At 41.6% G+C, this 72,089-nt stretch overlaps 1 long non-coding RNA gene across 1 annotated transcript; it reads right to left on the reverse strand.

The window, feature by feature from the left end:
* Window positions 1-32,614: 32,614 nt before the first annotated feature.
* LOC117974974 (uncharacterized) lies at window positions 32,615-46,722 on the reverse strand. The gene is made up of 3 exons (XR_004665174.3): window positions 46,413-46,722; window positions 41,200-41,915; window positions 32,615-39,609 (listed from the first exon to the last, which is right to left on the reverse strand). It is a non-coding gene; the product is annotated as an uncharacterized LOC117974974 (long non-coding RNA).
* Between the last annotated feature and the right edge of the window lie 25,367 nt (window positions 46,723-72,089).

Here is a 72,089-nt window from a genome sequence, read left to right on the forward strand (position 1 = left end):
GGGATATTGCCAGTCAATTCTAGTATAGACACAGAGAATTGCCTTGAAACATTTTTCTGTTCAGGGAAGTTACTTGAGTAGCCTCTCAAGACAAGTAGGTGCTCTGTGCCCCGGGAAGGTTATAACAGCACCTGTTTTGTGCTAGACCATGCTTTTCCTTTTTAATTTCTTTGAATCTGTGGGGTTTATAGGTAGAAATGGACTGTTCACATTTCAACAGGGCGAAGAAGCTCCAGGAAGCTAAGAAATGGAGATCCAATGGTTCCTTTTGAAATTCATTATTACTAGAATCTCTTTGAATGAATGTTCTCCCAACTTAAATGTCAGCTCTGCAAGATCAGGGTTCTCTGTATCTAAAAGACTCAGATAGTGGCTCGCACATAGTAAGTGCTCAATAAGTATTTGTTGAGTGACCCTTATCCCCCAATTCTTTAGCGCATACACCTGCCCCCAAGTTTTCCAGATTAAATTTTAACTTTTCCTTTCTTATTGATTCTCCGCTAATCTTCCTGAAATAACCAAAAGTTTCAGCAGCTTTTAAAGCCTCTTTATAAATTCACATCTAATTGAAAATTATAAAAATATGTCCTCAAATAAAAGATGATGTCTGTCCTCCTGTTTGTTATAACCAGAGAATGTGCAATCAGATTATCTAATAATATTTATGTCAAGTTGTTTAAATAAATAAGCTAAAAAAAGAGGTGGTAGTTAATAAGAGCATATTTTAAACCGTTTAATATGGAATTATATACATTATTAGGCAGGTACTACTTCTGATTTTGTAATAATGTTTCTTCACTGAAATCTATGATAAATTCATTGTTTGAGATGACATCTTTGTGAGGCTATCTAAACTTAAGCCTTTGGATGGATTTAGCTAAATTTCATTCAAAGTGTTTTAAAATAAATTTACCATCATTTTGATGTTTTTAGAAATCTTTATAAAATCAACAGATTGAAAGAGTTAGAAGAATTTGATTTTAGCCTGCCAATAATCTATTACTCTACTATTTGAGAGGAAATCTATGTCATTTCAAGTCAATTCAATAAACACACATCGAAAACCAACTCTATGCCAGGCATTAGGATATGAACAAAATACATAAAGATGTGAAACATGGCGCCTGCCCTTAAGAAGCTTATAGTCTAGTGGGGAGAAACAAATGACCAAGGAAATGGATATAATGCAGATAAGAAGTGGAATAAGATCTGAGGGGCTGATTTTTTATAGGATAAAGGTAATGTCTGTACACTGTGAAAGGAAGGAAGATAGAGTAAGAATTTACAGATATTGGTAGTTTCTGTTTTGAATTATAGAGAGGTTCATTCCATATTAATCTTCTTTATCCACTTAATCCCTTTATTACTCTTATATGTACAGTCAGATTTAGGGCAATAATATTTAGGTTTAGAATAAGCTTAAAGATGAAATGCTGACCTTCAGTCTTGTCTAGAATATTTTTCTGAAGAATTGAGATAAACAATGAAGGGTGGACAATTAAATGACCAGTAATGCTGGCTCCTTGGTTGAGGAGTATATGAAATTTACTCTCAAATTATTCTACAAGCTATCATAAATATTTTTAAATTGCTATAATAAAAGATCCTAGGTATGTTTCCATCTTTTGGTCACCTTTGAAAAGAGGCCAAGGAAGAACAATCCTCAGATCAGTTATTCCAAAAATCACTGCTATTCTGGAAGGCAACTCCTCTACACTATTGTCAGGCAAAAGATGTCTGAAAACAATATAAAATTCAGGAAGGTGTCTGCATTTTCCCTGACATTATTCCTTTTCAAATATGTTCCAGTGGCACTACACTAAGCATTTTACCTACGTTATCCCGATTAAGCTCCCCACAATCCTATAAAGAAGTCATAAAACCACTGAATGTAAAGCTCATGTGAGCAGAGACTGCAGTCTCTTTCATTACCAGCTGTCTCCCCAGAGCCTAGAACAGAGCCTGGAATTACACAGATGCTTGTAAATATTTTTGGAATGAATGAAAGGTTGGCTGACTACATGTTAAAGAACTTTCTCAAGGTCACATAGCTAGTAAAGAGTAGAGTCAGGACTCCAACTCAGATCTGTCCGATTGCAAAGCTTCTGCTTCTAACCCCTATGCTCTATTATCTTCCCTGGCTTGAAACTACATTTTCCATCAATTCCAGACAGCTGAAAAATCAGGATGTCCAATATTTCCAGAGGCACCAACTGGAAAACTGCCCTAGTTAGTCTTGACAAGAAACTAGAGTGGGGATTAAGAGAGCAGTCCTTGTTTTAAGGAGACTCAGAGGTGGAACAGTGATGGCTAATTCACCTCTAGGTACCATCTAAGTTGGCATCTTTGAAGATATGTTGTGAGGTTTAAATAATATTCTATATGTAATAGACTTAGCCTGGTACTTAAGACTTAGTAACAATCAATAGTTGCAAGAACAAAGACAGTAACTGTAAATTTTATAGAACATACGATGCTGTTATCCTAAAATGTTGAAAGTAAATGACAGTAGAGCTTTAGAGTGACTTTAGATGGTAAGACTGATGTCCAGCACAGTTGCCTGACTCATGTAGTAATCATTTGAATGGCTTAATGAGCCTCCTATTTGCCTTCCTATTTTAATATAACAGGAGTACTGAGAAATATATTTTTAAATTGTATTCTGAACACTTTACAAATCCCGACTCCTATAACCCTCATAACAACCTTTGAGGTAGATATCATGATTACCATCCCCACTTTACACATTATTTTACTTAATAGATTTGAATTCAGCCTGTCAGTAATCTGTTAATCTATGATTTGAGAGGAAATGGAGGCACAAAGAGGCTAAGCAATTTGACAAGATCATGTAGCTGGTGAGTGCCAAGGTGGGATTAAACCCAGACAGCATGGCTTCAGGTCTATGCTCTTAACCAGTATACTCTAGAAAAGAGCAGTGTAGTCAGTTCTAACTCCTATGGCCTGCTGGCACCCTGAAGCTGGCTGCCTGTATGAACCTACAGTACAGACTATGTAACAAACAGACAACAAAACACAAATTTATAATACTTCAGAAATTGGTAGTTGTCAATGTCTTTATCAGAAGAAGAAGGAAGACATAAAATCAGTGATCTAAGTTTACTTCCATCTTAAAAGCTGGAAAAGGAAGAGCAAATTAAATCTAAAGTAAGTAGAAGAAAATAAGTAACAAAAATAAGGACAGAAATCAATTAAATAAAAAATGGACAAAGATAAAATCAGTGCAAACATTTATTATTAGAAAAGATGAATAAAATTGGTAATCCCCACCTAGACTGCTGTGAAGATTATAAAATGTGATTTAAAATTTTTGATGCTCTTTCCATCAAGAAATGGACTCTATATTTCTTCCTCTTAATTTGGGCTGGCCTCGGTGACTTGCTTGTAACCAGTAAAATTTGGTGAACATGGCAATGTTTTACTTTCAATCTATGTTAGGAAAAGCCAAACAACTTCCAACTGGTTCTCTTGGGATGCTTGCTCTGGAAGAAGACAGCTGCTAAGCTGGAGAGGCCACATGTAAACACTCCATCAACAGCCCCAGCTGAGCTCCCAGCCAACAGCAGGCACCAGCTGCCAGCCATGTAAGGAAGCCATCTTGGGCATCCTGCCTAGTTGAGTCTCACATGACTGGAGCCCCAACTGACAACTGAATTCAATGACATTAAAGGCTCCAAGTGAGAACTGTTCAGCTGAGCTTTTCTCAAATTTCAGCCCCACAAAACCATGAGTAAATTAAATTTGTGCTCTTAAGCTGCTAATGCTAGGGATAATTTGTTAAGCAGCAGTCGTAATCCAGACACTCATCAAGAATAAAAAGAAAATACAAATTTTTGGTATCAGAAATGAAGGAGGGGACAACACTGTAGATACTATACACATTAAAAGGAGAATAAAGCCATATGATGAACAACTTCATGTCAGTATATTTGGCAATTTAGATTAAGTGGACAAATTCCTCAAAAGACACAAATTACCAAAACTGCGACAAGACATAGAAAATCTTAATAGCCATAAATACATATGATAAAAGAAGAAATTGTTTATATTCAAAAATATTCCCACAAAGGAAACTTTAGCCCCAGATAGTTCAACAGTAAATTTAATCAAATATTTAGGGAAGAAATAATACTAATGTTACATAAACTCAGAAAATATGGGAGCTAGGAATACTTCCAAACTCATTTTAGAAAGCCAGCACAATCTTGACATCAAAACCTGACAAAGACATTACAAGAAAACAAAATTTCAGACCATGAGTCCCTTGTGAATACAGACATGAATATCACTAATAAAGTGTTAGAAAATAATATCCACATATCTATAACATAATCTAAGTGAGTTCGTACCAGGAATGCAAAGTTGGTTCAACATTCAAATATAAATCGACTTCTATATGTGAAAATCAATTGAATTTCTACATAGTAGTCACAAACAAGTAAAAAATCAAATTAAAACAATTATTCATAATAATATCAAAAAGATTTAATATCTAGAGGTCTAATGAAAGGTACAAAAGATGCCTACACTGACAATCACAAACATTGCTAAGAGAAATTAGAGACTTAAATAAACAAACATGTCCGTGAATTACAAGACTCAATATTGTTAAGATAGCCAGTCTTTCATATTAACCTATGGATTCAATTTTTTAAAAAACAGTCAAAATGCCACAGGCTTTTGAAAAGAAATATGACAAGCTAATTCTATGATTTTTATGGAAATGTAAAGGGTTTAGAATAGCTAAACTTTAAAAAGATGAGGGAGTTGGAAGGCTTACACTACTTGATTTCAAGAATTTCATTAAAATACAGTTATTAAACTGTGTGGCACTGGAATAAAGATAGACAGATCAATCCAATGGAACAGAACACATAGTCCAAAAATAGTTCCCCATACAAAGTTAACTGGCTTTTAGCCAAAGCCCAAAGTGTTTTATTCCATACAAATTTCTGTATGGAATAAAACAAACCTCAACCTCTGTTTTACACTTTACACAAAAACTAATTTGGGATGGATCACAGACCAAAATGTAAAAGCTAGAACCACAAAATTTCAAAAAGAAAGCATAGAAGAATATCTCTGAAACCTTGAGGAAGGCAAGATTTCTGTGGACACAAAAAGCACTGACTAATAAGAAAAAATGATACATTGTACTTCATAAATATTAAAAAATCATTGTACTTCATAAATATTAAAATTTTTCTGCTAATCAAAAATCACTATGAAGAAAATGAATAGGGAACCCGAAGTCTGGGGAAAAAATTTGCAATGCATACATCTGACAAGGATGTATATCCAAAATGTGTAAACAATTCCTACAAATCAACAATAAAAGGTAACAACATTTTTAAAAAGAGGCCATAGATTTGCACAGACATTTCGCAAAAAGAGATATATAAATGGACAATATACACATGAAAAGGGCTCAACATTATGAGTCATCAGGGAAATGTAAATTGAAATCACAATGAAACCATTTAATACCCACTAGAATGGCTAAAAATCACGAAGATCGATAACACCAACCGTTGGGGCAAAGACATGGACCAACTAGAACTCCCTATGGGAATAAAAACCAGAACCCTTTGCCTCCAAGTGGGTGGAGAGACAGAAGGATTGATTGGAAAGAGACAAATAGAAACTCTCTGGAGTAATGAAAATACGTAGTTTGGTTGGCATATACATGGATGTGTGCATACAATTGTCAAAACTCATCAAACTGAGCACTTAAAATCTGTGCATTTTATTATGTGTAAATTATATCTCAAAGACCTGAATGCATGCACACAGACACATACACACATGAGTGTACTGTGCTTCCCACAGAGAGGCTTCCAAACCAAGTCCCTACATTTGGTAGAGGAAATTCAGTTTAAGACTCCAATTAAATGAAGACAAGAGAATTCATCGTAAAACAGAACTAGATCACACTGACACCCCACCACCTCCATGACCACCCCTGGAGCAAGGTCCTGGGTATCCTGCTACCATGGTGAATGACAGGGCAGGCCTGGGCGGGTACACCGTAGGAGATCTGAAGGCCCAGGGCCAGGAGAGCAGCCAACACGCCTCCAAGCTCTGTTAGGCTCCTGTCTCATTGTGCTGGGTGGGTACGCTGCTTTGGTCTGAGCTCACACATTGATGTTTTTTCTGTCAACTCCCTGAGTGAGTCTGCAGCTAAATAAAAGTCCTTCCTCCCTTTCTCCCACCACCTCACCATAGCACTTTTCTAGTTATTTGCATGAGAAAATGTATTCCATTTCACTATATCCTGGTGGGCAGAATATCTTTTAAACATCCTCTGCATCTTTTCTTCCCCACTTCTCCTTTTACTCTCACAAACGTTTTTGAAACTACTCTATGCTTGTGCTTCTCAAATTTTAATATGCATATGAATCACCGGTAGATCTTATTAAAAGCCAGATTCCGATTCAGTAAATCTAGGATGGGAACTTAGATTCTGCATCTTTAAGAAGTTCCTAGCTGGGCGCGGTGGCTCGCGCCTGTAATCCCAGCACTTTGGGAGGCCAAGGCGGGCGGATCACGAGGTCAAGAGATTGAGACCATCCTGGCCAACATGGTGAAACCCCGTCTCTACTAAAAATACAAAAATTAGCTGGGCGTGGTGGCGCACGCCTGTAGTCCCAGCTACTAGCGAGGCTGAGCCAGGAGAATCGCTTGAGCCCGGAAGGCGGAGGTTGTAGTGAAGATCGCACCACTGCACTGCGGCCTGGCGACAGAGGCTGGTGCTGGCACTTGCATGCGGGAGGCAGAAGTTGCAGTGAGCCGAGATAGCGCCAGGCGGTGTCAATGTTGTTGGTCTGAGGATCCCACTTTAAATAAAGGTCTCCCGTAATGTGCTAGCTGTGCAGTAAATGCTAGTCTCTCCTCCTATGTGCCCGTTAGGATAATTCCATGTGGAGTGGGTATCAGAGTAAAATGAAGAAAAAAAGACGCAATTCTGATGCTCTCTCTCACTCTCTTTTCTCCTCTGAAGCCCTGCCCTTAGTGCCTGTCACTACATGTGACAAATGGCTCTGTTTTTCTGAGCTACACACACCCACCTCCAGTGACATCTGCCTTCTTCCGAAGATATCAGAGGAGAGAAGGCAGGATTACTTATGATAGTCACGATTTGCTCTGTCCCACAGTGCAGATGGAAAAACTGAGGCATGAAGAGGCCTCTTCATAAACTATGTTGAACTAGAAATGAATACAGCATGAAGCATCACCATTTACCACCAGGATAGTATGACATTAGAATCTAGGTATGTTGGCCAGGTTATTTTTTAGTGGCTTATGCATTGGAATTAGGATGAAGCTGGAAACCATCATTCTGAGCAAACTATCGCAAGGACAGAAAACCAAACACCGCATGTTCTCACTCATAGGTGGGAATTGAACAATGATAAGACTTGGACACAGGGTGGGGAACATCACACACCAGGGCCTGTCCTGGGGTGGGGGAAGGGGGGAGGGATAGCATTAGGAGAAATACCTAATGTAAATGGCGAGTTAAAGGGGGCAGCACACCAACATGGCACATGTATACATATGTAACGAACCTGCACTTTGTGCTCATGTACCCTAGAACTTAAAGTAAAATAAAAATAAATAAAAAATAAATAAAATTTTAAAAAAGAAACTGAAAAAAAAAGAAAATCTCCTTCCATACTGTTCTTAGATTAAACATTAGATCAATATAGCATTCCAGGAGGGCTCTGTGTAACAAAGCAAATAATTTCTTTTCGCCTCACCTCTTTCAGGTCACCTTTTCTAACTGATACTTATTGTTTTCATTCAACAGCCATTTATTGAGCACCTACTAGTTGGCTTTACATACTCATTGAGAATACCAAGAAGAATAAGCTCATTTCTTATGCTGAAGAGGAGACAGACATGCAAATCAAGAAGTGGTGAGCTGAAGGAAGAGAAATTTATCAGGCAACTGAATGAGAATATTTATCAGGACTACAACATACCAGAGACTATGCAGCCTTTTTCAAGTGGCCTTAGTAGCAGTGGGCACAGAATGCTTAGTTCTGCCGGGGAAAATGAAATGACTCTAGAGCAGTTTCATTTGAGCTCAGCCTTGAGAAATGAGGGAGAATTCACAGGGGCAGAAAGCAGAGAGGGCATTCTGGACAGCGGGAGGGCAGCAAGAGCAATGTTATGAGATGATAGGGCATGCTGTCCCCAGCATATGAGCCATGCGGGGATTCAGAGCTAGCCCTTCCGCTGTGGTCCTTACAGTCTTTGCAGTGTCTTCATGTGCATTATCTTACTTGATCTGAGAAGTGTGCATCTTTCTCCCAAGCCAGAGCACTAATTACCTGTCAGCTAGAATGAGGGAGGCTTAGGACACACCTAGGAAGGGCTAAAGAGAATGTTACAGCCATTCTGAGAAAGTGATTAAAATTTCCAATGTGTTCTACAAGTCTTCTGCTTCTCCGTAATTTTCAATGCAATTATTATCTCATTCTTTGGGAGCAAGCAGCTCTCCAGAGAGGCTTCCTCAGCAGCCCTGACATTTCTGAATCAGAGCCTGCACTCCCAGCTGTCTGAGATGGCCTGACAGCCCCCTCTGCATTTCCAGCAGCGACCTGGCTGCCTCGCCTGAGGCCTTTGTTTTGAACCTGAGTCCCCAGCACTCCTCCGCTGGAGTTCTCAAATACCTTTGCTGTGGCACACACCCACGCTCAGTTGGATGTCCCTGGGCCCGTCTAATGCCTGAGGAAAGCAGAATTTTCAAGAACAAATGCAAACAAAGAAAAAAAGGATAAAGATAAATACAGCAGCTCCAATACAATGATTCTCAAACTTCCATGTGCATTTCATGCCCTCAAAGGGCTCATTAAAAATGCCTGTGGCCTGTTCTCAACCTGGAGAATCAGATTCAGGGACTCTAAAGCCAACTCTGAAAATTTACTTTAAAAAAAAAAACCAATCTAGGTGACTGGGATATAGACCAAAGTTTGAGAATATCAGCATTTGGGTTTGGAAATCTCTATAATCAGAGCATATTGACTTCCTCCATCCACTCCGTGGGTTTCCCCATTCACAGGTCTGGGTTCAGTAGCTGATAGTTTCTGATATGAGACAAAAGGTGAAGTTGGAGGTCGTAGATTAAACTTCATAAAGTTTCCCAGCCCACACCACCCTACACGGATGGAAGAGAGAATAATCTTTGCTATTATTTCTCCAACCCCACTTGCATGTCATAACCTTCTTTTCTTGCCCTATCTTTCTTAGGACACATTACAAAATGACCCAGGAGACACTGAGGGCCTCTGCTCCATCCCTTGCCAATTCTGAGAATAGTGCAGCCACAAGGAGGATTGTTCTGAGGCTTCCCACAGGGCACAAAACCCCCACGCACTGTCCTCTGGCCACCTACAGCCTCTCTGACTCTGCACTGCCTCTGACCCTGCACTGCCTGCTTGAGCAAAGCAGTCTTTGAAAACCATTTCCAGCCTGGCTAATGATGCAGTGCTTTGAAAAGTGCCACCAGGATGAAAAACAGCTCACAAATGGGGACTCCTCGTTATTTTACCAGCACAGCCGGCAAGAAGCTCCTGCCAAGCAAGATCAAACTTCTCAGGAATGTTTTGAAAAGCTGGTGGAAACAAGGGCCTCTGTCACACTTCTGTCACACCTCACCCCAGCATGTGGGGAAAGCTCTCTTGGAACGAATGTTAGTCGGTCTCAGAAACACACAAAATTGATGTCTCCAGCAGCATTGCCATTTCCACTGCAGACTTAAAGCTACATCTTTCTGGATTCTAATGCAGAAAGGGAACAGTTAGAGAAACCATCCAGGCTTTTTCTAAAATGAGAGCAGGTTAAAGATGCTGTTTAAAAAGGTGCCTCTCAAAGCTTTCCTCCTGACCTTCCATACCAAAAGCCTGAGCTTAATTACCTACATAATTTTCCTGGCTCCTGTGCTGTGGTCCAGGGGCCCTCTCTGTCCACCGGAAGCTAAGCCATCTGTCGGACAACTCTCTCTGGACTCCCCAGGGTCCCCTCTCACCTACACATCTCGATTAGCAGATGACAGTTCTGCTATAATGTTTATTTTACCTCTAACAGATTTTCAGCTAAGTAGGTGAAGGGGTGGAGGTTCCCTGCCCAGAGCCAGTTCTGGGCTTCCTTTGGCTCCTCCTTCCAGTCTGCTAGGAAAAGGAACCTGGAGGCCTTTAGGAGGGAGGAGAGATCACATTTTCTTTGCCATTGAGTAGTGAAGGTCAGGCCCTCCTTGCCAGCCACAAAGCAGAGAATTGTTTGTTTATTTCTCCGAGTAGCACTGTTCTGTCTCTGTGAGCAGCAGACAAAACCAGAAAAGGGAATTCATTCTGTGGAGCAGACCAAAGGCAGGGGGAAAACTTGTCCTTTGGAAAGATAAAAGCAAATTCAATGAAGTGATCATCTTAAATCTTCTAGTTATTCTTCCCCTCCACCACCTTTCACCCCCAATCTGAGTTTTCCTGGGATTTAGGTAAGAACCCATGAGAGAAATGAGATATGGCAGATAGAGATGAGAGCAGCAATAGGAACTTGGGGTGGAAAGATGTGCATTCATCTATAGATCACTCAGCCAAATAAGCCACTTAGAGAGTCCATGCCCACATTAATTCCTTTGATGACTCAATGACGAGCAGAATGCAATTGCAATACAGTAAGGCCAGAAACCTGGAAGAAGCATCCTCCATTCCTCCCTCTCTCTTATCCTCCACATCTAAGCCATGATCAATCTTACAGAGTCTGACTCCTAAATATCTGTCAAACTCACCCTCTTCTCTCCATTTTCATGGCTACTGCTGTAATTCAGCACCATCGTTTCCTGCCCAAATGATTGACACAGCTTTCTAATTAGGCTATTTGCCCCTTCCAATCTACTCCCCACATAGCACCCAGAGAAACCTTTCACAGGTGCAAATCTTATGCCATTTTCTGGATAAAACCCTTCAAGGTCTTATTTCCTCCTCTCTTCTCCATGCCCTAGTTTTATGCTGAAAGCCCAAAGTCCTGCATAATTTGGTTCCTGCTTATTTCTCCAGCCTTAACCCTTACAGCTTCCTGCCTCAAACAGTAGGCTCTAGCAAACTAAGCTTTTCTTTTGCAAAATAGACCAAATTCTCTTTCACTTTTGTGCCATCATGCATGCTGTTTTCTCTGCTTGGAACAATCTTTTTGATACTCCCAGCCTCCCTTAATTAGCTATTTCCTACCTGAACTTTAGGTCTCAACTAAAATGTCACTTCCTCTAGAAAGACTTTACTAGCCCTCAAGGCAGTTGAGCTAGAAGTTTCCTCTGTGCTCCCATAGCAACTTATGGATTCACACTGCCCATTTGTAAGAGCCAAGAGAGCAAGAGCCACAGCTCTGAGGGCCACCATTGTATTCCTGGCCCTGGAGAAGAAAACAAAATAGGCTCAATAAAAAATTTTAAAATAAATAAATGGTATCTCTAATTTTTTCCTACTTAATGTTCAAGAGACTACAACTATAGTTTACTTCTGCCTCATAGTCATAAAATTTTTCCTTTTACTTCCCAAGATTCAGGATAAACTAGCATCTTTCCATCTTTCTTCTTCTTTTCCTCAAAGCCTGTCAAAGGGATTGCCCTCATTATATTTTGGTGGAAATTTTTGTTAGTGCTTTGCTTATACTTATTTACCCCTTGGTATTGGACTGTACCCAGTCCAATTCAATCTCCTGAAATCAATATATAATATCTCAAAACCATGGAATCCTTATCTGCACCACTTATTTGGCAATCAGTCAAGTGCTGCCTTGCGATCGCTCTCGTACTTTTGTCTTAAACTATTATTATGACTAAGCACTTCACAGCTTTATAGCATGTCTCCCAACAATACTGTAAGTCCCTCTAGGATTTCATCATTTTGGGGTCCCTTTATAGCTTTCCCACAGGAAAGCAAATAACTAAGAAGGTAAAAAAAATCATTAAAAATTGAATGCATAAATGTGTGTTAGGCATTCAATACAGATTAGATCTGTTTAATTTTTGGCCAGTGTTGAAAGAGTCCATAGCATTTTGCCTGAATTTAAGAATGACCAAGGCAAATAAATAAAATTTTAAACGAAATTATTTAAGGCAGGGGCAAGACTTATCTGGAGTATCAATAAATTTAAGGCAGGGAGCAAGACTTATCTGGAGTAAATTAAGATCACCAAATAGAATAAAGGCACATACAGATACTTTGGCTGTATCTGTTGGTACCCATGAAAAGAATAGCACTTATATAAGCGGGAGGAAATGATTTCTATCAAGACACTGCCCTGAAAGTGTCTCAAAAACCCAAAGATTCTACGAGCACTGCTAAGTGGAGCACCTAAGATTCTGAGGCCTTTGTCTTAATTTTACCTTGATCTCTATAGAACAATGAAATGAGCTCTGGGTCAGAGATCAAGAGACCTTGATTTTCTTTTCAAGACCAGTTATAACTTACATGTTTTTCTTGGCCAAGACACTAATGTCTCTGAACCTTAGTTTTACTCATATAATTGAGATTCTACTTCTTAATTCACCTACCTCATATGCATGTTGTAATCAAATTGAGTTGTATATGATGACACTTCAGAAGAGTTTAAAGAAAAACACACTTGTGAAATATTAACATTATTATCTCAGGCTGTTTGGCTAATTTTCTTGAGAATTGGCTTTTCACCTCACTGGCCATCCTCAATCTGATGATAGGGCAGTTATTGGTTGAGCATTTAATAAAACTTTGATGTTATTTACCCTTGTAAAATCATGTCATTTCTTGCTGAAAAAGGCAGTGTAGAGAAAAATAGAATTCTACCCAGTCAATGTTTTTTTTCTCTCCAGATCTTTTCCAAAGATAATCAAGTGTTAACTTCTTATTTTTATATACAAAAAATTATTAAGTATCCACCATGTGCCAATATTGTACTAGGTATTGAGATAGGATGAATAAATGTATTATGTGTTAGGAAAGATCCATAAACATGTCAACCTAATTCCTTAAAATGCAAATCACGGTCAAAACAACAAGGCAGCTGCAAGATGCAAGGAAGAGAGAACAGAACATAGCTTTGAAGTCAGGCCTGATATTTACAGTCCCAATACTATGTGATAAGAACCATTCTTCAGATATGCGTATGCAGTGTCAGCGGCATAAAGGAGGATGGAGAGCTGAGGCTGTCTTCCCACGCCTATCTCAGACATCCATGTCAACCAGGCACACATCTAGGACATTTTAGTATTGAACACCACCACCTCCTCCCCCATAAAAGTGGGGTGGAGGGCTATATCCCATCACTCCCCCAACCACAACAACATCTCCGGAAAACCGGCACTTCAAGGGCAGGGGCCAACGCGATGGGCTTTGTTTCAGCACCAAGGACAGAGACACGCAGCAGCCGCTTCTCTAGTTTTAGAAGTTGACCACGGCTTGGGGACGGAATTTAAGATTGCATCAGTAAGTTTAACCTAAAGTTTATTTTACTGGTGTTTATTTAGTCATATACCTTAAGCAGTGTGTCTCACGCTGACATTCTGCGGTCCTACTGACCTGGATCTTGAGATGCAGGAACTATGTGCTTAGTGGCCATTGCCCATGTTAGGACTGACATTCTTGTTCATCTACAGCCCAGTTGCCTGGCTGTATGCCTACTGTTTAAAACCCATCTGTCTGCATCAAAAATTGCCTCTCCATGTCATGGTTTATTACTTTCTCTTCCACTTACAAATCACATTTACAGGGGTTAATCCAGATGAATCTTATCAATACCGTAGAACTCAATTCATCCCTGAGGCCAGGGGATAGATTCGATACCTGGATTATGGTTTACACTGGCCTGACTAGGCAAGGATTAATTAAATCAGCAGAGAAAGGTGAGAGAGGGCACAGGGTTGGTGAGCACTCTTCCGTGAGAGGTTTTGTTATAGACTGTGAATTCCTTGAGGACAGGGACTAAATATTTTTACTACTTTGTTTCAAGTGTCTGGCACATTGTATCATCATTTAAGTGCCTGTTAAATAAACGAATAGTTATAACATGTACCTTGGAACCTCCATATAATTTTTTTTTTTTTTTTTTGAGATGGAGTCTTGCTCTGTCGCCCAGGCTGGAGTGCAGTGGCACGATCTCGGCTCACTGCAACTTCTGCCTCCCAGGTTCAAGCAATTCTCCTGCCTCAGCCTCCAGAGTAGCTGGAAATATGGGTATGCACCACCACTCCCGCCTATTTTTTTTTTTTTTTTGTATTTTTAGCAGAGATGGGGTTTCACCTTGTTGGCCAGGCTGATATCGACCCCATATAATTTTGATTTTATTTGAATCAGATGTGGCCCTACCTTCAAGGAATCACAATCTAATAAGATAAACAGAGTCATAATTACATAAGTATAAAACAAGATGGTTGTAAAATACAGAGCTATGCACAGACTGTATGGAGTATGGTATACACCCAGAATGGGGGTACCAGACAAAGGAGAATTTAAATTAAGTGGGAAAAACACTGACTTTGAAATCAGGCAAATTCCTACCTATGTGACTTAGAAAAAGTAAATTAATTTCTGGTTTCCATTATGTTTAAGATGGTCATTTACCATCATCTTGATGGTCAAACCATTTCCTAATCCCTGTGTTCCCAAAGGAATCAGATCACTTCATTCTCTTCAAACCAATAAAACTGACAAGTGTTTTCTGGTTCCCAGCTTATATCTTCCCTGGGTCACTGGGATTTAACCAGATGAAGAAGAGTCTCTGACTCAGCTTCTTCATCATGCCCCATGACTGCTGTTCTGATTATTGACTCTGCTTCCTGGTATGGTCCAGGAGTCAGGAAACTTGCATTCTGCTTCTGGTTCTACCAATGCTTGCTGTGCACCCTTGGACAATGCAGTCTCCACTCCACTTTCCTGCCTATTCCCCATTACTCCTTAGGTGCTCTGGGAACCATACAAACCAGACCAGCTATTCTTTATTCATGCCCCATGCTTTCTCACCTTCGTGTCCTACTCATGTGGTTCTTCCCAACTGTGGAAGACTTCCCCATCCCAAGCCCCACATGTGGGAATCCAAACCATTCTTCAAAACTCATTGAAAACAGCCTTAAATTTTCCTCACTCACCTCCCTTGGCCCTTACTCTTTGCTCCTCTCTGCTCCATAACATAGTGATTCTCAATCCTGGCTGCCCATCAGAATTTCATGAGGAAATTATAAAAACACCAGTGCCTGGATCTCATCTCATACTAGTTAAATCTGCACCTCTGTTAGTGGGATCAGTATTTTGCTGAAGCTTCCCAAGGTGATTCTAATGGGCAGCCAGGGCTGAAGACTTTGCTGCACTTCTTACTACAGCTCCATTTCTCCTATAGTGTTTGACAGCAAATCATACGCTCCTTCATGACAGAGACCTCTCACTCATTTCCTGATTCTACAACAGTGCCTTGCCCAGAGTGAGTGCTTAATAAGTAATGGTTGAATTGAATTATACTGGGGTGAGTTGATCACCATTGGAATAAAAACATTTCAGCAGTGGGCCCAAATCAGCAACTAATCAGCAAGACAGATATGGACAACCCACTTCTTTTGTCCTCATGGCAAGGAGGAGAACACTTGGCTTTCTTTCCCCACAACCACTTTTCTCTCTTCCTCTCTGCTCACTTATACCCCTTGCTTCTCTCCAAAAGGAGGGAAAGCTGTTATCCTAATCCATCAAGTAGAATGCTTTTTCCCATGGGCAGAGACACTGTGTGTTTAAAGGCCAAACCCCATGTTCTGCTCCCCTTTTGCTTGCCTTTCCTTCATGCACCTAGGAGACATGTTGCAGCCAGATCTGGCACCTTAGGCAGGTCAGATGTCCTCTCTCTCTCTTTCTCTCTCTCTCTCTTTCTCTCTCTCCACCTTCTGACATTTCTTTCTTTAAAGAGCTGGCCAGAGGGTAGAGCTATCCTAAGGTTTAGATTCACAGTTTAAGAAGATATTGGAGGCTCATTTGAGGCAAAAGTCACATTCTTGATTTCAGATTTACAAGAAAGACCCATACTGACTCTAACCATCTTGTGACACTTTGAGTCCTATATGGCTACTATTTCTTGGGTATTCCTCCCTGCATACTGTCAGAGGGAAAGATGATTGGAAAAACTCACCTATTCCTAAGTCCCAGCCCACAATGTCATTGAAACTCCATCCTCACTTATAGGTCTATCTTCTCTTTGCAAAATGGGTGTGTTTACCTAGATTGCCAGGGCATCATTCAACACTAGGATTCAAGAATTATAACTGTATAAGAGAAGAATAAGCCTTGGGATCAACTGGGAGGAGGGGAAAGAGATGATTCTTTCTTCTTCTTCCAAGAAACTCCTCACCCTCATCTTATTCCTACACCATGTACCATACAAAGCCCAGAACTCCAGTGCCTTCCCTGATGGTGGGAGGTGTGAGAGGAGCTTGAACTTCAGCAGAGCTATTTTGGTGCTGCCCAGAAAGCACGTGAACTTGAAAACAAACTAGGTGATGGAGAAACTCAACCCCCATGCTGCCTCTGTCCTGAAACCTGAACAGAATCAAGCAGAACTCCTTTTTCTCCCACCAATTGCATCACCTATCAGAGTTTTGACATCAATTATCATGACCTCCTTTCTCTTATTTTAAGCCATATCTATCCTCTAAAGAGAAATGCAGTATTGTAGCAATATGCTAATTAAAGGCTAAAGAAGGCTCAACTGTCCTCAAGAGGAAAAATGCTTAATATGTTTGCTTTTGTTCTGGTTTTATCTTTTCATCAGGCATACGCTTACTTGTCTATGTATTTTGTCACTTTATTGTGGTCAGGTTTGCACCTTATTGCAAATTTTCTTATCCTCCAAAAAATGTTTCCCAGTTCCACAATGGTAGGGGTTGGTTGATCCTTTTTTTCTATTCACATACCATATATATGTATTTTTTCTGTTTGCCACAATGCTCAGCACAAGAATGCTTACATATTACTATGATGTGTTAATTTCCTAGGGCTACCATAAGAAAGTACCACAAACTGGGTGCCTTAGAACAACATAAATCTATTCTCTCATAGTTCTGGAGGCTAGAAGTCTGAAATCAATGTGTTGACAGAGCCATGCTCTCTTTGAAGGTGCTAGGGAAGGATCTGTATCAGGCTTCTCTCTTAGCTTCTGGTAGCCTCAGGCATTTCTTGGCTTGTAAACGCATCATTCTGGTTCTCCTCCACCTGCACATGGTGTGCTCCCTTTGTCTTCACATCCCCTTCCTTCTGTGCATGTCTCTCTCTGTCCAAATCTCTCATTTTCATAAAATAACACTCATGGTGGACTAGGAGCCACTATCATAACCTCATTTTAACTTGATTGCCTCTGTTAAGATCCTGTTAACAAATAAGATCACAATCTGAGGAAGGTACTGGCATATTTTTTGTGGAGGAACACAATTCAACCCATAACAAAGGCCAATTCCCCACTTCTTTGTATTAGTACAGAAATGACCAAAATACCTTTAGTAATTGGCTGAAGAATGATTTCAAAGTTCTTTCCTTCTATGCATTTGTGTCATTGTTAGTAAACATGCATTTGCTTCTTTCTCTTGTATCCATCCACAGTGTTCCTGAATATCAAAATCTCAGGGTTCCTCAGAGACCATCTGTCCCAACGACCTATCCCTGGCTGGTTTATCTCCCTCATGACATCCAAGGCCTGTAGCCAGGCTCTGCATACACTCCCATACCAGGAAACTTGACGAGGCCTATTCTTTCTATAATCAGATCTGCCCATGAAAAAGTTCTCCAAATACTGAATCAAATTATCCCAAATTTTCCCCCAAAGACTCAGGTGGAACTAGTCTTGGGTTACAGAGAAGGCCTTCAGGTATTTCAAGGGCAGGAGGGTGGCCACATGTCCTATATGTTCTCTACCTAGTTTCCTCTGCTCAGCCTAGCACATGAGACCTGAAACATGACCTGTGCATCGTGGAGTGGAACTGAAACCACATTTACAAAATTATAACTGAGGAAATTATGACAGTGAAAGAAATCAGACTTAACAAGCTCTATCTTCTAACTGTTAAGTTGTCCTTGCTCATTCCTGGGTGTAGACGGAACTAACTTTGGGGATGGATTCAGTTCACAGCTTGACTTAGAAACAACATTGATAACAGCCCTTTCCTGAAAAGGCCATCTTCTTGCCTCAGGACCAGTCTGCCTTTGCAGGACTAACAAATTAGCTACAAGATTAGAAATTACAGTTTACGGGTTGTGCAGCCTCTGGCTCCAAGACTCTGAACCTCCCCAAGTTGCTTTTGGGAATAATATCACTATTGTAAAACCTAAGATCAGTGCTTGAGATATTTTGCAGACCCTGCATTCATGGATCAGCTGACACCACCCAGAACGGTAATCTGGCTCAACCAGTTCTGCCAACCCACTCAGGAACAGAAGACACCAAGAAAAACTCACTTCAACCCCCTATGATTCCATCTCCAACCTGACCAATCAGCATTCCCCACTTCCCAAGCCTCTGCCCGCCAAATTATCTTTAAAAACTCTGATCCCCGAAAGCTCAGGGAGACTGATTTGAGTAATAATAAAATTCACATATCCCACACAGCCGGTTCTGCATGAATTACTCTTTCTTCATTGCAATTCCCCTGTCTTAATAAATTGGTTCTGTCTAGGTAGCTGGCAAGGTGAACCCATTGGGCAGTTACAGAACAGCCACATCATATCAACAAGTTTCTGTGAACATAGTCTGAGATTATATTACTCTCACTTGCCTAGTCTGACTTTTCTTCTGCACAGTTATCTTCTCTTCCTATTTGAGTACACTTGATTAATTATGTATCATGATTAATTCATGTACTCAACATTTACTGATCTCAATAAGAACTTTTTTAGGTGCTTTTATTATCTTAATACTCACAGAAAGTCTGGGAGGTAGACTCATTTTTTGATCCTACTTTACTGATCAGAAAACTGAGGTATAGGAAGACTGTTCGGTCACAGACCTGTGGGCAGCAGAGCCCAGCTTTGAGTCTATGTCTTTTGATTCCAAGCCAAGTGCACTTTTCATTACATTGTGCCACTAAATCAAAATTACTCTTTATAAACCCTCAGTTTGTATGTCAATGAATTGGGCGCAGTACAAAGCAAGCAGCCAGCCCTATTACACTTTTGGCTATGTCTACAATGCATAAGTGAGAAATGCAGTCAACACTTGGACACAGGAAGGGGAACATCACACACCGGGGCCTGTCATGGGGGGGGGAGGGGGGAGGGATAGCATTAGGAGATATACATAATGTAAATGACGATTTAATGGGTGCAGTACACCAACATGGCACATGTATACATATGTAACAAACCTGCACATTGTGCACATGTACCCTAGAACTTAAAGTATAATAATAAAAAAAAAGGTTAAAAAAAAAAAAGATTCAGGGCCCAAGTGATTTTTACCTTTCAACTATATCTTGTCCATTGTTTAGATTCAGTGAATAGTGTTCACATCTGGAAACTTAAGATGCTATGCCACTTTGCAGTGATATGAGCATTTACAGGTCATCCATTCCTTCTATGTTTGTGTTTCATTTGTATACTTAACTCCATGAGTTGGTAGGATGTGTGAATTTTAAGCCCTTGGGATGCAGATACAAGACATAAATGATATATTACTACCATTAATTGTTTAAAATATGGCGGGCACTATACTCAATCCTTTTCAATTAAAAACTTATTTAATCCAGCCAGGCGTGGTGGCTCATGCCTGTAATCCCAGCACTTTGGGAGGCCGAGGTGGGTGGATCACCTGAGGTCGGGAGTTCGAGACCAGCCTGACCCACATGGAGCAACCTCATCTCTACTAAAAATACAAAATTAGCCGGGTTTGGTGGCACATGCCTATAATCCCAGCTACTTGGGAAGGCTGAGGCAGGAGAATTGCTTAAATCTGGGAGGCTGAGATTGCAGTGAGCTGAGATCGTGCCATTGCAATCCAGCCTGGGCAATAAGAGCAAAACTCCGTCTCAAAAATAAATAAATAAATAAAATAAACAAACAAACAAAAAAAGCTTATTTAATCCTTACAACAACCCTATGAAATGGTACTGTTATCATTCTTATTGAAACTATGAGGAAACTGGGACTTAATGGGGCTAAACAAATGTCATGTCCTAAACTGATTAAATTATGGCACAGCAGTATCCCATATGCTAGTTAAAAAGAGAAAATATCTTCATGTACTGACACTGAAAGATATATAGGATATGGTAATAGGAAAAAGCAAGTTCAGTAATAATAGTAATAGTAACAATATACAGCATATGACCACTTGAGAAAAATGTTTTTTATTTTACAATATTCATTTTTTTAAATACTGGAAGAATATATATATCAAGTCATCAACAGTGGCTATCCTGGGATGAGAATAGAAATTTTAGGTAGGGAACTTTTTAACTTTTATGTTAAATATTTTTATAATTTTTTAATATTTTCATTCTAAGGTGTGTTACATTTTTAGTCAAAAAAGGAGTTTTAAATTTATTTTTTAATTTACCTAAAAAATTTTAATTGACACATTGTAATTGTGCATATTTATGGGGTAAAATTTGATGTTTTTATATTATACATATATATGTTGTATGATGATCAAATTAGGGTATTTAGCATGATAAATCACATATTTATCATTTCTTTGTGGTGAGGATATTCAAAAACCTGTCTTCTAACTATTTGTAATATATCATATCTCACTGTTAATCATTGTCACCCTACTGTGCACTAGAACCTCAGAACTTATTCCTCCCATCTAACTGTGACTTTGTACCTGTTGATCAATCTTTCCCTATGTACTCCTCTTTTATCCCTTCCCCAGTCTCTGGTAACCACTGTTCTACTCTCAGTCAGAGAAAATGTGGTCTACATAAGTGGCCCACACAGCTAGCTAAGTGGCACAGTGAAACTTAGGGAAACTTAGGTTTGACTGTCTTTAAAATCTGAACTCTTAATCATAATGCTGCATTGATAAATGACATTAAATAACAGCATTAATACCCCATTTTTCTGAGTTGAGTCAACTTCCCCCTGGAAAAGAACAAGAAGTCATGAATTAATTCCTCTCCACGATGATCTATTTAGGACAAGCAGGCCTGGGACAGGGCAATGTGGAAGTCTTCTGGAAGTGTGTGCAGGTGTCTGGGTTCAGGGGACGGTCATAATCAGGGTTCTAGATCCCCACACAGACTATAATCTTTCATTCTTCCCTCTCCTCCCAATACTGGGAAAGATCCAAGAAAAAAAAATTAATGAAAGCAGGTCAGGTTCCTTTGGGTCATTTAACATAAATCAGCCTCAAGGAAGAACTTTCCCAGACTGAAGAAAAAATATAAATGCCACTGAAAAATTTATAGGTCAAAATTTCCATCTTCATTGAGTCTCCCCCAGGCCTTTTGTGATAAAAATAAGTGCAACTAGTTCCCTGTAACCCAGAGGGTCCCATGCTTCTGCAGATGCCTGTAGTACCCTCTGCAGGGAAATGGCTCTTCTGGGGTCCTCTCCACAAAAGTCTAATAGTCTTCAGCTGGCTGAACCTTCCCATGCCTCACTACTCAAAGTGAGGACCATGAGCCAGCAATGTCCATATCATCTAGAATGAGTTCAGAGCCAAATCCAGCCTGCCATAGCCACTGCCCATTTTTGTCAGTAAAGTTTTATTGGAACACAGCCACATCCATTGGTTTATGAATTATCAAGGGCTGCTTTTGCCCTAGCGTAACAGAGTTCAGCAGTCGCAACAGGGATCATATGACTTACAAAGCTGAAAATATTTGCTATTTGGCCCTTTACAGAAATTTTTTTTTTTTTGTGCCAACTTCTGGCTAGGAACTCATTACAAGTGCAGAGTCTCAGACCCCACTCAGATCCCTAAGGAATTCCTACACACATGGAAGTTTGAAAAGCAATAGCACGGCCAGGCGCAGTGGCTCACATCTGTAATCCCAGCACTTTGGGAGGCAGAGGCAGGCAGATCATGAGTTCAGGAGATCGAGACCATCCTGGCTAACATGGTGAAACCCCCATCTCTAAAAAATTAGCCGGGCGTGGTGGCGGGCGCCTGTAGTCCTAGCTACTCAGGAGGCTGAGGCCAGAGAATGGTGTGAACCCGGGAGGTGGAGCTTGCAGTAAGCCAAGATTGCGCCACTGCACTCCAGCCTGGGTGACAGAGTGAGATTCCGTCTCAAAGAAAAGAAAAGAAAAGCAATAGCACTGCTCTAGTAGTCATTAGGCCATTGCTCCATTTCCATGTCATCCTTAGGTGGTGACAGGCCTGAAAATGATGTTCTGAGAGTTTAGAGGTCTAACAGCACCCTGAAGCCAGAAGACAAGGAAACGTATATATCAATAAAAATTGGGTGGTGAGAACAGACCAAAGGCTCCAAAGGCTGCAGAGTTGAGCTGACCTTTAAGAATGATTAAGATCCTCAAAAACCAAAAGGACTTGGACAATGAAGAACCCGTCCCAATTCCCCCACCACCCCCCACCCCCACCCTGCAACCCCTCGCCCCCTTAACTGACCTCACAGTTTCTGCTTTTTTCCATTCCGGTTACACTTGTTCTCTGGGAAGAAAACTTGCCTTAGAAAGAGGCTTTATGTCACCCTTCAGAGGCTGCCAGGTGCCCTCTGGGCAGGATGAGGCAAGCCCAACCCTAAGAGAGTACAAACAGGCTTCCAGCAGCATTCTTAGAGATAAGGGAGTTGGGTTTAGAGTCAGTTCCATGCAGCGACTCAGTGTCAAGGGGTAGAAACATGCTTGGGGTCAAAAAGGCCCATTGCATTCTCTCTTCCACTTGGCTCCTTTCTGCCCACTGGCACCTGGCCCTGTGGGGAAACTGCAGAGCAGAGGTAAAGACAAGGCCTCACCTGCAGGAGATGGGAGGGAGGCTCTGCTGGGGGATGTGTCCCAGGATCCCCTGGCCAAGCTTCTCTAAGCAGCGCCCACTTGGACAGCCATGCTGCAGTGACCCATCATGGGTGAACTTTCTTTGTCCTGCTCAGGGAACTCTTAGGAGCCTTTATCGAAGGCAGGTTTTCTCCCTCCAAAGCAATCATATCATACTGAAAAATATTAGGAGTTGTGTGGTCAGTTAAAAGGCAGTTTCCTAAGATCTTCAGACTCTGCCTGTGGCCCGTATTCCTATTCCTGGACAGAGCCCCAGCTAACCAGACCCCATGTGCCCATCCCCAACCCCCTCACTATTTGCCTCTGCACTCCTTGGATATCCAGTTCTGGCCTAGCTTTACCCTTCAGTTCAGATGTGCCCCAATGCCTGCCTGGGCATGAGGTGCTGTTTCTGACAATGATGTTGCCTCCTGCCCTGGCAATGCACCCTCACTGGGCCTAGGGTAATTCACCTGCTGGCTTGGCAGGCCCCAAAGAACCCCTCACTTCACTATCTGGCACCAGCTTCCCAACATTCCCACCAACCCTAGAAGACAGAGAAACGTGGTTGGAGGTATTTTCAGGTAGTTGTCAACAACGCACAACCTCTATCTCCATTTCTCATCTTCAAAACCAGACCATCTTGTTCTGTATCCTCTCTTCTCCCCTGTGGAATTTCCCAGTGCTGGCCCAGCCAGGGGGAATGTAAGAAACAGCACGAGTCTCTTCCCAGGAACCTGGATGCCCTTTAAAGGCATCAGAGAGACACGTGCAGAACTCCAGGGAGGGTTTATCATGAAGTGGCAAAATTATCCTGTTCTTTCAGATATTAGAGAAATGAATGGCCTCTTAGCCAGGACCTCCTCATGACTCCACGTCTCTGGCATCTGCTGGTCATTTTGTGGGTTGGGAGCAGGGCATTTCCTTTAATTTGGCCATTTCTGCTTTTCTCTGGCCTCTCACCAATTATCTCAACTCTAGAAAATTGCACTCCTGGTCAGCTTTTATGCGTGCTCATCTGCGTGCATCCTGCTAATCACCTGCAGCAAATGCTCTTGTGTAAGCATTTTGGCCAGCTGTCTACCATATCGTTAGCCTTCTGCCTACTTTTGAGTAATTTTTAAATCTTGTATTCTTGCAGTAACTATTCTCACAGGTCCTCCTTTCTCCTCTACATCCTCTACCCATCCCTGTTAAGACCCTCAGATGGAGTCCAGGAGCCTGGAGTGAGCCTGACTGGATGCTGAGATTCCAGTGGAAAGCCAAGCATAGTGAGGACTGCAGGGCAGCGGGACAAGGAGAGAATGGGCCAGCACCTCTTCTCTTAGCTCTAAGCACCTCTTCTCTTAGCTCTAAGCATCCCTGATTTATAGATAACAAAAACCATCTGAGGTAAAGAGCTGGCTTTGCACTTATTCTTTGTCTGATTCTGGGGATGTTAATTACTCTCTCCATTACCCTCTGGAAAATGGTAAGAATAGCATCCACCTTGTAGGATTGCTGTGAGAATTGAGTAAGGATGCATGTTAAGACAAGGATGAGAATGAGGAGGGTCAGACTTCTTTTGTCCTGGGGATTGTCTACTTTTCTCCAGTGCTTTCCCAGCATTTAGTCTTCCCAAAGAACAAAATAGTTGAATCTATTTATACCAGGGCCCTCACTCTTCCCAGATTAACTCCTGGGTCAGTTAAGGCATGGGAAGCAAGGAAGGTGTGAGGAGCAGGAAGTGGTTGGAAGTGAGTAATGCTAAGAGCAATCATTTGTTGATGCCTATTATTTATCCTCAAAGAAACCCCAACAGTAAAAATGTTGAGGATGCTGAGCTTCTGCTAAGTGAGTAACTTTTCCCAAATCACACAGCCTGACCCCAAGCCCATGTTTGTTAAAATTATATTTTGGTGCATCATAAGAGGATGGGGAAATAAGTTAGAAAGGGGCTTGGGAGGATATGGGGGTGTGCATGGGGAAAAAAACGAATGAGTAAAGTAGAAAAGTTCAGGAAGAGCTTCAGGGAGGAGAGAGTATGGGGAACGAGGCTCTGAAGCTATAGGGAAGCAGGGAGGCCAGTGCACATGTGCACCCTCACACATAGGTTCAGTGCACCCCCAGGCTCCCCAGCATGGCTACAGCAAGATTGCCTATGGCTGCTGTTAATGCAGCAGTCCAGGACTCTCAGTGCCCTGCAGCTACGAGGAACTGAGTGGGTGGACAGAAAGCAATAAGTGACTCCTCTTTATTCCCTGTCAGAAGCAGGTGGAAGAAACAAGGACAAACCATTGTGGAGGGTGGGGGCAGGGAGAGGGCATACCCAAGCCAACAGGACTGTGGAATGGAGGAATCAGATTTGAAGACTTTTCTTTTATCTCTGCTTTCCTTTAAGTTTTGAATCTAGCAAGAGGTCCTCCTGTCTTTCCTGCTTTTCTTCTCACACTGCTACTTAAGAACTGTTCTGGCCACACAGGAGCTTTCCTGACTAAAGCCAGAAAAGGGAAGGGTAGTTGGGCAGAGTCAGCTTTCCACAGCCAGCCTAGACCACTGCTCCCTGCCTGTCATCCTCAGTTGAAGCCAACGAACATCCTTTGAGACCCAGCTCTGCAGTGACCACTCTCCAAAGCCCCTCCTCAGCCCAGGACAGAGTTGGGGCCCCACTGTACTTCGTTTGCATTACAATCTCTCAGCTGCACTGTTTGTTTTTGTTCTCATGTTTGTGTCCCCCTGGTACTCTGGGCATCTTGAGGGCAGAGAATGGGGTTCCATTTATGCCTGAACTCCCGGCACCCAGCACTGTCAGTCTCAGAGCAGAAGCTTGGTGAGTGTAGAAATGGGATTTACTGACCACCTTTTTAGGATTAGGCACTGAGGACACAGAGATGGAGACCACATCCTGATTTCAAGTTGCTAATGGTCCAATGAAGAGCTGTTTTAAAGTACACAGTAGGTATACATACGGTAGGCCCCTGGAAGGAAGATTTTGTTATCATCATTATCATCACCGTCATCAGCAGCAATGTCTGCTTAGCCCTCAAGAAGTCCTCCAGGATGTTTTCAACAGACTTCAGCTCCTTCTCCTGGAGATAGTACCCAGCTACTTCCTACTTTAAGTGCTAACAGTTCTGCAGCCCCTCGCACCAATAACACCTTGCTTGTCAAAGTACCCTGGAACACATGCCCATACATGCCCCACACCCTCTGAAAATGCTTCCTGATCTCCCATTGCCACCCCAGCCACTTGCCCTTTGTTAAGCCAAAGGACAAACCATCATTTTGCCTGGTCAATAACTGCCCTTCTCTTTCCTTCCCACCAGAGAAGGGGCCATCTCACCATCTCTGCAGCCCTCAGCTGCAAACAAACATTACCCGGGAGCAGGACTTGACTAAGGAAAACAAGGCGCTAAAGACAGCTGGAAGGAGGGCTGCAGGGTCCTATGCAGGGAACCGTAGGTCACAGCACAGAAATGTGGAACCTACGAAGAGCATCAAAACATTATTCATAGGAAGGGGGAGATGGAGGACGGACCAGGGACTGGCTCTAGCACTGCAGGGGACTGGAGCATCACTCCCCCAGAGCCACTGTTTTCAGTAGCCTAAAGCCAATTGCTTGGCACTGCCCACCCACTTAGTGTCCTCCTCTGCTCCTTTTGGATATGACCTGGGGTGGCGAGATGAAGGATGATCAAATGACTGTGTATTTCTACCCTTTTCCGTAGTCATGGAAATGGTTGAGGAGAACTGGCAGAGAGAGGGGTGGGAGGTAACTTTGGCCCTGAGCCAATCCTTCCCTGAAAAGGCTTGGCAGGGCATTCTCACTCTGACTTACATCATGGAGCTCCAGGCAGCCTCACAGGCATAGAGGGCTCTGGCTCCCACAGCTCCAGCCTACAAATCTAGCTTTGATTTTAGAACTGACTGACCCTTTCCCTACAGGATAGTGGCTTCCCATGGGGGCATCGCTCAGGGCTACTGCTGTATCAGTCACAAGCCCAGCTGTCAGCTCTTTAGCCGGAGCCCTTATTTCTCTGAATGTCCCTGATTCTTCCCATGCTTCTGAGCATGGCCAGAGCAGCCCTAGAGAATCAGGGGCCAGTAACCTAGTCCTTCTCCTCTCCACCTCCCCATCCACGCCCAATAGTGATGCTCTCAAAACGGAACAGCCAGGCCAAAAAAAAGGGGGGGTGGTGGGGACAGAATCAGGATTTTAAGGATAGAGGTCATGTTTATAAACATAACATCCTTTCTAGCCCCATTGCGGTTCATGAGCCAAAGATGAGCTAACTACTTGTCTGGTATCTGGGATGTATCTACCTTGGGAGGAAAAGGAAAGAAAGGAGGTCAAACTCTTGCTGGAAGTCATAACTCTCCTCTTAAAAGCCCTCACACATGTTTATATAAAGATCTACAGAAGAATTATTTTGAAGCTTTGTCTCCATTACCTTTCAAAGAGAGACTGTTCTGGGCATGGAAGTAGAAGCTGCCAGAGAGGCCAGAGAGATGCCATGAAGGGTCTCACTCTAGGAGGTAGCCCAGCGGCTCGATAAAATACTTGGAAAGAACAATTTGGGGTTAGAAAAGAGACTGAAGCAAAATTAACTATCTCTGCCTATCCTACCTTTCTCTTTGACTTATGCAAGTGATTCCAAGATCCTGGGAAGATGAAGCAATGACAGCTCTTGCTCTGCATTTATTCATCAGGCTGGAAAGAGAAAAGGGGAAGGAGGTGTCTAGAGAATAACTGAGGAAAGAACTGGAAGAACTTCATGAAGTAGAGCCTTGTAGAGAGGTGTGGATTCAAATCTTGGTTATGCTACATATGAATTATGTGACCTTAGGAACATTAACCTCTGTAAGCTTCTACTTCCTCATCTGTAAAATGGATTATCTACTTTGTAGAATGCCTTGAGGGTCAACTGAGATAATATACTTAAGACAGCACATGCCAACAATGAGTATTTTTTATTATTATCTGAGATAGTATGCCTGCTCTAGATGGGACTCTAGATGAGAGGGCATCAATAGGTTTACTGGGAAGCTGGGCCAGGTGTGACAGGCACTCTGGGGCACTATGCAAGGATTCCCTGCTTTCCCAGCTACCAATTCTGCTGTCACATTGGAAGCCTTAAGGAAGCAAGAAGAGTCTCCTCTTTGTGCTATGGCTTGGGGTCATAGCTCCAACTCCAGACCATCACAAATGAACTCACATAAACCTTTCAGTAAAAAGGATCTTCTAAAGATGGCTTCTGTCTCCAGCTAAATAGAGAAGGTGCTGTCTATGCATTCAGTTGTATGCAAAATGTAAGAGAACTTTCCTGGCAAGGGGCATAGAAGACAACTGTATGAAGGAAGAGTTGCTATGGAAGAGAAGTTTGATGACAGAAAGACAGGGGTAGCTTGTCTGGAGTGCTTAACCTCTAGGGAGTACGGTGCTCAAACCTGTTACTGAGAAGAGTCAGAGTTGTTTGAGACTTTGCCTGCTCTCTTTCTTCTTCCTCCTCAAAACTTGCTTCAATGACAATTGTTGACACTTAAGTCAGAATTTAAGCTAATATGTTATTGGCCTCAGGTCACTTGCATATGAACTCCTTGGTGTTTTGTTTTGGTTTTGGTTTTTCCATGCAAATTGGTCAACTATTAAAAACAGATTAAGGTAGCAAGTGGGGAAAGTATTTAAAGACAGGAAGTGCTCCCTCATTGAATCATACTCTATGGTGATAGGGTGTCTATGACCTGAGACCAAAGGAAGGTAGATCCAGATGCCTAAAATCAGAGGAGGCCCTTCCATTACCTCATCAAAGACTATAAAGAGAGGAAATAGTGAGGTGGCTCTGGGGTAAGATTGGAGAACTCAGGCAGTCTCCATCCCCGTTCCTAATCATCACTGCTCTCTTAACATAGCATATTCTCTCTTTCTTTGTGCTTCTTACCCAATTTTCTAATAACTAGCTTTAAAGTTACCTTATAAATACAGTCATCTCTAGGTATCCATTGGGGATTGTTTCCAGGACCCCAAACCCCACCATAAGACACCAAAATCTTCAGATTTTAAGTCCTTGACATAAAATGGTATAGTATTTTCATATTATGATGCACATCCACCCATTTACTTTAAATCATCTCTAGATTACTTATAATAACTAATACAATGTAAATGACATGTAAATAGTCATTATGCTGTATTGTTTAGACAACAATGACAAGGAAAACAGTCTATACATGTTCAGATAAAATTTTTAAAAAAATATTTCTGACCCATGGCTGGTTGAATCCACAGATGCAGAACCTGTGTATACAAAGAGCCGACTGTATTTTTCAAAGCTCATTAGGCAGCAGAACATTCTCCCTACCCACTGAGAGACCATCATGCTGACATTTTTCAGCGCTTCTGCGCTCACTGCAGTGCCCACCTCCACCCTCCTCACCCCTAAGCTCAGAACAGGCATCTATCTCAGCAAGCATGGAGCTGGCCTCTGCAGACTCGGATCTGCAGGGCAACGCAATGTGAGACAAAAAAAGAAGAAACAGAGACTGCTAGATTTCTTTTGGAGCTTCCCATCTAATTAATGAACTCTACAGGTAGCCTAGAGAAGTAGGGAATTGAAAGAAAAATAATCGTAGGAAAGAAAAAACACCACTTTGTATTTATACAGCACTTTATAGTTCCCACATTTCTTTTCTTGTTTTTATATTTGTATTGGTTCCCTAAAGCTGCTGTAACAAAGTACCACAAACTGGGTGGCTTAAAACAACAGGAATTTATTCTCATACAATTCTAGAGGCTAGAAATCCAAGGTCAAGGTGTTAGCAGGGCCATGCTCCCTTTGAGGACTCCAGGGAAGAATCCTTCCTGGCTTCTTCCTAGTTTCTGGTGGCTCCCAGTAATCTTTAGCACTCCTCTGCTTGTAGCTGCATCACTCCAGTCTCTGACTCTGTTATCACATGGCTTTCTTCACTATGTGAAACTCTGTGTGTTCAACTCTCTTCTTATAAAGTCACCAGACATTGAATTTAGGGCCTACCATAATCCAATATGACTTCACTTTAACTAATTACATGTGCAAATACCCTATTTCCAAATAAGGTTACATTCTGAGGTTCGGGGTAATCATATATGTTGAAGAACACTTATCAACCCACTACAATATTACTGCCAGCAGTCTTGTCCTCTAAGTAGCCCTTCTTAGGCAGGTATTCAGCTGTGATCATAAAGGTTTACCAACCATTCATCTCCCTCCTCCCACCTCTGCTGCCAACTGCTTAATGGTAGAAATTTCCTCCCATTCTTGCTGATCCTGTTTAATTATACTTACTATAGATTGTGTCTTTTAAGCTAAGCTTTCCCGAAAGCAGAACCTAAAACAAAGATTCAACTACAAGTAGTTTATTTGGAAGGAGATCTCAAGAAGCACCAATATGGGACTGAGGAATGGAGGACAGGAAGTCAACATAGGTTTGCTGTGGGAAACTGGGGCTCAATTCCACTGGGATCCTCTGGGAGACTGTGCAAAACAGCCTCAGAGTTGTTCCAGTGGAGGGATAAGGAAGTCAGGGTATTTATCCCCCAACTCCCATCTGTCATTAGTTGAAGACTTCTCCCAGGAGCATCAACTCCCTGCACTTCAAACCTGAACTGTGCACAGGCTGAGCATGCTCCTGCCTCCAAAGAAATCCACAAGACAAAGAGAGCCACAGATGCTTCTGAAACAGGAAATTTTCCTTGACCCCTTTATGGGCCCCCCAGCAGGGGTGCCTCACTTACTCAGTCCACAGCTCTCAACCCCTCATGGGATGGGGAGCACACAGGTGAGCGGGTACAGGAGCCAAAGCAAGTGCTTTTGGGTGCTGGCAGAAGCAAAACTCCATGCTGCCCCACGGCCACATCTAGGAGGTGCTTGCAACCCCTGAAGCCCCAGAAGGTGTATGTTACAGTGCTCTTTTAGCTTTCCTGTCCATGGACAGATTAAATGTTTAACAGCTCAGTGGACCCTCCACCTTTTCACAGGGGCAGAGGGTAAGTGTGACAGCTTTCTATACCCTGAGCTCTTGTCTGGCATCTGGGAAAAATCAGGTCACACAAACCAATTGAAGGATAGTAAATGTAGGGGATTTTATTGCTAATGGAAGTGGCTCTCAGTGGGAGGGAGAGTGGGAAAGGGGATGGGGTGGGAAGGTATTCTTACCCTGAAGTCTGGCCATCTGCAGCTGGACTCCAAAGTCCCACAGTCAAGCCATCCCTCTGAAGTCAAGCTGCTTCCCTCTGACGTCAAACTGCAGTCTCCAACATCCAGATGCTTCTCCTCTTCTCTTCTTGTCTGCTCTTTTCCAGTGGAGGATGGGGTTTTTATGGGTACAGGATGGGGGGCAGGATGGGCCATGGGTGGTTTTGGAAAAGGCAACATTCAAGCAGGAAAACAGGAATGCATGTTCTCACTTTGGGCCGCAGTTCTAGGCTTAAGGGTGGGGATTCACCAGGGACCCCATCTTTTTCTGCCTAGAATTTCTCTGCCTCTTGTCCCTATCACTTTCAGTGAGTAGCTAGCAGCTTATATCATGAGTGTCAAGGGAATATGGACACAGGTGAAACTACCATTGCAAAATTGTAACTAAGACAGTGACAGAGATCTGACCTAACCAACTCCATCTTGCTTCTAACCTCCTAGCTGTTCTTGTTCATTCCTGGGTGTAGGCTGAACTAACTATAGGAGGAAAGTTTATAGTTAAAACAAAGATGATAACAGGCCTTTCCCAAAGCAAACTCCCTTCTATTTTTTTTTTTTTTTTTTTGTGAGACAGAGCCTTACTCTGTCACCCAGGCTCTAGTGCAGTGGTGTGATCTCAGTTCGCTGAAACCTCTGCCTCCCGGATTCAAGCAATTCTCCTGACTCAGCCTCCTAAGTAGCTGGGACTACAGGTGTGCACCATCGTGCCTGGCTACTTTTTGTATTTTTAGTAGAGACGAGGTTTCACTATGTTGGCCAAGCTGGTCTCAAGCTCCTGATCTCACGTGATCTGCCTGCCTCAGGCTCCCAAAGTGCTGGGATTACAGATGTGAGCCACCACCACCGGCCAAATCCCCTTCTTGCCTGGGGACTAGATTGCCTTTGTAGGACGAATGAATTAGCCAAAAGATTAGAAATTATGGTTTAAGAATCATACAGCTGGAGGCTACAAGATTCTGACCCTTCTCAAATTGCTCCCGGGGATAATATCACTATTGTAAGCCTAAGATCAGTGCTTGAGACCCTGCACTTGATGGATCAGCTGGCACCACCCAGATGGATAAACTGGCTCATCCGATCTTGTGACCCCCACCCAGGAACTGACTCAGCACAAGAAGACAGTTTTGCCTCCCTATGATTTCATCTTTGACCTGACCAATCAGCACTCCTGACTCATTGGCTGCCCCCCACCCACCACGTTATCCTTAAAAATTCTGATCCCCGAATGCTCAGGGAGACTGATTTGAGTAATAATAAAACTCCAGTCTCCCACACAGCCAGCTCTGCATGAATTACTCTTTCCCTGCTGCAATTCTCCTGTCTTGATAAATGGGCTCTGTCTAGGCAGCAGGCAAGGTGAACCCATTGGGTGGTTACACAGGCACTGACAATATCTGCTACAACTAGGATGACACTTGCCTCCCTAGAGCTTACTAGGTTCTTCTTATATAGTAGGTGCTCAATAAATATTTGTTGAATTGAATTGGCATAGGTCACTTGAATAAAGGAATAAGAAACCAAGATTATTTATTCACTCATTTAACAAAGATTTATTAAGAATTTACCAAATCCATGCACAGTGCAAGAACTTGAAGATGCCAGCCCTGTATAATTTTGGGCTTGGTACAAAATTATTACCCTTAACAACCAATCAACCAATCCTGGCCTTTACCCATTACATCATTACAGTCAGCCAATAACCCTGAGGTCTTCCCAAGAACTGACTTCGGCTGAATTAGCAAGTACAAACCTCTGTGTGATTCTGATGGTGAGCATTTATTGCAGTACTTGGGGATAAGATTAACCTCCTATGCACCCTTATTAAGCTCTTATTCTTCCAAGTTCTCAGATTATAGAGACGATAAGTCCCTTATAGGGTCATCTGGACCAGCTGAAGCAAACAATTCCCAAATGTTTGCTGGCCTTTGCTCTGGATTTTCACCACTTTATGAAGTTAACTTGGAGAATCAGAGCCTCACTACTGAATAGAGACTAAAGAAAATATTGGTACTCTTGACATTGAGACCCTTTCCTTCCATCTTTCCTACACCCAAACCATCTCAGACCAGTGGGACTTACTGCTCTTTTTAGGTGAGATGTCCCATTACAGAAACTCTTCCCCCACACTTTGGTTTCTACATCATAATAAATTATTCTCTCGAGGTCTCAGAAATAGTTTTGTTCTTTCTGTTGTCATTCTAGAGTCAGCCAAGCCCACAGTGCAGACAATTCCAGAAACAACCCTTTCCCAATACCAGAGCAACTCTAGTGAGCAACGTTTCCCAAGGGCAGGCTTGTCAGACACTGGAGCAGACTCCAGGGCAATGGTTCCTGTCTCACATCAAACTCCTGCTTCTGTCCCTGCATACTGAAGAGCTCCCTGTCTCCCTGGCTGGCTCAGTCCCTTGATGTGTGCTTTTAATATTCATCTCCTTCTCCCTCTCTTGATGTGAATTAAAAGAGCAACTTGCAAGGCAAACAAGAGGAAAATAACAGATTGCTGCTGCTCATTAAAGCTTCAGCTCAATACAGTCTGATAAGAGCTACAAGACTGGCTCCCCCTCCCAGTCGAGGGTGGGGGAGTTGGGGGCATGATAATCGTAGCACCTTGGATATGCTCTGGGCTCAAGGGATTTTACAGATGGAAATGCATTTTTCTTCCTGAATCTTTACTGTCTGTTGGAACCCCAGAGTTTAAGCTTATCACTTTCATTTTCCTGACATACAATCTTAGAGAATTCACTTCATTGTTCTGGGTTTCATTTAGTTTTTCTGCCTGAAAATGGAAAAAAGATTAACAGCCTCCTAAGTGAACTGTGTAATGCTAAACAAATGAATAAATATGAAAGCATTTCGGAAGAATTATCTTCTCTCTCTTTCACTTTCTCTTTCTTCCCATCAGTATTTCAATCTGCTTGAACAGCTTTTCTAAATCTTAAAATAATGAAGTCTTCCTCCAATCACAGGTCTTACTTTAGCTACCGCACTATTTCTTTTCTCCCCTTTGAAGTGAAATCTCATAAAATGTTGTCTATATTTGTTACCTTCATTTCCTCTTTCCACCCCCACTCTTCAACCCACTACAATCTGGCTTCCACCCCATCACTCCCCTGAAACTGTTCTCACTATGACCACCAATGACCCTGTTGTCAAATTCAAATAATATCATTTTAGTTATTATTTAACTTGACCCTTTTTTCCCCAGCTGGTGATTCTTTCCTCCTGTATCTACACAATTCTCTTTCCTTGGTACCCAAACATTACTATCTCTAGGTTATTCTCCTACCTCTCTGGCTAATCCTTCTCAGGCAACTTCCTCTGTTTCTCATTAAATGTCAGTGTTTCCAGCCACTCTTCTCATTATAGATTTCTTTAGGGATTTGATTTACACCCCAAACTTCATCTCCCATCTGTATATAAATAACTCTCAAGTCTACATCTCCAGCTTAGATCTGTCTCCAGAAGTATAGACCCATTTACCCAGCTGTTTACATTCAACCCCACAAATAATGACACCCCCTTTTTCAAAGAATTCAGTGGCTCCCCTTAACCATCAGGACAAAGTTTAAACTCATGAGCGTGGTATCCAAGGCCTTTCTCACTCTTATCTCCCTGCACTTCACCCCTCCAACTCCATGCTCCACCCACTCTGCACCTGCAGTCCCCACACAGAGTTTTGCCTCCGAGTCATTGCACATGTTCTTCCCTCTCCAAGGAATATTTTTTTCTCTACCCCTTATTTTCATGGCCTGACAAACTATGACCTTCCCTGGAAGACTCAGCATAGATATCACCTTTTCTGGGAATTCTTCACAGTTGGGTTTGGTCCCCCCACCTTGAATGCTCCTCAGCATCCTGTGGTTCCCACCTCCTAACATTTATCACATGGCACTGTGGTAACCTATTTACTTTTCTTACCCCCAAATGAAGTCACTTTTGCTGTTTCTTCTTATTAAAAATAATGCATACTCGATATAAAAATAAAAAGACAAGCAAAAAGAGTATTAAAAAATCTGATAATCTTGCCCACCTATTTACTGCCAGCCACAAGATGTTTCTCTAGGTGCTGCAAGGAATAAAGGCATGAATAAGGCATGGTGCCCAACCACGGCAGAGGGAGAAAAGTGTTGGGGGGAGCTTTTATTGAGTGCTGGGACATGCCAGGCAGCACCCAGGGGCTTTGCATGTGCTATTTCTCATGTGTGTCCCCCACCAGACTGAAAACTTACTGAGAGCAGTAACCGTATCCTTGTTTTTAGTGCCAACTAGGATCTATTTCTGGCATGAAATAGATCCTTAATAAACACCCAAATAAAGAGTGTGCAGTATGCTGATGAATGACAATTATCGCTACATTAAAAAATACGTAAAGACTCATTTTTTCCTGTTTGGATGAAAGAAAGATTATGGCACTAGAAATTTAAAAAGCATTTCCAGCAAGACTCCCACCCTACTGAATCTAAGTAGATACCAGTGGTTATTTTCACACTCACAGAGCACAGGCTTGCTGAATTTTTTCTATTCTAAAGCCCACATCCCTCTCTTAATAGCTATTTCCACTTTCCTCCCTCAGCAAAATATTATACATACATGTATACATGCACACACATAGATATAATAGCTGCATTGCATTGAAAAGCTAATGGAGAGATGTTAATACTAGCTATGTCTGTGTGGGTAGAATTATCAGACTTTTTAATACTCTTTTTGCTTGTGTTTTTATTTATATATTGAGCATGTATTATTTTTAATAAGAAGGAACAGCAAAAGTTACTTCATTTGGGGGGTCACAATCTGCAGTAACATGAAGTAGAACTTACAAGCTGAGTAATGATACTTTTTTTTGTTTGTTTTTGACACGGAGTCTCACTCTGTTGCCCAGGCTGGAGTGCAGTGGCGCGATCTCGGCTCACTGCAAGCTCCCCCTCCCGGGTTCATGCCATTCTCCTGCCTCAGCCTCCCGAGTAGCTGGGACTACAGGCGCCCACCACCACGCCCAGCTAATTTTTTTTTTTTTTTGGTATTTTTAGTAGAGACGGGGTTTCACCGTGTTAGCCAGGATGGTCTCGATCTCCTGACCTTGTAATCCACCCGCTTCAGCCTCCCAAAGTGCTGGGATTACAGGCATGAGCCACCGCGCCCAGCCAAGCGATGATACTTTTAAGAGGATATTACAACTGGGGACATGGAGAGAACAGTGTAACACAAGGAAAGTTTTAATTTAATTCAATCCACAGGCATTGATCACCTGCCAGCCACAAGATGTTACTCTAGGTGCTGCAAGGAATAAAGGCATGAATAAGGCACGGTGCCCAACCCCAGCAGGGGGAGAAAAGTGTTGGGGGAGCTTTTACTGAGTGCTGGGACATGCCAGGCAGCACCTAGGGGCTTTGCCTGTGCTATTTCTCATAATCCTCACAATGATCCTATGAGGTAAGTATCACAATCCTGTTTTTGTAGATGGGGAAATTGAGGCACAGAGAGGTTTATTGACAGACTCAAAAATCAGTTAGTTAACCAGGATTTAAACCTATGTTATTTCTGATTTCATCCCCTTTGCACCGCACAAAACTGGGTTTGTGAAGTATCTCTTAAGGAAGGTGTGAGTATAGTAGGGTTTCTATTAGTGGTTTGGGGAAGGCTTTCTGGAAACCCTACGTGGGCTAGGCTTCAAGACGGGAGTGTGAATATGGGAGAAGAGCTATACCATGAGCCTCAGGGAGGGGCAGCATCCTTTGGGAAGATGGTGCTGGCACATACCACAGCCTGGATGGGGTCCAGGAGTCAAGTGGGGGTGGCGGCTCTCCCGACTCTATCACAGGAGGTGGGAGCAGAGCAGTGGGCCCACTAAGACTGGAAACCAGGAGTTACCAGGCTGAGAAAGGGGTGGAAAACAGGAGCCAGAGGCAAGCACTCCAAGAGTGCGGTCACTGATGAAGGACACAACAGGACAAGCAGGAAGTAGCTCGGACGCCAGCAGTGATCTGCTGTGGTGAGGGCCTTTCGGAAGGTGTGTGTTCCCACCAGCCTGCTCTCACCAGGCCATTCCAATCAGAAGAAAGACAGTGAGAAAGGGTATGACAACTTGAAGCAGTTCATGGTTTGTTAACAAAAGCAGAGATATTGGGTGTGGTGAGATGTTGAAGAGTTATCAGCAGAAAAACCATAGTTTTCTGGGAGTTATCATCTTCTTAACAATCCACCCATGGCCATTGTTACCAATGTTGAGGGGCCAGTGAGTGTGTGTGGGTAATGATGAAGACTTGTGTTCATCAATTTATTGGTGAATCTTCCCTGCTCCTGTGGTTCCAAGACTGTTTTTTGACCCTGGTCATACAAATATAAACAACCATCCCACCCAGGGCCAGTAACATAATTTTCAGGGCCCAGTGCAAAATGAAAATATCGAGCTCCTTGTTCAAAAACCAGAGGGAAATAAGGCCATTAAGGGTCACCAAAGCATAAAACTTTTTCTTTCTTCCACAATTTTTTTTTACTAGTCATGATGTTTTTAATTTGATATTTAATGTCATTTTAAGTAAAGAAAAATTTTAAATTTAATTATTAGTATGAATTTTACTATTCTTTATGTTGTGTAGTGTTAGTTGTAAATGAAAATAAGTGCATTTGACTCATACGTGGAATCATTGAAATTACACAGTTCATATTTCCTAGCTCTTACTTGCGTATATATTTTGTCCTTACCAGAGCAGCGGGAACACTGCACAAAACTAACTCAACTGTTTTAATTTTACTTCTTGATAACGTGCATGTTCCATCAATACTCTTAACCTTCAGCTTACTGATGAGTAAGGAAGGGCTGAAAGGAAAAGGAACCATGGGTTGTCCTGTCTTTCCCTTTCTTCTGTGTCATCATTTTCAGCGTAAGTGGTTGGTTAATACAGGGAAGAAATGAGTAAGAAGGATATGATAGGGTTCCTCACTTGTCCACATTTCTTAGAAAACCATTGCTTTCTTTCTATGTGAAGCAAGCTCTGGTTCGAATGGAAGGCATGGCCTGTCGGGCTGTCAGCACCCCTGATTACTCAATTACATATGTAACACACTTAACCTTGCACCACTTTCAGTCTCCTGGAACTTCCACACACTGTGGTTCCACCAGAATTCTGGTTCCCCCAGATTTTGTGGTTCCCCCAGAATTTGTGGGACATGGCAAATGCTATATGTGAACAGGCCATCAAGGAACAACTGCATGAGTCCATCTGTTCCAGTCTGGTGTCCCCTTGCTCCTGGGCCTGTCCCTCTTCCTGGAGCATGTTGTTGGTTCTCATCTCTGGCTCCCTCCTCAACCTCTGCCTCACAGGACCCATCAGCTGGGTCAGCCTTCCCCTCACCTCAGACACAACACCTCCCCGGCAGGGCAGGAGAGCTCAAGCACCAGTGCTCAGCATTCAGTCAGAATACACACACACACCCCACATGAACACCGCACCCTACACACACCCCATACACATTGCACTCTCCACACACATCTCACTCTCCACACACGCCGCATCCTACATACACACACACCCTGCACCCCCCACACCACGTATACATACACACATACCACAACACCGCACCCTACACACACACCACACACACACACACAGCTCACACACCTCATATCCTACACACACACATCTCACTCTCCACACACACCTCATCCTAAACATACATATGCACATGCATCTCATGCCACACTCTCCACACATACATCCCCCCACACACACACCACAACCTACACACACACACACACCACGTGCCATTTGATTGTCCTCCCATTCTTATCACTTTACTGAAACTGCACTTTTAAAATCATATTATAAATCCAACAATTGTTTACATCTTATTCCTTGATCACCTTGACACAATTGCTACTGTTGGCTAGTCTTTTGCTCCTCAAAACCCTCTCCTTTGGCTTCCATTATACTGAACAATCCTTGTTCTCCCATGTCTGTAGGAGCATTTCTGAATGAATCTTAACTCCTCTGCTCCTGGCCATGGGTTTCTCTCAAGACTCAGGCCTTAGCCATCAATTCCCTTCCCACCTTCTTAATTCACATCCTTCTCAGCCCTTGGCTGACAGCCCCCAGATCTGTGTCTTCCAGCTCAACTGCCTTCCAAAATCAGTCTATTAGCATCAACCCGAAGCACTGTGCCTCTCTGGGTCTAGTTTCCTAACTGTGAAATGAAAGTTTGAACTGAATGGTCTCATGCTAGACCCCAAAATCAAACTCTTCCTTCTGATTGTCCTAATTCATTGGAACCTCAAGTTGAAAACACCAATATTCACCCAGTTCATTTTCATAGCTCTTGCTGTCCAGGAAAATTAAGTTGAGGCAGGCTTCTTTTACATTAGGATCTGGGCCCACAGTCTTCTATCTTGGGTCCTTGGCAAATTTTTTACTGTTTCTCCTCTTCAGAACAAAGAACACCTGACAATGAAAGGAAACCTCAGGTCACAACACACATTCTAGTAGGCAAATTACAGGTCTGTAAGTTAACCAATTTGTCTCGACTACAGCTTAAACAATGAGTCTATGTTTATATATTTGTTTGTTACCATTCTCATATATTTGTTCCCCAAGGATTAGCTGATTTACTCAGCCCCAGTCTTCAAAAGACTTAATTCTTCCCTGATGAGCACCACACTTCAGCCCAATAAGTCCTTTCTGCAGCCACCTGTCCCTCAGCCTGGGAATTCTCTGGCTTCCCCCCTCCCCCATCCAATTTCCCCAATAATCTGTTTTCCGGAACTGTTCTGTGGTGCACTACATTTTCCTAAACCTGAATTAATCACCCACTTTTTATCCGTCAGAACCTACAACAACCCAAACAGCTTTCCTGGTTTGTGGAGTTGTCAACAGGCTGACAAACCATCCAGATCATAAAACCAACAAGTAGGAATCTCAGCTTTTTATTTAATTACCACAAAATATTTTTTAATCTAGAGGAAAGGCAGGGGGAATGTGTTTGACATTTAGTTCTAAATTGGGGAGGGTAGTTTTTTGTTTTTGTTCTTTTTTCAAAATTATAGTCAGGTTCAAATTATGAATCATCAAGGTTTAATTAATTACCTCAATCCCTCTATTTTACCTTCTGTATCCAGTTGGAAACACAGGCCTACCTGGTGACCCTCACTTCAAACTGTCTCTCATATATACCTCTTCTTTTCCATTCTCAGAGCATCCCACTGGGTCGCTGTCACAGTCCCCTGACTGGTCTCCTGTCTCTGTCCCTCCTCTGATTCATGGTGCAGACCCCTGCCAGACAATTTTCCTCAGACATTGCTTGCCTGGGGTCCCATCCCCATTCCAGCATCCTCACTGGTTGACTCCCCAGGTGTCCAGAATCTGAGTCTAATCTCTGTCACTGGCCATAGTAGGGACAGAGTGAAGTGGCGGGGAAAGCATGAGTTTGGCATTTCTCAAGATCCCACCTCCCAGTTATGTGACTTTGGAATACTTCAACTCCTGGAGTCTGTTTTCTAAATGAGAATCATGATATATAAGCCCTAGGACTAGGGGAGTCATTACACGGGATAATATACAGAGTGTGTATATACATTACTGCACAGTGCTTCTAAAGCGTTTAGTTGGAGTTCCACCAGTGTAAGTTCTTCCTGTTGTCTGCCTCTACATGCTCTCATCCTGATACTGGATGGTGATTTGCCTTGTATGGCTCTTAAAATCTTTCATATAGATGCACCTCATCTCTGCAGCCAGGATGGACTTTTGAAAGTTGAAACCATGATTCATAGTTCTTTGAAGTCCCTGTTAAAGTACACACCAGAAGTCCAACAAATAATCACGTAATCAAAACAAAGCCTGCAGTTGTGGTATCATTGCGTTGAGGCATGAGGGTGTGTCTGGGGAGCTTCCCTCTTTGGAAAATGTTTTTCTGAGGCTGGTGTTAGAATGAGTTTCCACTTCCTAAGTACTTTCTGACCAGCCTTGGGTGGCAGAAGCATGGGATGGGGCTGTGAGGAGGGAATGTGAGCCAAGGATGAAACACTAGTTACTTACCGCATCCTCTGTTGTCTTTCTCTTGATTTCAGGGCCCTTGTCTGATTGGGAGCTCCCAAACTGAGCCACACCTCTTTTTTGCTCCCTCCTCTCAGTTCCTCACCAACACCCAGAAAGCACTTTGGCCGTGCATTGTTTGGGAAGAAGAGTCTATGCTCTACAACATGATATATGTTTAACAGGAACCCTGGAGTAATAGTAACCCTCCCATTCATAACCTACATACATGCCTATCTTTCAGAAGGTGGTGTGGAATGGTAGAAGCATACTGACTACTAGTCAGGGCAACAATTCTAATTCCCACTTTCACTGCATGGCTGGCTTCAAGTTTGATCCCACTTAGCTATTGTGTCAGGCCACTGTTGAAGAGATAAGATCCAATCAGTAAAAAACAGCATCCATGCCACAAGGTTCAAAAGAGGCAACTTATAGAGGAGTCAATATCACCGGTTGTAGAAGATCTGAAAGAGCAAATAGGAGGGTGAAGCAACTCCAAGACTAGCAACTCCAGGAAGCTGCTCCTAACTCCAGAGCTGGAGATAGAGGGAAGGGTGGTGTTTCTTTAGCCCTGGGCAATGCCACACAAGGGGAGCTGGAACCAAGGCAAAGATGGCCCAGTGTGGGCTGGGGCCACAGAAGAGATGCTCTTAAGATGCTGCTCCCTGGCTTCCCCAATTCTCTTCATCTCCACTCTTCTTCCACTGCCTTTCATTCACCTAGAAGCCAGGGGAAAAGGGAGCCTGAGAAATGTCATTTTCAGGGATGATCCCTGGGATACAGAGCAAAGCAGGGGAAGGGCATTGAAAGATAAATACCAATGACTTGCACATCTGTACAAATCATTGGTGCTTGCTCACATCCCACCCTATTATTTCCAGCAGACCCTACAAGCCACCCCAATAAGTAATCTAACTTTAAAGAATGCTTTCTGCTCAAGTTTATCGTTAAAACAAGTCTGCTAACTCCTTTTTCCAATCAAAGCGTCACCCTTAAGTTCCTCCATAGAAATTCTTGAGCTGGTGCCATTGCTGCCATCTCCAGCCTCACTCTACGGTCTATAAAGTAAGGAGGGCGGTGATGCCTCGGGATTGTGATTTGACCTCCTCCCCAGACTTCTGCTGGCTCAGCTGTCACAGCCTGGCTCTGACAAAGCCTCAGAACTCAACTGCCATGTGAAGCTGGACTTGGCCAGTCAATCATTTTTCTTGCAACTCTTGAAGGTCACAGAAGTTGGAGGTTTGCAATTATGAGCAGGATGGGTGTGAGGATACGGGGGAGCTGCCAGGAAATGACAAGTGGTTGGCACAGCCTTTCCAGGCTGGGGCACGTCCCAGTTGCAGTGATAAATGCGCTCAGCCTCTTTGGTTGGCACCAACGTGTCAGCCCTTGGTAAAGAGCTCACCAAACATTTTGCTAATATGAACAAGGATAAACAGGATAGGATTTCAACTCCATTTAAAACACACGCCTGGGAGTAATCTGAACAGACAAGGTGAGGAGGGAGGCCCTGAAGGACATGCATCGCCCATGTGTCCTTCCTGCTGTCTCATTTGAGTTTTCCCTCCTGTTCACTCAATTTCTCTAAAGTAATCAGTCCTATTTGTCTCAGCTAGAAGGGATTCCATAGGGAATGAATGACAGGGAGAAGACTGATGAATTTATTGTCCTCAAACCCAGAACAGACGCAAGGGAGTGATTCAACTGGAAACAGACTGTGGTAGTTTTGAAAGCCATTTGGAGAAGTTTGGGCAAGTTTCTGAGAACAGAGGAGCCATTGGGTGCTTTTAAAGAGGGGAGTCACATAATAATAGTAGTAGTATATTAAGAAGAGAAATCCAGCGGCACTGTGTTACTGGGTAGACTGGAGGTGCTGGAGGTAGAGAGGGCAGAGGCAGAAGGACCCTCAGGAAGGCACTTTGGAAATCCATCCAGGTGGTGAGGAAGCATGGGATAGGGACGGGGTGGGGAGAAAATGTCTGATGGAAGGACTTGGTTGGTTTAGATTGATCAGAAGCTCTTGGGAGATGCTCACACAAGGCACTAGACTAGAGTAAGAAGACTGTACTAAAGCAAGACTTGCTAGTCTCAAAAGGGACAGCTGATGTGATTAGCTTCTTAATGAAGGGATAATAGAGATATTAACCTGGTCCAGGACGCAGCAAGAGAGTAGGAAGTATTTCATGCTCTGTAGTTCCCATGTTGATAACTTCAAGTTCTAAACGATCTCTAAAGATCATTTTCACCCCCAGTCTCTTCCGCTTTGCCATTCACCTCAAGATTTGAGCCAAACCAATACTTGGGACTGGCATTTTTGTTTATGGGGAGAGATACTGGACAGAGTGAGATACTCTACTTGCTCCTCGCAGGATTAAGAAGGGGATTCTCTTTGGAGCAGTCCACCTAACTGGCCAAGTGATTGAAGGAAGTAGGAAAGCCAGTTTCCTGAGAAGCCACAAAGTAGAATGGACACCCATAGGGTGACTTGCCCTCACGGCGTTTCTCTGAGGGGAGAGGGAGGTGCTGTGCAGATGCTAACAGCCATGAGGGCGATGGCCACCAGGGCAACGAACTGCATCCTCCCTTTCCCCAGCTGAAATGTTGTGAGTCACTGATCACATCTCTGAGTAATCTGAGATTTTAAGAATAAGAGAGAGAGAATTGTAATCTTATGGGAGAAGAAAAAATCAAACAGATTAAAACCCAAATCCCTCCAGAGGGAACAGCACGTAAAGGGATCAAACAGCACTTGAGACTCAAGGCTGCTGCGGCTCTCGGGCAGCGGAAAGGATCCACTCAAAACATTGGGTTTCATATTTCTATTTAGGGTGGTTTTCCATGTTATCACAGAGTGGATCACAGTGTGGATTTAGAGTGTACAGAAACAGGAGACCTTGCCAGGATTTTGTGGAAGAAAGGAGAACAGTGCTGATCTACTGGTACAGATGGGTGCTGCCCACACTAAGCAATCTGCAGACACCCCTGCCTGATCTGGCCTCTCTGTTTTTCTAGAATATCCTTCCCCTTCATTCTTTTTTCTCATGGGCCAATTCCCACTCATCATTCAGTATTCCTCTCTGGAGTCAGAATGCCTAATTTCAGACCCAAGCTCCATTTGTTTACATGTCTTGACTCCCAAGCCAGACTTCAAGCCCCTTAAAAGGAGAGAACTACAGCATGTTCTTTAAATCCCTGTACCCAGCACAGGTCCTGACACCTGGGACTTTCTCAGGGAACACCTGATAAATGTGTAACTAGGAAGCAAAGAGCGTTAATTCTGCAACTGAGCTGTACTGATCCTACCACATACTGACTGTGTGACCTTGGGCAACTTTCTTAACTTCTTCGTGCCTCAATTTCTTCATCTTGAAAAAGGGGATAATAACAACATGTCACATGGTTGATGTGAGGATGAAAGAAGTTCACATATATGTAATGTTTTAAACATTACACATTGGCACGGAGATAGTACTCAATAAAAGTTAGCTATTATTATTATCAGCACTATCACTGGCACCTCAGATGAATTATTAGCCATCTTTTTTTAAAGAGCTACACATTAAACATAATGGGTTGGTTAATAATTCCTCTTCAGTGCTACAAATTGTGAGGAATGTGTGATTAAATGAATTAATGATAACACAAACAAATTATAATTCAGGATTTCCTGCACTAATTTGGCCTAGACATAAGATGAACCCTAGAGAGCCAAATTGGCTCATTTATCTCTGCTCTAAGAAGGCCCCATAGTGAAGGGGAATCATTCACCAAGAAGTGCCATCAACAAGGGAATTTGTTTTTAAACAACAATGATTGGGCTATTTTTCAACCTCAGCTTCAGGTGATACATTTTTATTTTATCTCAGTCTGAAGAAAAGAAAGATTTTAGAAAAAAAAATCATGCAGGAAGTGGCAGAAAACAAACATTATAGGATATATGGAAAGTCAGTGCCCACTGGAACAGAGGGGTAAAGCACCAGACCTAGTTTATGGCCAAGTCACCACAACTAACAGTCTTTTGTTCTGGGAGTTTAGAGCCAAGGTTTCAAGGAAACCTCACTTACTCCAGAATAAGATAACCTGACCTATGCCAAGCTTCCAACTATGCACATGTATAAAAAGCATCTCAAGGTCAGGGAGTGGAATTTTAACTTCTCTGTGTCTTCTGTTGAAATAATAATAATAACTACCATTTATAGAGTGTTTAGGACATGCCAAACATTATGCTAAGCACTGAACATTGATTGCTTCATTTTCTCCTCACAAGAAAACATATAAGGAAGATTCCAAGCTCTGTTTTACAGATGAGCCAACAGATGCACAGTGACTTACCCTTGGACACACTGCCAATGAGGCTCTGAACTCAGAGAGTATACCCTATACAATAGTAGGCATGCTTACATCTTATATTTGATACCTTCTATAAAACATACTATATAAGCAACAGCACTTGCAAATTGCTCTGCTGGCTGGCTGGGTGAGTGGGTGGATGGATGGATGGATGGATGGATGGATGGATGGATGCGTGGACAAGGCTTCCATAGAAGAAAATCTAGAATTTATCCCTAGAATCTTTCCTCACTTGGATCTGGAGTCCATGAAAAGCCACCTATAGTGAGACAAGTCTCTGCCTTTTCCAAGTCTTATTTTAGATGACTAAAACAGTACTTCAGCTTACAGAATCCATGGGCCTGCCCTGGAATCTACCCCTGGGTTCACTAGCACAGGGATGGGGCACCCAGAAAGCCAGGTAAAAGCTGCTCGCCTGTCATCCAGAGTTTTTACAGTAACACCAGCTTTAGACTGTAAATCCATCTAGCAGTCATGGAGTCCTTCAAATTACAGGCTCCTGAGTCTCTTTTCTCATTGTTAATGCAGCTGTCATGTTTAAGAAAGCCACAGAACCTTTAGCTAGCTCTGAGAAGCTATGTTTTTCCTTTGCTTGCTGGGAACAAAAACAATGACTTTCAAATTCTTTCAAGCTAATCTTTAAAGACAGAATCATAGAGAGTCTGAGGGGACCAGATAGAAAGTGGGTCACTAGGACCCAGAAGCCTTGGCTGGAGCTGGCTGCACTGACAGATAACCTAATGAGCAAAAGCCATAGGATTCCTGATGAAAAATGAGGACTCACTCCAGTTCCCCTGCCTCCTGCATCATCAGCTGCTGCCAATGGCCCTGTGTGAGGGATGTCCCGCCCCCTTCCCCCTACTCACGGTGAATAAGCATTTGGTCCATCCACCGTATTGGAGAGGGGTGGGCAAGCCCCATCTTGCACTGGAAATTCACCAGCTGAAGAATCACAGCTTTGTATCAGCCACATCTTCCAGCACTGTGCAGATCTGTTGCTGATTAGATTCCAGCAGCTGGGCACAATCTCTTTCCTCAACACTGAAAATGATTTTGGGGGAGTGTGGGGGGAATAAACAATGGAATTTGCCATGTTAATATTCTCTGCAGCCTGCCAGGCGTGGGATGCATACTAAGCACTGTGGAAAGCTCATCCACCCACAATCAGGAGGTAAACTTGGGCTTCAAAGGGTGAGAGTGAGCTGGTCTAAAAGAGAAAGCCCTTCAGCTGACAGTCACTGAATCTCCTCCTTCCACTCTGGTTTCTGAAGCTGGCCTGAGAGGAGGAACATGTCTTTCCAGCTGGGGTCGGGTAGTGACTGAGCCCCAAACCTCAGACTGGGGTATAAGGCAACAGACCAGTGCCACAGAGGAAGGAGGCCGTTTTGGGCTTATTGAACAGTTTAGTAGTATTAACATTGGCTGTTTATTAAATACCTACTGTGGATCAGGGACTGTATTAAATCCTTCACAAATATTGTTTAATTTTAAATTTACACTGATTACAAAATAAATCCACGCTCATTATCTTAAAAGTAATATACATGAGAACAACATGAAAAAATAAATCCTCTGTAATCCCATCTCCCAAAGATAATCACCATTAACATTTTGGCATGTATATTATACAATACTCCCATGAAGTACAGATATTCTTGCTCATTTTGTGGCTGGGGAAATTCAGGCCTACAGAGGTCAAGCATCTAGATAAAAACCACTGAACTAGTAGAATCGGAATTTGAACTCTGGTTCTTTCATTTGATGACTGTTTATTGAGAAGGTAATAGATATTAGCATTGTTCTGAGAAATGGGATGGCAGGTCCTAAAGGAATAAGACAGATGAGATTTTTGTCGCCATGAACCTTCAGTCTAGTGAGAAAGCCGATCAATACATAGGTAAGTGATCTCTGAAAGTGACAAGAGCCATGTAGAAAATAAAAATAAGTAAATGATCTCCAAAAATGAAAAGAACTGTGTAGAAAATAAAAATAAGGCACTTGCATGTTAAGTGACTGTCACTGGGGAAGGTAGTAACTTGGAATGGGTCAGAGAAGGGTTATTTGAGGAAATAACATTTTCATTTCTTAAACACTTAAGTGGTGTTTACTGTATGCTGATCACTATTTTTTTAAACAACTGTTAATGTATTTAAACCTCAAAAAACCCTATGATGTAGGGATTATTACCATTCTTATTACAGATGAGGAAACCGGGACTGAGTAACTTTTCTAAGAAGTGGTGAGGTGGTGAAACCCAAGATTTAGATCCAAGGCAGTTTGGCTCCCAAAGATGTGCTTGTGGCCATTACTCTCCACTGCCTCTGTTTGGGCTGAGATCTGAATGACAAGGTGCCATCCACGTAAAGATCTGCAGAGAATGCTCAAACAGAAGGGACAGCAGGGGCAAAACCTCAAGTTTGCTCAGCATGCCTGAGGATCAGAAGGAATGCCATTGGCCCTTCCAGCCAGCTTGCAGAGGGCCTTTGGATTTTATCTTAAGTGTAGTAGGAAGAAATTGGAGGTTTTCATCAGAAAAGTAATTCAATCAAATTTGCATTTTAAAGTGATCCCTTTGCCTATTGAATAGAGAATAGATTTTAGGGGCACAAGTCAGAAAGGATCCATGGACCAGATAGGGGTTCAGATTGATAATGAAGGTGATTTGTGCTAGGACAGTAGCCAAGGAGATGGAAAGAAATGGAAAATAAAATTGATCTAAAGTTACACTTGTTCCATTTAAAGCTCACTGCCTTAGAGAAAAGCATTTTGGTAAAAATTCTTTGCTAAGCAAGGCAAGATCACCTTGTGGGGTTGGGTGGGAGGCATAAAATGGATAGGGCTGGTCTTTTACAAGTCATGAGCTAGAATCAGTGAGAGAGTTTATCACAAAGGCACAGAAAGTAATAACATCAAATACTGAGTGAATAGCTAAGGTTTCCCTGCCTCTCTTCTAAGCTCTTTGCATATACTAACTCCCGGAGTCCTCAAACAGTCCTATGAGTAAGGGGTTTTCATTAATCTCACTTTACAGACAGGTTGAGTAGTCAAGGCCATAAAGCTGTTAAGTGGCAGAGCTAAGCCTTCCACCCAGGCAGGCTGGCTCAAAACCATGGCTGTTAGCCACTATGCTGACCTGCTTTTGAGAGATGTCTACCAATCCAACCAACAGTCTAGACAGAAACCGGGTGGCTGGTAAACACATACCCAGCAATGGCAGCAAGGGCCTTTTATTGTTTTCTAACAAGAGTAATTTTTGCTTTAAAAAGAACAATAGGGTACAAACTGTCCTTTCAGAGCTGCATTTCACACACACACACAAAATCCCATTTGTGAAGCCACAGCTCACCTCATCAGTTCTACACCCGTTTCAACAATAAGCAGGGGATACCAGCTACATATCAAGGCTTCAAGGTTGTGTACCATGCCTAGGTACTTTGGATAGTTGGTCAACTTAAAATTTTTTAAAAACCTCCAGAAAACTCAATCTATGATTGCAGATGATGAAAATTATAACCCAACACATCACTTTGAGCTAAAGAATTACCTCCTCAAAGGTAGCATATTAATTGCATTCTGATGGAGAAGACATTTCTATCAGCAGATAAGAATTGAAAGTGAAAGTAAGAATTTAGTGAATAATAAGAAATATCTACAAGAAACACATTTTGGAGCAAGTATACTTTACAACAGGCATCTTCTTATTTACATACTTGCTTTAGTTGCCAATGAAAGTTTTCATATCAGTGAGCTACTAGATTTCATGTTCATAACATATATTTAATGTGTATATATTTTGCCAGCCTATACCAGGGAAATGATATAGAGAAGATACAAGGAGATTTAAGATTTAATTCTTTCCCCCCAGAAGTCTATACTCTAACCATAAAAACAAACCATATACATTCACCTGTACAATTTGAGGGACTTTAATTCATGCTATAAATGTTAAAGAAAGACCAAGGAGGGACTTATCATGCCTGCTGGGCTGATCAGGCAAAGCTTCTCAGAAGAAATGGCATTCTCATTGGGCCTTGAAGGATGCATGGGAATTTGATAAGGAGAGAGGAAGAGACTTTCTGGCTTCAAAAACACTAGGAATGTTCGTGGAATGGTGGCAGAACAGCCCAACTAGAGCAAGAAAATGGTTATTATGGGCTGAACTATGTCCCCCAAAATTCATAAGTTGAAGCCCTAACCCCAAAAACTTCAACATGTGCATTTGGAGACAGGGAATTTAAAGTGATGTTTAAGTTAAAATGAGGCCATTACAGTGGACCCTAATCTAATCTAACTGGTGTTCTTATAAAGAAGAGGACACAGAGACACCAGGGATGTGTGCACACAGAGGAAAGACCATGTGAAGATTTAGTGAGAAAGCAGTCATATTCAAGCCACAGAGAGAGGCCTCAGCCTTGCTGACACCTTGATCTTCAAATTCTAACCTCCATAAACTTCTGTGTTTAAGCTACCCACTCTATGGTGCTTTGTTATGGCAATCATAGCAGACTAATACACGGGTATAAGAAGGCAGAGGGAGGGGCCGGGCGCGGTGGCTCACACCTGTAATCCCAGCACTTTGGGAGGTTGAGGTGGGCGGATCACGAGGTCAGCAGAGCGAGACCATCCTGGCTAACACGGTGAAACCCCGTCTCTACTAAAAATATAAAAAAATTAGCTGGGCGTGGTGGCGGGTGCCCGCAGTCCCAGCTACTCAGGAGGCTGAGGCAGGAGAATGGCGTGAACCCAGGAGGCGGAGCTTGCAGTGAGCCGAGAGCATGCCACCGCACTCCAGCCTGGACGACGGAGGGAGACCCCGTCTCAGAGAGAAAAAAAACAAACAAACAACAACAACAAAAAAAACGGCAGAGGGAGAAAAAACTGGATTTGGAGTTTGGTGATTTGGGCAAGGTTGAGGGCCACCATCTCACCTTGCTCTTCACCCCAACTACATCGATGTCCCACCTAGGTGTGCTGCCGGTCACAAGATGGCACGTCAGAAGATGTGAGTGAATCAATATGATAATAAACTGGCAGGTATTCAACTGACTGCCCAGACTCTAGCATGTGGGAGTAGCTCTGTAAATGTTGATTGAAGTAATGAATAAATGCATGAAGTAGACTCCAGTCAAAAATGCAGATGGAAAGTGATATTTGACAAAGGCAGCCAGGGAACACGTTAACTCCTTGTTTCTCTAGATTCACTCTTTTATCCATTTACTCTTTTTTAGTTTTTTTTAATGTCCCTTATTCTTACTTAATTTTAGTAAATGTATTTGTCTTCCCCTACTAGAATTAAAGCTTGATTAGAATGGGCCTGGGCTTTCTTTTTTTTTTTTTTCCACTCAGTGCCTATAACAATGACATAGATGACCTTCAGTAAATATTTGTTGATTGAATTAGTAAAGGCATCATTTTCCTTTCATATTGAGTGTTTAAAACTTTATGAACTTCTATTGAATTAACTCAGCACTCAGATTTCAGTAATATAAGACTATATGTTTTATAACTTATAATGAGTTTTTAAACGTATCATCTCATTTGCTTCTCACAACAATTTTGTAAGGTTCAAAAGGTTTAAGTGTTCTTAAGCTCACACGGGTACAACTGGGACTCAAACTCAGTTTTCTGAGAACTTATCTAAGGCTCGTTTCACTAAACTATGTTGTTTCCTTAATGGCTTTACTGAGTTATTATTTAATAATTCTATTGTGAATCAATAAAAGAAATAACAAAGATTATCTCTGTATTACCTGCTGAATTGCTGTTGAGGACATTATATACTAATAATCAGAGTTCCTTATATTAGGAATCAATAGGAATTTAGTGCTAGGAACAAGTCTAGGTCTCCTGAAAACTGATGTTTCCTCTTACCAGACAAAACCCGATAAATTATGGAATTTCATTTTTTGTCTTGCCTGTTAGGAAGCACAGAAGTTGAATTAGTGCCTACTTGCAGTAATAATCTAATTTATTGTCCAATTACAATCTTCCCCTCCTACACATGATTTCTGATCTTTGTTTTCATTTTAACCAATTATGTATATGGATACACAGTTTTTATTATTATCTGTAGCAAACCATTCTCAGAAGTAGCTAGAGTAGAAAAGATAGAAAATAGGCAGTAATTAGCACTAGTCAAATGCTTATCATAGGCCAGGGGCCATATTTGTACCTTATATATATATATTACTTTATTTCATCATCAAAAAACCAAAATTGCATGTTACCAGAGAAACCAAATGCTACAATACAGCATGATGAAATTAATGTTCTGAATTATGAAAGCACATGACATGTGCCTTCTCCCTACTTCCTCAGCTATCACCCCGGTAGGAGCCTCCTTCACCTCTCACCTGCATTATTTCAATACTCTCCTAATTAGACTTCCTGCTTCCACTCTTGCCCTTTTAGTCTATTCCCCAGAGAGCAGCTAGACTTAGCCTGTTAAAACAAGAGCCAGATTGTGTCACCCCTCTACTCAAAACTCTCCAATGACTTCTTATCTCACTCTGGGTAAAAGCCAAAGTCCTTCCAAAAAGCCACAAGGCCCTGCAAGATATGGCCCCTGCTGTGTCTTTGGCCTAATCTCCTCAGGCTCTCTCCCTCCTTCACTCTGCTCCTTGGCCACACTGATCTCTTGCTGTTCCCTGAATATTCCATTCACCTGTTTACCTCATGGTCTTTGCATTTGCTGTTCCCCAAAGCTGGAATATTCTTGCTTTAGATATGGCATGCTCTCTCATCACCTTCAAGGGTCAAATGTCACCTTCTCAGTGAGGGCTTCTTTGCTCTCCTTGCCAGCTCCTCCCTCAACACTCCCTGTCCTCCTTCTTAGTTTATTTCACCTGAGCACATTTAACTAACATACTATTTATTTATGTATAGTTTATTTATATTGACTGTGTCTTACCCCACAATATAGACTGCAAAGGCAGGCATTTTCTGTCCATCTTGTTCTTTGCTATATCCCAATCAACTGGAAAAGTGTTTTGGGCCAGGTGTGGTGGCTTACACCTGTAATCCCAGCACTTTGTGAGGCCAAGGCAGGCAGATCACCTGAGGTCAGCAGTTTGAGACCAGCCTGGCCAACATGGTGAAACCCCATCTTTACTATAAGCACAAAAATTAGCCAGGTGTGGTGGCACATGCCTGTAATCCCAGCTATTTGGGAGGCTGAGGCATGAGAATCGCTTAAACCTGGAAGGCAGAGGTTGCAGTGACCTGAGATCGTGCCACTGCACTCCAGCCTGGGCAACAGAGCAAGATTCTGTCTCCAAAAAAAAATAAAATAAAATAGAAAAGTGTTTGGCATGAAAATATTTATTGGGCATAAAGTAGGTGCCCAATAAATATTTTCTGAATTAATGAGGCAATGTGGGGGGAGGAGAAAAACATACCACATTTTGCAAATATACAAACGTTCAAAATGCCTTTGTATATTTGCAGATACACAAAATGTTCAAAACTAACATATTTACTGTACTATTAAACTGGTCTTCCAAATGCCTTCCTTCTACCACATATGAAAATTATCAGGTAAATTAACTTGTGACTGGCTGCATAGAAAGTAATTATCTATGAAATTTTGGTATATGGATTTTTCAGATGTACAGGGCATCTTTGGCTAGGTGAGCTGAAGCCCCAACTATGCTACTATGGATAGTTCATTTCTTCCCAACACCCCATTCGCAACTCTTTTCCATTTATCAATATCCATGGGAACTTTTGTTTTATAACTAGAGAAGGTGAAATAATTGGGTTTGGAGGGATGGGAGCTAGAAGCAGAGAAGAGAAAAGGAGGCAGGGATCATTTCTATGTGTTCATTACTGCATCTCAGCTTCTGGAAAAGTACCAGGCACATACTAGGCAATCAACAAAGATTTGTTGATTGAATTGTTCATATGGTCCTTTGGTCTGAATTTTTATGGTTGGAAAGATGAAGACCAGAGGTCAGAACCTTTTTTTAGGAGACTTTTGAGACACTGAGTAACACATTCTCCTCACCTTTGCCTAGAGGCCTGGCAGCTTTGGAAGCTTTGGGAGGTAGCACCCCTGGAGGGACACTGGCATGCCAGATGTGAGCGGTTCCAGCAGTGGTGCCTCTTCAAGGGGCTCTTGGGCACAAGAAATGGGAAGTCGAAGGCTCCTCACACTGGCTGTAGCTGAATGACTGGACTGGGGACACACATGAGACACCCATTTGGGAACTCCCAGAAATAAATAACAAGGATTTTGAGGATACAGGGTGTGTGACTCTATCAGCTCGTGATGTAGGTTTGAGTTTCATGTGACATCATAATTCAGATTTGGAAGGAGCTTTAGAATCATCTCAACTAACTAGATATTTCATCCAGAAGTTTCTTTTGTCTTCATGGAAGAACAAACACATGTAAGTACGATATCATTTATTCTTCCCTTTCTCTCATATGTGTGTCTTTGAGTTTATTGAGATTATTGTAAATCCATCTCACCCTCCACCCCTCAGCTATCCGTGTTGAGAACTGCTACCTGTCAAACTTTCTTGCTCTTGCTGGAGATAAGAGCATTTGTTCCTCTCCACTTCATGTGTGCCTCACTGTTGAGACTCCTGCCAAGTTATCTTCTTGCAGTTTTAATTGCTAGTCTTAGTATGGGGCGGCTCTCCTTCTCCTTTAGAAGAAAAAAAGCATTCATTTAATTTCTAACCCAATTAAACCATGAGCTCATGAGCTCATGCTCTGTGGGCCACAGTGATGGGCTCTGGAGACATGAGCAGAATAGAAATTGCCAACATTAACATGACTGCCTTCCCAGGAACACATTCCCCATCCAGAAATGACTAACACAGGGTGAGATTATGTTTGTGCTCCAGTAGCTTTCTTCAATTAATTAATCAGCAGGTACACATTCAAAAACAAGCTTCTGAAAGTGTTGAGGACTTGCTGGCATTCTTGGGAACGCCAGGGCAATAACCCAGGAGTTTCAGAGGAGCTTAGTACTAACAGCCTAATGATTCTTAGGCTGACCCCTCCCAACTCCCTGCCTTTAGAAGGAATTTTATTCCCCTTCTAAGAGAGTTACATGGATAATCAACTGGGCCTGGGAGTCGGATCAAAGTAGAAAATTCCTGTGTGATCTGCTCCTGGTAGAAATGGAAGAAGAACTCTTCCTAAGCCTGCCCCGGGTTTGGGGGAAAAAATGGCCAGTGGCTACAGGGGCAGCTACGAGTTGCAGAGGAACACTGGGCCAGGAGCCAAGAGATGGGGGCTATTTAAGTGCTTGTCGCCTCTCAATTCTATGCTCTTCAGTTTCCTTTTCTATAAGACAAGATGGCTATGCCAGAGGATCTCAGAAGTCCTAGTGGTCTTGCTTCTCTCTGAATGTGGGCATCAAACAATGGCACTTAGACACTTGCTGGGTGCTTGGTCTTTCTCTTTCTCTAATCTGCCTCCCACCACCATTTTCTGCCAACATGGAACATTAATATTATGAATACATTTCTTTGAGTATGGCAGCTTATTGAGGCTTCTTGAGTCCAAGAGAAGGGATTAGGGATAGAGAAACAGATATGCCATATGGTGCAAGCAGGAAGAGAGAAGGGTGATGTGGGGGGAGTGAGGCAAGAGAACTAGAGACATCTAGACTTGGTGGAATGGGCAAAATTATATGACTGGAGGAAAATTTATCTCCCAAGCTGATCAAAGCTGGATTCTGTAACTACACTCCACATTCCCTGTAAGGAAAGGAACCAAAAGAAAAAACAATAACCCAACTGATATGGTTTGGCTCTGTGTCCCCACCCAAATCTCATCTTGAATTGCACTCCCATAATTCCCATGTGTTGAGGAAGAGACCCTCTGGGAGATAATTGAATCACGAGGGTGGTTTCCCCATAATGTTTTTGTGGTAATGGATAAGTCTTATGAGATCTGATGGTTTTATGAGGGGTTTCCACTTTTGGGGCTTCCTCATTCTCTCTTTGCCTGCTGCCATCCACATAAGATGGGACTTGCTCCTCCTTGCCTTCCACTATGATTGTGAGGCCTCCCCACCCCTGTGGAACTGTGAGTCCAATTAAACCTCTTTCTTTTGTAAATTGCCCAGTTTTGGGTATGTCTTGTTGTTGTCGTTGTTGTTGTTGTTGTTGTTTTGGGTATGTCTTTATCAGCAGCATGAAAACGTACTGACACAGTAAATTGGTACCCGTAGAGTGGGGCATTGCTGAAAAGATACCCAAAAATTTGGAAGGAACTTTGGAACTGGGTAACAGGCAGAGGTTGGAACAGTTTGGAGGGCTCAGAAGAAGACAGAAAAATGTGGAAAAGTTCGGAACTTCCTAGAGACTTGTTGAATGGTTTGACAAAAATGCTGATAGCGATATGGACAATAAGGTCCAGGCTGAGGTGGTCTCAGATGGAGATAAGGAACTTGTTGGGAACTGGAGCAAAGGTGACTCTTGTTATGTTTTAGCAAAGAGACTGGTGGCATTTTTCCCCTGTCCTAGAGATTTGTGGAACTTTGAACTTGAGAGATGATTTAGGATATCTGGCGAAAGAAATTTCTAAGCAGCAACGCACTCAAGAGGTGACTTGAGTGATGTTAAAAGCATTCAGTTTTAAAACGGAGACAGAGCATAAGTTTGAAAAATTTGGACCCTGACCATGTGACAGAAAAGAAAATCCCATTTTTTGAGGAGATATTCAAGCTGGCTGTAGAAATTTGCATAACTAACAAGGAGCCAAATGTTAATCCTCAAGACAATGGGGAAAATGTCTCCAGGGCAGCAGCCCCTCCTATCACAGGCCTAGGAGGAAAAAGTGGTTTTGTGGGCCGGGCCCAGGGTCCCCACGCTGTGTGCAGCCTAGGGACTTGGTGCTCTGTGTCCAAGCAGCTCCAGCTGTGGTGGAAAGGGGCTAACATAGAGTTCAGGCCATGGCTTCAGATGGTGCAAACCCCAAGCCTTGGCAGCTTCCACGTGGTGTTGGGCCTGTGGGTGCACAGAAATCAAGAATTGAGGTTAGGGAACCTCCGCCTAGATTTCAGAAGATGTAAGGAAACACCTGGACGCCCAGGCAGAAGTTTGCTGCAGGGGTGGGCCTCTCATACAGAACCTCTGCTAGGACAGTGTGGAAGGGAAATGTGGGGTCAGAGCCCCCACACAGAGTCCCTACTGGGGCACCACCTAGTGGAGCTGTGAGAAGAGGGCCACCGTCCTCCAGACTCCAGAATGGTAGATCCACAGACAGCTTGCACTGTGCACCTGGAAAAGCCGCAGACACTCAATGCCAGCCTGTGAAAGCAGCTGGGAGTGGGGCTATACCCTGCAAAACCACAGGAGCAGAGCTGCCCAAGACCATGGGAACCAACCTCTTGCATCAGTGTGACCTGTATGTGAGACATGGAGTTAAAGGAGATCATTTTGGAGCTTTAAGATTTGACTGCCCCAGTGGATTCCAGACTTGCATGGGCCCTGCAGCCCCTTTATTTTGGCCAATTTCTCCCATCTGGAATGGTTGTATTTACCCAATGTCTGTACCCCAATTGTATCTAGGAAATAACTAGCTTGCTTTTGATTTTATAGGCTCATAGGTGGAAGGGACTTGCCTTGTCTCAGACGAGACTTTGGACTGTGGACTTTTGAGTTAATTCTGAAATAAGTTAAAACTTTGGGGACTGTTAGGAAAGCATGACTGGTTTTGAAATGTGAAAAAATGAGATTTGGCAGGGGCTAGGGGCAGAATGATATGGTTTGGCTCTGTGTCCCCACCCAAATCTCATCTTGAGTTGCACTCCCATAATTCCCATGCCTTGTAGAAGGGACCCGGTGGGAGATAATTGAATCATGAGGGTGGTTCCCTCATAATGTTCTCATGGTAGTGAATAAGTCTCACAAGAGCTGATGGTTTTATCAGGTGTTTCCACTTTTACAGCTTTCTCATTCTCTCTTTGCCTGCTGCCATTCATGTAAGACAGGACGTGCTCCTCCTTGCCTTCCACCATGATTGTGAGGCTTCCCCAGCCACGTAGAACTGTAAGTCCAATTAAACCTCTTTCTTTTGTAAATTGCCCAGACTCAGGTATGTCTTTATCAGCAGGGTGGAAACAGACTAATACATCAACATTCAATAGGAAGGTGAAAATAGCATGGGATGCCAAAATATCCCTGGCCACAAGAATCAGGGCCCAGAAGATGGGCCATTGACTAAAGAAAGAGATTGACCCCTGGAAAGAACTGTCTAGTGGTGCAAACCTGTGACCAGATCCTTGTGTAATGTGAAGGCTTGTTTGTGACTTTCCACAACTGATTGCAGGGATCTCTTTAATCTCAATCTCTCTCATACTCTGTCTCTCTCCCCCACCCCTACCTCCCCCTATGCATTCCCACCCAGCACCAATGAGATGTGTCCTTGAACCAATAACGACATGTACAGTTTTACAGTGGATAATATGAGATGTGCTGATGGAGAAGGAAAAATGTGAGAGTGTATTGTTTAATAGTAAAATCTCCCCACATTTTACAATTGGCTGTTAAGAATAATAACCAAGGCAATAGTAGAACATATTGCAGAAATTCAATATGTATTTGAATAACGAAGAGGGGATTTTCATTCACTAATTAATTCAGTTAATGAGAGAACTTAAAACTCACCTATTTTCATAGGCCCTGTCCTATGGTGGGATAGGTTCCCTGTTCTCTGATAGCATATCTCACTATTTTTTTTCTGGGACATCTCTACAAATTCATTCCTTTTTGAATAAATCAAATAAGTGCCTCTCTAACATTTAGACCTTCATATGAAGGCCTCCTTATTTAGGCCTCCTTATGAAGGCCTTCCACCTAGGCCTTCGTAAGGAGGAGGAAGGCTTGGAAAAGTACTGTCTGAAGGCTATTTTACTCTGTATTGCCACCAGCCAGCCTAAAATGCTGAGAAACAAATGTTCTCAATCATTTGTATAGTTTGGTAGGCTTATTTTCTCACAGCTGTGTGAGATAAAAACAAGTCACTGATTTTTTCCTGAGTAAACCAAATTCTAATTGGAGAGTCTATATCAGAAAAGAATCTACTTAAATGCACATGTTCTTGTTTAGTACTCTTTGACATGCACGAATGAAAGACAATATTCTGTTATTTTGTCTTGCTCTCTCTCCTAGTAACCATGACAGAAAGCTATCAGGGTGTGTGTGAACAACACCCATATAAAATTATGACAATGTATTGCTGAGCAAGGTTCTTTGAGTAAGTCAAGAAATGCAAAAATCAAAGTTCTCATAAGTACATTAACTTTTTGCATAAACATTTCCCACTCTAAACCTTATCATTGCAGGTTCCTGTATCTCATTTCCTGGATATCTAGGGATGATTCTCTGGGCTGAGAACAGGGTATCTTGAAGCACTACAGAAACGGTAGTTGTGCTCTCCTGAAAATACAGAATTTAGAAGGTTAGAAGGAAATAGATCACGTCAAAGCAGCCCCTCTCTGTAGATTACACACATCAGGTCAGAGGGGTTGGACATACGTATCCCAAATGGAAGGAGGCAATTGGGTGCCCACTCCCAGACCATTCCAGTAATGCATCTAGGTGTCTCAAGCTCTTCTATAGAGAGAACATACTTGGAGCACCAAACAATAATAAACATCAAAATATCCTTAGCAAGGCAGTAAAATGTGGGAAATTTTATTTCCAGAATTATAATATTCTGTAAAGTTCCTTGGGGATAAGGGAATGAGTCTCTCAAGACTGCTAACTGCCTTCTAAGTGATGGGCCCATTTAACTGCAGGCATTTTGCTTTGCAAGAACAACGGGCCCATTTGGGACAGGGCTAAATTTGTTTGGGACAATTGAGAGTGTGTGCTATCTGCCACCAGCTGTTTTCTTTCTTTGCCTTTTTCCATGGAGCATCCATCCTCTCCTCTAAATAAATGATGAGCAAATATTTAATAAATACAGGTTTGAAGAACAGCCAGATTATTAGTCTGCAGCCTGGCTGACCCTGGCAGGCCACTAAGTGAAAAATCTTTTTGGTTTACTCTCCTCTATCTCACACTACCACACCTTTCTCTACAGTAGATTCCTGTGGTTCCAGATTTCATAACTGTTCACAGACATCCCCTCCTCTCAATTTGGTAATCTTTGTCCAGATAACCTATGAAAAAAAAAATTAGAAAATCCTATAAGAAGACATAGCATGGCCCAAATCTTTGGTTCCAAGACCCCTGGCTCCCAAAATACTCTGGGTTGATGCCTAAACACCACATTCCATCTCAACAGGAAAATTAGACAGCAGAGTTCACAGCAGAGAATTAAATGCTGGAAATCAGAAGACTCAATTTCTAGTTCTAGTTAATCCACTAAGTGGCTAAGTGACCCTAGTCATCAGGTCAGAGATAGTGTTCACCAAAAACTCATGTGTTCCTCTAACTTCCCCAGCTCCCCTGCAGTTGGGTTGGGATACAATGACTAGAGTTTGCTGATGAAATGTGAACAGAAGTCATCTGTGTCACCTTCAGAACAAGGCAGTGAGGAGCCAGTGTGCCTCCTCAGTCTGTCTCTTGCCCTCCTCTGTGACCTTGGAGGCCTCATGTTCCAGATGGCATAGCTACAAGATGGAGAAAGACCACTAAGTCGCATCTAATTGTGACGTGAAAAATACCGTTTTATTGTGTTAAGTCACTGATATATTGTGGTTTCTCTGGTGCAGCCAGCATTAAGTCACTAATACAGTCACTTAGCCTTTCTGTGACCCAGCTTTTTTATCCAGTCCCAATATACTGAACCACATTGAAAGAAGATGAAATGAAACCCCAGAGATAAAATTGCTTCAAAATAATAAGTTATTATTACATAAATGACCTCATCATCTCTTGGGTGCAAGAGCCACTCAATTCAAATGGCTTCTATTAAATGTGAAATATGCTTACCATTGTGAAAGAGTCTCTAATGCCATGGTGATGGGGGCTTTAAGGGGGTCTTCTCTCTTTGTGAACCCACATTTTCCGCAGAGTCTGGCTATGTGGGACACAACAGATATTGCTAAGTAACCAAATGGGGCTACCAGAGGTAAAAACTGGGTCTCCCCAGAGCACACCATCTTTCTGTGACTGGTCACCAAAAAGCTGACCAACAGATTCGGAGCAGTCCTGATGGAGAGTTTCCTTGTCAACCAATGGATGGTGTCATTTTCAAATTGCCCTAAAGAAGCTGCTTGAAAATATATAACCATGAGATTTGGGGTAGAGTTTTTAGAAGTCATTAAATTGAGTTAAAATATAAAGTAAGTTTTTTTTTTTTTACCGACAGATATAATTTTATGGATGTATATTTGGCAATTAAAAATTGTATATATTTAAGATGTGTAGTTTGATAATTTTATATGTATATAAGCTAATTAACATGCTGTCTCCTCAGATAATTACCATTTTCTTTTTGGGGGAAATGAGGTGCAAGAACACTTGAGATCTATCCTCCTAGCAAATTTCAAGTATACAATAAAGTATTGTTAACTATAGTCCCTTTGTTGTATGTTAGGTCTGAACTTATTCATCCTGCATAACTGAAACTTTTGACCAACATCTCCCCATTTCCTCTTCCCTCAGTCCCTGTGAGTTTGTCTTTCTGTGTCTGGCCTGTTTCATTTTGAATAATGTCCTCCAGGGTCATCCATGTTTTCACAAATGGCAGAATTTTCTTCTTTTGGGGCTAAATAATATTCCATTGTATATATAATACACCACATTTTCTTTAACTTTTCATCCACTGATGGGCATTTAGGTTGTTTACATATCTTGACTATTATGAACAATTCTGAAATGAACATGGGAAAACAGGTATCTCTTTGAAATCCTGATTTCATTTCTTTGGATATATACCCAAAAGTAGGATTGCTGGATCATAACATATTATTGTTTTAACTTTTTGTGGAACCTCCATACTGTTTTTGCATAATGACTGTAACCATTTACAATCCCACCAACTATGTACATGGGCTCCCTTTTCTCAGCATTCTTGCCAACACTGTTATCTCTTCTGTTAACAGCCATTCCAGCAGGTGAGAGGAGTGGTTTTGATATGCATTTTCCCGATGACTAGTGATGCTGAGCATCTTTTCATATATCTGTTGAGCACCTGTATGTCTTGTTTGGAGAAATGTTGATTCAGGTCTTTTGCCCATTTTTCCATCAGGTTTTTGGGGAGTTTTGCTACTGAGTTGCACAAACTCCTCATGTATTTTGAATATTAACCCCTTCTCTAATCTATGGTTTGTAAATATTTTCTCCTACTCTGTTTCACCCTGTTGATTGTTTCCTTTGCTTTGCTGAAGACTTTTAGTTCAGTGCAAATCCCATTTGTCCATTTTTGCTTTCGTTGTCTGTGATTTTAGTGTCAAATCCAAAAAATCATTGCCCAGACCAATATAAAGATTTTTCCCAGTGAAATTTCTTCTAGTAGTCTTATATTTAAGTCTTTAATCCATTTTGAGTTGACTTTTGTATAAGGTGTGAGTTTAAGGTTCCATGTTGTTCTTCTGGGTATGAATATCCAGTTTTCCTAACATCATTTATTAAAGAGACTATTTTCCCCCATTTTACGTTCTTGGCACTATTGTTGAAGATCAGTTGGCCATGAATGCATGGTTTTATTTTGGGCTCTATAGTCTGTTCCATTGGTCTATATGTCTGCTTTTATGCCAGTACTGTACTGTTTTGATTACTGTAGCTTGGTAATATATTTTGAAATCAGAAAATGTGAGGCCTCCAGCTTTGTTCTTGCTCAAGTTTGCTTTGGCTATTTGGGGTCTTTTGTGGTTTCATATGAATTATAAGATTGTTTTTCTATTTTTGTAAAAAATTATATAGAAAGTTTAACTCTTCCAATGATGGACTCATTTTCCTAATAGAAATTCCATTCCATTAGTGCAGCTATTTTATAAATCCCTTCTTTTATTTTACTTAAATAATTATCCTGCATCTTCAATCTACTGTTCAGGTGTTTGATGTTTAGAGCAATACAAATAAGTCTATTTTCTTTGCAACATGACAATTTTTCAGATACTTGAGAATAATTTTAACTCCCTCTTTAGGCTTCTATTCTGCATGTTAAATCTGTTCAATTTATTTTACAAGTTTGCACATTACATTTTATTTTATTTTATTCCCTGAAATTATTTGTGCTGAATCTCTTTCCAAAGTTTTAAGGTGACAAACAAAAGGATAAAGCAGATATACCACTTCAAGGGCTAATGCAGTTGCTGAATTTGAATTTCAAATATGAAACTGAGTTTCCTGGCAGCAAAGACAATAAGGAAAATAGAATGAGGTTACATAGCTCTGGGTGCCAGGAAGAAGAAGCACCACAAAAATTATTTCTACTCTCTTTGTCATCCTTGACATCTTTCTCTAAAAGCCTTTAGCTTATCAGTGTCTTTCCTAAACTGCCATAAACAGAAATGAACACAATCCTTCAGATATCATTTGCCCAGAACAAGCTTCTGAAAGTAAATTAAAAGCTATTTCCTCTTTTTTTTGGCAGGGTCTTACTCTGTCTCCCAGGCTGGAGTGCAGTGGCATGATCTCGGCTCACTGCACCTGCCCCGTCCAGGATTCAAGCAATTCTCCCTCCTCAGCCTCCCAAGTATCTGGGACTACAGGCATGCACACCACACCTGGCTAAATTTCGTATTTTTTGGTAGAGACAGGGTTTCCCTATGTTGGCCAGGCTGGTCTCAAACTCCTGACCTTAAGTGATCCACTCGCCTTGGCCTCCCAGAGTGGTGCTGGGATTACAGGCATGAGCCACCGCACCCAGCCATAACTATTTTTTGTGGACCAAGAATGTACAAGATGCTTAACATATATGATCTGTAATTCTCATATTAGCCTTGCAAAATAGATATGAATACCTCCATTTCACAAATAAGTAAAACAAGAAATTAAGTAACTTACCCAAAGTCACACAATTATTACAGATTCGGGTCTGTCTGGATTCAGATCTTGTATTCTTTTTATTATTCAATGACGAATTCTCAACCAAAAGGATTATATGATTTCTAAAGGTGTCTCACTAAAAACTACAGGCATGTTGAGTCAGAGGGAAAATATGGTTGAATGTTTTGGATCTGACATTTTCTTAAAAGCCAACACTGGTAACTGTTTTCATCTTCTTCCGGCATCTTAAGGAATCACAGAAACACATGTGAGTCGGGGGTGGTTTTGTTTTGTATACTGCAGCCATTACTCATTTTTTGGGACATACTCAATGCGAACTGGATTTGGATCCACTGGGCTTTGTCAAACACAGGTGCTCATGCATTGATTCAAATTTGGGTTGGCAGAGTAAATATTCAATACAGAGGTTCACATCTCTAAAAGCATATGGAAAGTATATTAAGAACTACAATACATAAGAGGCGAATGGGGAAATCTTCTCCCTGTTGACTAGAGGCCTCTCAGATCAAGCCTTTTTTCTCCATTTCCAGGGTCACTGACTCAGGCCAGGCCCTTATTATCTCTCATCTTTAATGCTACAATAGCTTCCCAACTATCTGCTGTGCCTCAGGCCTCTACCCTAATCTATTCCATTTTCCACATCCTCCCCAGGGTTATGTCCTTAAAAATAGTTCTGTCACGTCTTTTTCCTGTTTATAAACCACTGCCAATTTCCATTGCTCAAAAGATCAAATTAAAATCCTGTCACATGGCATACAAAACACTTTACTATCTGGTATTAATTTCTCATTCTAGTCTCATCTCCTTTCCTTTCTCTGTAATACCCCAAGCTCCAGCCCCACCGAACTTCTCAACATTCCACACAATGCCTTTTCACTACTCTGTGTCTTTGCATGAGTTGTTTGCTCTTCCTAGAAATGCTCTCCCGCCTTCCCTCACCTGGAAAACTTCTACTCATTTAAGATTCAGCTTAAAAGTTGCCTCCTCTATTAAGACTTATTTTCCCAGTCAAAATTAGTCACTCCCTCTTCTAGGATCTCATAGTCCTATCTCTAATAAATTATTTATTATTTGTTTTACATTTCTTTATATCCCCACCTGACTCCTTTACAGCAGTAATATATATTGTTCAAACATATACCCTTAAAGTCTATAAGAGAAAGTCTGCAATAAATGTTTGTTGAGTGAATGTCCCCATCGCTGTGGTTAAATTGTATATGCACCACCAGAAGTTGAACAGACTCCAAAACTGAATTCAGATGGCTTCTGTGAATGAAGTTACTCTAGATAAAGGGGTAAGGGATGACAACCATCATTCATTCATAGAAATAACACAAACTCAAAACTACATTTGAGGGTCACCCAAAATATATTAATAGTCATGATGACTCACATATAATGTCAGGGAGAAAAATCTGAATTATGACTTTTATAATAATGCTTATTTGGCTTTTTCTTATGATAAAATTTATATATAATTATTATAAAATTAAAGTAGATATGTAGATAAATAAAAACAGAAAAAATCACTCATAATTAAACCATCCAGGCAAAATTACCATTAACATTTTGGTATACCTCTTTTCACACATACAAAAATTTGTATGTGCTTTATCACATAACAATATATCGTGAGTATTTTCCATTTAATTACATTTTATTCTAAACCATGACTATATATCAGCCCGTTTTGTGTGTGCATATACAATAATGAATTTATCTACTTCTATTCTTGGACATAAAGGTTGCTTCCAACTTTTCAGTATTGTTATTAGTGCCAAAAATTATCCCTGTAGCTACCAATACTTCATATCAAAAGATTGTGCTAATTTCCCAGTAACAAGTCAAGTATAAGAGTGCCTGTTTATCTAAAACTCTTGCTAACTATGAGCATTTAGGCTGTGATCTTTAACTAGAAAAGAGCAAATCTAATCAACTATACGGTATTTTGTATCTAATAAAAATAATTATTTTCAGAATGGGGATGGGGGATAAGGCACCCGTAAACAGGATGGTCAAAGATAAAATCTGGTGATGCATCTGAGCCCATGAACACGAGTATTCTGTTTGTACAGCAGGAACCTTCTGAGGAAGATGAATGCCTCAGGGTCACCATGTTTGATGGTCCTGCCTCTCATGATCATCCACTTTCTCCACCTTTGGTCTCTGCTCACCTGGCTACATGCAGCCTCGGGGAAAAGCATAACCTTCTACCAACAAGAGCCTGATGGTCTTGTTAGGCTAACAACAAGGTAGTTCTCACTGTCAGTTGTCACTCTAATCCATGTATCAGTCACATGTCATAATTGTGTTAATGTGAGTCCATCTCCAGAAGACTTATTACCTCTGGCAAGGAATTTTCCGGACCAAAATTAGAGGTAAAACCTTAGATCGTTTCCAAACTTGCTGCCCAACAGTATCACTCAACCAAGGATATTTTGTTTTTTCATTATTTTTTTTTTAATGTTGACTTCCAAGACCTGTCCCTGGAGATTCTAATTTGGGAGGTATGGGATAAGACCTAGGAATATCTATTTTTTAAAGCTCCACAGCTGATTCTGATGTAAGCCAAACACTGAGAACCATGGACCTAGACCGTGATGGCCTAACCAGGGTCCTTATCCTTCAAAGCTGGTCTAAGAGAGTAGCCAGCTTTCTCTAAGTAATAGCTTTTGTTTCTCTCTATGCCATTCTCAAATAGCAACAGGTTAAACCTAGGATAATAACGCCTAACGTGTCTTGTTCTTACCGTGTTCCTCACAATATTTCTGAGTTCTAAGGCTCAGTTTCCTCATCTGTAAAATGCAGTAACAACCTACATGTCAACACTTATGAAACAAAATAACTACTATGACAAGAAATATTATTTTAGTCAGAGCTTTCCTTTTCATCACAACTCTAAGCCTGGCTCTAAGCCTGAAACACAACATAGACAGAAAGTAGTAGCAGTAAGTGAACTTTTTTTTCAGTGGGCCAAACTCAAATGTTGAATTTGCAAAGCAGTTGTATGAGCTGTAGTAACTTTTGGAAAATGTCATCTAAAACTCTTGTTGAAAATGGAGAAAATCTCACCTCTCCAGGACCTTTTCCTTTACTCTGCTTTGTCCCTGTAGGTCTCCTAGGGATTCTGCAAAGGCTGCTGTGGCTGTAACTCCCCGCTGGCTTCTCTAATGGCGAGAGTATGGCAACCTCTCTGAGGGTGGGACTTGGTTGGAGAATCTCCAAACCGGGCCAAAGCCAGCTGGGCTCTGCTGAAAATGAGGAAAGCCCAGTCAAGGCCTAATACCCAGCTACCACTCCAACTCCAAGCCCAAGTGCTCACAGCACCCGAAATGAAGAGAAAATTCAAAATAAATTCCTGCATTTTGTCCTAATCAGAATAGGGGTCCTTATGCCCTTGAAAACATGAGGAGTTCAGAGATAAAAGGGGGTGCTAGACAGCAATTCGGCAAGTAGAGAAAAGCAATGCATATGACTTTAGTTCTACAGAGTGGACCTATCTTCGATCTACTTTGTTATTGTAACTCAAATAACAAAAAGATGGTCTGATCATCTTATGATGGCCATCATTAGGCCTTGTGTTGGGACCCACTGCTCTTGCCTATACGATGGCAAGATCTTCTTTCACATTAGGGTGGAACCAGGACCACTTCATACATTCTAAAAGGCAGGTAGAGGATCCTAGGGACCAACCCAGTGCATACCCATATGCCAAAGAAACCAGAGCACCCAAAGGCTCGAGATGGGGAGAACCAACCTACCATCCTGCACAACATGCTCATCCCCAGGACCAGACCAGGACTGGAGCAGGCCTGCCACCTGATCTCCTTCAGCTTTGCTCTTACCTCAGGCCTCACTCTGAAAGGTCTTAGCAGCAAAGGAGTTTCTAAGACTAAGAGCTGGGCACTGGAAGGCCCAGCACAAGTTCATGGAAAATACAACTCAAGCCTGAGGGAGAAGCCCTGCCTGCAGAGAACACAGTTATGCTGCATCTCACAACTACCCACCAAGTACTGGCCCTCCTATAATGATCCCATAGCAGTGGGTATCAGAAGGCTGCCTTTTCTTAGGGTCCTGGGTTCCTCCTTTGTCTTCCCACATCAGCCCCAGGAAGCCTGGGAATGCATGGGGATTAGAGTAGAGTCTGAAGAAGGAGAAGGGTGGGGAACCAATACTCAGCTGGGGAGAAACGAACTTTTACAGGTGAGCAAAAAATTGTCTGTGAAATATCTGCTCTCAGTGGGCCAAGGTGAGCATATTGCTGAGCTCTGTCTGTGACTAAGGATGGCTGGAAACATAAAATGCAGATAATTTTGAGTTTGTTTTTCTATTTCAATAAAGAAAAATATATATTTGGACTTTTTTTCTCCCTCTTTCTGGATGGAGCATTAGCTGGCTTCCTCCACAATAAGCCCCCAAATAGAACACATGCGTGAGAGGTGGGAGCATTGAGGACAGCCCAAAGACAAAATTAGAACCAAGTCCTGGGAGACAGCAGTATCCTAGACTTTTCACAAAATCTGCTTTCCAAATCCGGCTCCAATAACACTGCTCTTTTGCAAAACTGGCAACGGTTGCCACTGAGAATCTCAACAGTATATCATACTTGTCAATCTGGGTTCCTTGGCAATGATTCAACCTGTTGTGAACCCGGTATTTGCTTCTCTCCTCACCCCCACATTAGCCATCTCCCCTAGATCTCTTTGATTTCTTGTTTACTTCTCTCTTCTCTGTTTGTCTCATTGTTAGGAGGCCACAGCCAAATAACGGGAAAAGAAGGCAAGGCAGATGCTGCTTTTATTTTGTAGCTATTGATTATATGAAACACACCATCTCTGGGAAAAAATGGGGCTAAATAACTGAAATAGGCAATTTGTAGAGACTAACCCTGTGTGGGCAGGGATACATTAGTTGAGCTCTAGTGTGCTCAGATCTCATTTCTGTGCTCAGTGATCCTCTTCATCTGGTTTGCTGATAAGTGAATCTCATCTTTCAAGACAGGCTATAAGTGTCAAATTATTTTTCTTTTCTTCTCCTGATAGGATACTTATCAGCAGCCAGCATCCTGTAAGTGAAGGTGACCTCAGATGGGATGAAAAGTTTTCCCTGTCAGTTCCAGCCCTGTAGATGGATCTTCATCCCAGGTGGAACTGGGTGCGAATGAACTTGTTTAGCTCAGCAAATCCAGGAAACTCAGCAGGCAGGAATGCTGCTATGGAAATTAACACAGTATAAGAATCTTAGTAGTGGACAAAGTGCTGTATGGGCACTTATTCATTGACTCAAATAAAAATAAACAGACCCAGAGCCAATCATTAATATACAGATGTCTCTGTCCAATGGCTATTTCTTCCATTCAAGTGAGAGGTGATGTTGAGCACCAATTTTTTACTTCCAGCAAACCTGAGCAAACACTTTTAGATTATGTCAAATTAAATATATACTAAGCACTGCTAAGTATTCAAAGTATTTTATTTCATTTAATTCTCACAGTCACCCTGTAAACTAATTATTGTCATCCACTTATCACAGATGAGGAAACTGAAGGCTCAGAGAGATTTAGGAACCCAGAGACCTAGAATTCAAACCTGTGTCTCCGGACTTGGAGTCTTGAGTTCTTCCTATTACCCCAAAGCTCCTCCAGACTTTGACCTGCACATACCCTGGGTGGATTTCAGACTATAAAAACTCGGAATTAGAGGGCAATCCAATGAAATAATCTGTAAACAAGTCAATGGCAAGGACATAAGCATTAACTAAGAGAACATACAATATTTTTCTGAAACATCATATTAGGCAAACTTGTGAATATGAAATTCTGTATGTTTTGTTTTAAGCAATTTATGTTACTAAGTAAAATTAAAGAGTATGTTATGGGAATTAATGACGTACATTTTAAAGACTTCTTTTATAGTTTCAGTATTTTTAAAAATAAAAAACTTTTATAAGAGGAAGACAGTTTTAAAGAGGAGACTTCAAAAAGTTCATAGAAAAATTGAATTAAAAGATAAAAATAAAAAAATAAACTTTGTTTCTCAACATAAGCCCTTGTCAAGTTCAAGACACTTTTGTTAAGTGATGGTATCAGCCATTTAGTCCATCCCTAAAGAACTGAAGATCATGGGTTTTTTGACCATCCCAATGCAGTCTTTTTTACATTATTTACTGAAGAAAAATAGGTGCCCTTTAAAGATTTTTTCAGATAAGGAAACAAAAGAAGTCAGAAGGAGCCAAATCAGAACTATAAGGTGGATGCCTAATGATTTTCCACTGACATTCATAAAATTGCACTTCTTTGTTAAGAAGAATGAGCAGGAGCATTGTCAGAGTGGAGAAGGACTCTCTGGTGAAGCTTTCCTGGGTGTTTTTTCTGCTAAAGTATTGGCTTTCTCAAAACACTCTCATAATAAGCAGATGTTATCACTTTTTGGTGCTCCAGAAAATCAACAAGCAAAATGACTGGAGCATTCCAAAAAACTATTGCCGTGACCTTTGCTCTTGGTGAGTCCGCTTTTGCTTTGATTGATCCACTTCCACCTCTTGGTAGTCATTGCTTTGACTGTGTTTTGTCTTCAGGATCATACTGGTAAAGCCATGTTTCATCTCCTGTTACAGTTCTTTGAAGAAATGCTTCAGGATCTTGATTCCACTTGTTTAAAATTTACATTGAAAGCTCTGCTCTTGTCTGGAGCTGATTTGGGTGCAACAGTTTCGGCACCCAGAGTGGAAAGTTGCTCAATTTTAATTTTTCAGCCAGAATTGTGTAAGCTGAGCCAATTGAGACATCTATGGTATTGGGTATTATTTCTGCTGTAATCATCTACACTCTTCAATTAGTGCATGAACAAGATTAATTTTTTCCTCACAAATCAATGTGGATGGTCTGGTACCATGGGCTTTATTTTCAACATCGTTTCATCACTTCTTAAAACAAGCTATCCACTTGTAAACTGATTTCTTTGGGGCCTTGTCTCCATACACTTTTCATAAAGTATCAATGACTTCACCATTCTTCCACCCAGGCTTCACCATAAACTTGGTATTTGTTCTTGCTTCAATTTTAGCAGAATTTATGTTGCTCTGATAGGGGCTCTTTTCAAATTGATGTCTTATCTTTCTTACTGCCCCAAACTAGTTCCTGTTCAGACATGTTATAACAAGTTAACACCAGGGTTTTTTTGTGCAGCAAAATTTTGAAATCCATGTATAGTGTTTTCATTTTCCATCAACTTTTTGAAGTCCCATTATCTATAATTGGGAGGGATGATGTTGTTGCTAAGACAGTTAAAATATAGGAATATTTTAGAAGGTACCCATGAAGAAATGTACTGGAGCATATGCAGATGTGTCCACTAGTCTAGACCATGCCACTCGATTAAAAAAAATCATGAAATGGAGTTTATTATACAGGAATTCTCCAGAGTAGAAATGTCACAAACATACATGCAGAAAAATAATTGTGGTGCTCTGGCAGAGGGGATATATCAAACATGAAAACTAAGAAACATCAAAGTAAAACCAGTTGTCTCTAGAACAGAGGTGGTTGACATACCCTTTTCAGTGCTTGGCAACCAAGGCTCTGCACTGCTCTGGGATCAGTTCAGAAGGTCAAACACTCTCATATCATTAGGAAAGGTTTATGCTAAAAATAGAATACTATAAATGTATTTGGCTAACAGGAATCTTGAAGCAAAATGACTTAAGAGCTCCAGAAAACTATAATTATTACTGCCATTATTAGAAATCATCTTTTTTAAAAGGCTCAAATATATACACATGCATATATTATATATAATTATATAGACATATTGGTAATCATCTTTTTTAAAAGAGCCAGTATTGTATAAAATACTTTAGTGCTTTATGTATGTTATCTCCAGTCCTTCACATTTAAACAACTGTTTAAGAATTTTATTAAACCAACTTCACTCCAAAAGTAGCTCTAATGTTCAGGTCAGTTTTCCCATTTATATGATAGAACCTCAATTTGTCTGAAAAAGCGAGTATCCTCATAAGCCATTACCACAACTTTTAAATGAAAAAAATATATAAAAACATAAAATGTACTTTTATGTTTTTATATATTTTATATGACATACAATGTACAATTAGTACTTTTTGCTAATCGCCCACTTGCCAAGAGGTATAACGAATAATACATTTTAAACAATCATTAATTAATTTAATTCATTTATTTACTTACTTATGGTATTGATTTTTGCTTTTGTAACAAATTACCTATTCTCACATTCTATTTTGATACATTATGCTAAATATTTGGTAGGTGCGTAATAGACACATAAATTGATCCCCATATAACTGGCCAAAATTATTTCTGACATCTCTTATACATAGCAGAACTCTCCAATAATCTGTGTTTGGAGTAGGAGACAACATTCAAGAAAATAAATCAGATAAATATTGCAATTTACAATGGTTCAGCATATTTACTGTGGATGTTGCTATTCTTAGCATTGATCACATTAATACTTTTAGGCTGTATGAATTTATATTAGTAAGAACTGGAAATATTTAATTGGGGATTTTTAAATCTCTTGTGCATCTTTAAAACATCATGCAGAAATGTGATGATAATGAGCTTAAAAAACACTATCA

The sequence above is a fragment of the Pan paniscus genome, chromosome 1 (genome assembly GCF_029289425.2).
Source record: "Pan paniscus chromosome 1, NHGRI_mPanPan1-v2.0_pri, whole genome shotgun sequence".
NCBI classification, from domain to species: Eukaryota; Metazoa; Chordata; class Mammalia; order Primates; family Hominidae; genus Pan; species Pan paniscus.